Source organism: Trichosurus vulpecula, chromosome 1 (assembly GCF_011100635.1).
Source record: "Trichosurus vulpecula isolate mTriVul1 chromosome 1, mTriVul1.pri, whole genome shotgun sequence".
In the NCBI taxonomy this organism is placed as follows: domain Eukaryota; kingdom Metazoa; phylum Chordata; class Mammalia; order Diprotodontia; family Phalangeridae; genus Trichosurus; species Trichosurus vulpecula.
In genome coordinates, this window is record NC_050573.1 from 251,685,333 (window position 1) to 251,757,421 (window position 72,089).

At 36.1% G+C, this 72,089-nt stretch overlaps 2 pseudogenes; both read left to right on the plus strand.

Annotated features, from left to right (window-relative positions):
* The first annotated feature begins 3,192 nt into the window (after positions 1–3,192).
* LOC118836513 lies at positions 3,193–5,077 on the plus strand (annotated as a pseudogene).
* Positions 5,078–24,584: 19,507 nt separating this feature from the next.
* On the plus strand, positions 24,585–37,074 carry LOC118836524 (annotated as a pseudogene).
* Positions 37,075–72,089: the final 35,015 nt, after the last annotated feature.

A 72,089-nucleotide genomic window follows, 5' to 3' on the forward strand; every position in this document is an offset into this window, starting at 1 on the left:
AAAATATCAATGTCCTTTCTTATAGCAAATAAGTAAGTATAGTCAAACAAAACAAATTCATACTTTGTGCCAGAAAATGTAACTCTCATTTTGCATTTCCAGTCTATTAGCTCTCAGCCAAAATTTGGGAAAACAAAATTATACTAATCATAACTCTTTAGTCTTTCACAGTTGTTTCTTTTAATATATTATCATCACAGACTTGGCTCCTCTCATCAATACATGTTTCAAAGACAGCTCCAAAAGATGCATGATGGAAATAGCTATGCACATCCAGAGAAATAATTATAGAGTATGAATGCAGATTGAGGTAAACTACTTGTTCCCTCTTTTTTTCCTTCTTTTTTGGTTTCATTTCTTCTTTCTCATGATTCATTCAATTGGTTATAATTCTTCTTTACAAATGGACTATTATGTAAATAATTTCAATGTGAAGGCATATGTAGAACCTACATTGGATTACATGCCATCTCGGGGGAGAGGGGGGAGGAAACGGAGGGAGAGAAAATTTGGAACCCAAAAACTTCTGGTACTGTTATAAACTAAAAACAAAAACAAATATTTTTTAAAAATATTATCATCACTATATAAATTGTTTTGCTGATTCAATTCCTTTAACTCTTTAATTGTTCATATAAATCCTCTCAGATCTGTCAGTCTCTCTCTCTTTCTCTCTCTCTCTCTCTCTCTCTCTCTCTCTCTCTCTCTCTCTCCCTCCCTCCCCTTCTACTTCTCTCCCTCTTCATCTCCTCTTCCTCTCCCTTTCCCTCACTCTGTAATACTCTCTCCTCTCAGTGATTATTTGTTATAATAAAATAATATTCTGTTACATTAATATTCCATAAGTACCTCAGCCATTTCCCAACTGATGTGTAGTCCCTTTGAAACATTTTTTTGAAAGAAAACAAAGTATTGCCATATTTTTTAAATTTATGTGGTCCATCTCCCTTTGTTATAAAACTCTTTTAGGTTTATGCCTTATCTCTTCTTCAGTCAAAATTACTTTCCAGAATGGTTGGCCACATCATAAGTAAACCAACAGAAGCTTAGCTTACCTGTACTCCCACATGTCTATCCATTATTTCCCTTTATTCTCATCTTTGCCACTCTGATAGGTTGGAGATAAAACATCAAAGTTGTTTTACTTTGCATTTCTATTGTTATTAATGATTTGGGAGAAAATGTAGTTAATAATAGCTTGTCTTCTTTGATAATTGTTTATTCATACCATTTAATAATTTATACATTGGGAAATGTCTCTTGTTCTTATATCTTTGAATCAGTTCTTTCTATATCTTCAATATCACGATATTTTGAGAAACTATTGTTGCAAAAATTCACTCAATTGAACATCATGTCTAAATCCAACTGCATTGATTTTGTTTATATAAAAGAAAAAATTTATCATACCAAATTAACTATTCTATCTCCTGTGATTCTCTCTATCCTTTTTTTTTTTTTTTGCTGGGGGGAACTTCTTCCTCTTTCCAATCATGAAGGATATCTCCTTCCCTTTCTCTCTAATCTCTTTCTGATAATACCTTTAATATTTAGGTCACATATCAATTTAAAATACATTTTGTAATATTGTATAAGATGTTCGTACAAACCCAAGTTCCACCAGATTCCTACCTGGTTTTCCCATTTTTTTGGTGTTGTTGAGTAGTGTTTCCTCATCCAAGTATTTGGAGTTCTTGAGCTTATCAAACACAGATACTATTTATGTCTTCTATGTCTTATGTATATAACCTTTTCAAATAGCCAACATTTTTTTCAGTTTTTAACCAATAACATTTTTATGATACTGCTTTGCTAGATCTCAACTTCCTACATACACATGTGACTATGTTTATTTCCCCTGAGATTCTTGACATTTTGTTCCTCCACATGAATTTCCTTATTGTTAGAAAAAGGGCCTTTGTCCTGTCTAGTCATTGCCCCAATTCCTTCAGGAATTTTTTTGGGGACAGGAAATTGTTTGTTTTGGAATTGATAATTAAAGAGTTATAAATTATATTTTAGATTAGTCTATTCTAATTGTACCATGGGTGTAGACCTCCATTCCCAAAATAAAAAAGATAGCCCAAGAACTGCTATTTTCATTACTAGAATCAGCAACATTTAATGTGGGAAAAGCAAAAATGTTGAATTCCATTACTAACATTATAAACTAATTGGTCTGTGACAGTTTTTGTCACCCAAAACAATGGTGTGACCTGTATTAGCAACCACACTAACACACAGGGTAGGCTGCTAGCACAAGTTCTTGATCTGCTTCTATAAGGGAAAGACAGCTTCAAGGGGTTAATAATCTTACTTTAATTCAATAATGTGGAAAGATGCATAAGTAGAAGGTAAAGGTAGATAAGTGAATGCCCAGGAAAGACTAATATCATTCACTAGTTCAGGGGAAAGGTCAGCACTCTGAAAGTGGAGAAAATCAGTTATTAACAAGGAGTCTGAGACATAGAGAAATTAGAAACAAGGTATATAGAGACTGATGAGTGATTCAATAGACAGGGCTCCAACTGTCTAGTGATCATAGTGAACACTTTACCATTACCAGCAGTAATATAATGAGATGAAATATCTTAACAGAGTAATAGAAGTATTTACATACATCACCATAGCAGGAAAGCACAGACATCTGAGTAGCTGGGAGACTCCTTGATAATGGCTACCCAGAGTCTCCTCCAGGAAATCAACCTTCCCAAGAAAAAGCCCCAAAATACCAATCTCCAAAATGCATACATTTTCCAAACAAAGACACAGTACCTAATTGGCTCAGTGCCCTCAGGTGCAAAAACCTACATGACTCAGCACCTGATTGGCAAAGCAAAATACCTGGGAACAGGAGATTGTTATGGCCATGGATCCTGGGAAACTAAATTCCAAGAAATGATAACTAAAATGCACTTTGTTTACACTTACATGAGCTAACAGTGGATGCTCACTACAAAAGATATGTTACGTGACTAGTTTACAAAGATTTCAGACATTCATATATTTCCAGTTAGAAAAAATTCTCTGAAGTGTAGAATGGTACTTGAGAAGAATCTGCTCAGAAACAGGTTCCAGGGTGTCTCCAGGGTGTTCTTTCAGTTTGGACTTATCAGTCACATCCTTGATCATTCCTTGTTCATACCACAGGCTTGAGCACTGTTAACACTGCCTGCTGAAAAACAGGGCCTGATGGATGATACAGAAAAGTACCTGCCTGTCAGTGCGTGCATCCTGACAATTATCTCACCCTTCACCAATGTTCAAGATCATGTTGCCATTAAGCCTGTAGTGAGTTTCTTTCTGAACATGAAGGGAACTTTATAGAAAAACTCTTCAAATGAAAATTTCATCTGTCCCAATTCATTCAGTAAAAAGCTAAAGCAATTATCTGATAATAACTATAATGCTCTCTAGCATATGTAGAGTTTATTGGGGTGTCCATATTTTTATCATATAACCTGCTCACATGGGGATTTAGAATGAGACTATTAAAATGTGCTGGATTTTGAAACATGTGCACAAGTTTTCAACCTGCAGCAAAGTCTCGTTTTAGCAGCATTACAAATTATCATTTTAATAATTGTTAATTAAAATAAACAGTTTACTTATTAAATGATTTTTTTCAAATTCTTTCCTTTAAGAACTTCATTAGTTCATAATGGGCTTTGTTTTAATATTGGTACTATTATATTTTGTGAAGTTTGTGTTACCCAATTTGTTCAATTACCTTATGCATATATTATGCATATGGCATAATAGTACCATATCATGATGGAGGAGGTTGAGTTTTGTATCCCAATTCTAATTGCATTTATAACAATATAATTAGTATTGATGCTGCAACTCACTCTTTCAATTTTGGTTACTTCAGGAAACATTGCTTGGTATTAGCACTGCAGAAAGACAAAGGCTTCAGGAAAATCAAATGTTTATTTTTTCAAAAAAAATTTAAAGGACTCACTATCACTGATGTGAATTAGGATTTGGACATGTGAACAATTGAGAACCTATTCAACAAGTCATCAGTTATTCCAGGCATGAGCATAGATAAAGGCACAGATATGAGAGAGGGTAGAACAAGAATGGAGGGGTTAAAAAAAAAGATCAGTCCAAATAAAATCATAGAATGTGTGAATTAGAATTAGATAATATAAAACTGAATGGGCAGGTTGGATTCAATTCTTGGAGGTCCTCCTGTCAATCCTTTATATTTAACTCAGTAGATGATAGTAAATCACTAATGGTTCTAAGTTGAGAAGAATATGAACAGAGCAATGAATGGAAAATTGGAGGTATAATGGGTTAAGAGATTTTCATAAAAGTCTACAGGAGCAAGGGCCTAAACTTTGAAGGTTGATGGGGAAATACAAATTCAAAGCTGAATATAAAGTTTATTATGAAAGTTGAAATACTAGGATTTTTTTTTAGCTGATTGGAGTTGTAGAGTGATTAAGGGAGGAAGAGTCAAAGATGACTAGGTAGGATTCTGATGCCTTAAAAAGACATAGGTGCAAGATCAGGGTGAAAAGGAAAACCCCATGCAGGAAATGCCCATCTGTAAGGTCTGCCTCAACATCTGTGTTGGGGAGAATGGAGACCGACTGACCCAGGCAGCCAAAGTGTTGGAGCAGCTCACAGGCCAAACCCCAGTGTTCCCCAAAGCTCACTATACTGTCATGTCTTTTGGCATCAGGAGAAATGAGAAGATCACTGTTCACTGTACAGTCCGTGTGTCCAAAGCTGAAGAGATTCTGGAGAAGGGGCTGAAGGTGCGAGAATATGAGTTGAGGAAAAATAGCTTCCAAGACACTGGTAACTTTGGCTTTGGGATCCAAGAGCATGTTGCTCTGGGGATTAATACGACCCAAGCATCGGTATCTATGGCTTGGCCTTCTATATGATGCTGGGCAGGCCCAGCTTCAACATTGCAGACAAGAGGTGTAGGACAGGCTGCATCCAGGCCAAACACAGAATTGGCAAAGAGGAAGCCATGCGCTGGTTCCAGGAGAAGTACGATGGCATCATCCTTCCTGGCAAATAAAGTCCTGTTTTCTATTAAAAGGTCAATAAAATGATCCCTGAAGTGTAAAAAAAAAAGACATAGAGATATTATCTAGGGGGAAAGGAAAGGGGAGGTTGTGGAGGTAAAATGAGTTCAGTTTTAGACTTGTTATGTTTTCTGTACTGCCATAATTTATGGATGGAGATATGTAGTTTTCATACACGGAAAGAGATTGGTGATTATTTGGAGATCAGCTATGGAGAGATAACTAAGAATATGGTAATAGATGAAGTCACCAAAGGGAATATTGTAGGGAGAAAAGAAAATCTGAAACATTACCTTAAAGTACAGACATTTTGAAGAGTTGGAACATGATAATAAGATAGACACGGAAAACCTTTTTTGAATACCTTGTCAATGGAACTAAACAGAAGTTACAGACAAACAAATTGTGTTCTACAATTCCAAATGCCGTGGGGAGGTCAATGAAATGATAGCCATTAGTGACATTGGAGGAAGATGGTTTATTAGAGTGGTAGGGATGCAAATAAGGAGAGGAGTCTAGAAGTAAATGAGCAGTGAGGAATGTAGATTGTTCTTTCAAAAGGAACTATAAAGATGCACCTGGTGGCACAATGGATTGAGTATTGGGCTTGGAGTAAGGAATATCTGAGTTCAAATCTGGCTTCAGACACTTACAAGCTACATAACCCTGGGTCAGTCACTTAACCTCTGTCTCATTTTCCTCAACTGTAAAATGGAGATGAAAGCAAATAGTGTATAGGGTTGTTGTGAGGATCAAATGAGATAAGATTTGTAAAGAGCTTGGTATGGTGCCTGGCACAAAGTAAGCACTATTCTTCTCTCTACAGAGGAATGAAAGGCAAAATGTGATAAGTGAAGAAACCACAAAGTTAAATGATGTGAATTCACTTGAATAGGAGAGAACTGACCATGGTTGTAAATTTAGGAGAAGGAACTGATAGCAGGGCAAAGATTAAATATTAATAAGATAGGGAATTATTGAAAGGATAAGGTAACAGAGGACATAAAGGATAGCTCTTCTAAGACTGCAGGTAAGAAAGAGACAATAAAGACATTCAAAATTTTACTAATTGGGGAGTTTAGGGATTTCATATATAATGATCTAAATTTTCTTAGATAAAAAAAGACATCATCTTACTGAGTTACTAAATTATTGGTTTACGTGTGTGTGTGTGTGTGTGTGTGTGTGTAATTTGGTAAATGTTTTATCCCCTATTATTAGCTTCTTGGGGGTGGTAATTGTTTTATTATTGTCTTTGTATCTCCATTACCCAGCACATTGCTGGCACATGATAGATGTTTAATAAATGCTGATTGTTGACTGACTGCTTCTCACCTGTTTAGAGGAAGGAAAAATGAGGGTATTCAGGACTAAAAAAATGAACAGTCATTGTTTTCTATAGTATAAAATATAAACTCTTCAGCTGGGCATTTACAAACCTCCACAATTTGGCTCCAACATACCTTTCCAGACATTTCATATTATTCTCCTATAAGCATTCTACTCTTCAGCTAAACTGACCCACTTGTTCTTCCACAAACTCTGCATTCAATCTCCTACTATTTTGCTTTTGAGTAAGTTATTATTCCCCCATGTCTGAAATATCTTTCTGCCCTCTAACTCTCAAATCTCTTGCCTCCTTCAAGCTCAAACCATGTGCTGCATCCTACAGGATGGAATACTTTCCAAATCTCTTACTTATATCTGTGGTTCCTTATATTATATTTTATTTGTGTTTTTGCCAGGAGAATGTAAGGTCTTTGATGATAATGAAATTGTACAAACAAATGGGAATGTTAGTCAGGTGCATGCTTTTTCTAGAAAGAGAAAGGTGTTACAAGGGTAAAAGTAAGATACTGTACACAGTAGGGTTTTATAAGCTGACTCTGTCTCTCCGAGTTTCAAAAATGTGGAAAACAAAGCAGGAGAAAATGCGTCCCTCCAGGCTGTCTGTGGGGAATCTCTGAAGATTTCTGCATTATTAAGATTTGGTTCTCCTGTACAGCTGCATTCACTTCTTTATCTCCTTCCAACTAGCTTCTCATCTCCTCCCCATTGGAAAGATGAAGCTCCCAGGTGGGTTTTAATAGAATAGGAAAGAGCCAAGTCTGATTCTACCCCAAGCTGGCATAGTCTGCCCCATTATGAGTTATGGATCATTGCCCTACTCTTTCTGATCATTTCACTGATGGGGGTGTTTCCTTACACTGACTTCCAATCTCCACCAACTCCTGTGGGTTACTTGATTAAAGAAATGTATGTGCATTTACAAATGCACAAAAGCACTTTGAAGTTTAAGTGAGTTCTTTTCTTGTCCTAGGATTCCCCAACTATTTAACACTGAAGAGAACAGTAACTTCCCACAAAGTATAAATATAATTGAAGAAAGAACCCTTTATTTTTCCCTTTAATAGTAATCATATTTAGCTTTAGTAAATATCATCTAAGAAAACTTTTTAAAAATTGCAATTATTAACTTGGAGAATTCCCAACCTTCTAACATGCTTCTCAAATGAATGTGATTTATCACTTACTCTAACATATAGTAATCAATAAGCAAACAATGTGCATTTACTAAGCATCTACTATGTGACAGGCATTATGCTAAACTCTACTGACACAAATGTGAAAATGATCAAGGCCTTGACCTCTAGGAACTTACATTCTAATTGGGGGAGAGAGATGAAAAAATACTGAGGTGATATATCATTTTCATGAATATGTAAATACAGGAGTCATCCAAAGTAAGTACAAAGTAATTTCACATTAGAGAGGGAGATTATACTAGAGTCTGGAGTCATTTGGAATGGCCTAACGTAAGAGCTAGCATTACAGCTACAATTTGAAAGAAGCTAGTTTTCTGTAAGATGTAGGTGAGTAAGATACGTATTTGAGGGAGTGGGGGCTGCCTGTGCAAAGGTAGTAGATATTCTGTAACTCTTTGTTGTGGAAAGATAAATAAAGTAATGAATCACCAATAATAACAAAGAGATAAAAGGAAGCAATCATATCAAAAGGCTGGATAGAAAATGCCAGCAAAGAGGAATATTGCATGGAGATTGCACTTATACCTTGATCAGCAGGAAAATGAGAGGGAAAAACTGAACACTGATAAGTAATTGCAAGTTAGAGCTCTGTATGGGCTCAAGACAGTTGTTGAAAACAGTTGATGTTTTCCTTGGTGGCTCTGGCAAGAATCAGTTAGTTGCTTATCAAAGGTACCACAATGAGCAAGAAAATTGTGTCATATTCAGAACATAGGGAAAACTCTTTTTAATCAAACCAAAAGTTGATAAATTCAATACTAGATAAAGTCTAACTCAGGAAATTCTGGTGTTCAGATTTTTATTTCCCCAAGCCCCACAAACAAGGTTGGCAACCAAGAAGATTACTGTGGCAGGTAGAACCAAGAGCTGGTAGCATGAACGATAGAGAATTTAAAATAACAGTTCCCGTAATTTTGGAGATCAAGAGGAAAGTACAGGGAATTGTAGAGATGAGGAGATGGTTATGTAACAGCCACTGTCAAATAACAGCTGCAAGTGTATACAATGCAGGCTAGTATTGCCACTAGAGGATATTATTTCACTGGAAATCATCTGAAGATGCAGTAAAGAATCCTAACCTGTGCCAAGGGGATGAGGGATAGAAGAATGTAATAGAGAGAAGGAAGAGAAGAACTAATGATTCTTCCATGTTATATATTATATTTGAAGCAACTTCCATAGAGGATGGAGCTATGAAGAAAATGAGTAGCTACTGATGCCCAAATTATTGTAAGCAAATGCAATTCTCTTCAGTATAAGTATCCAGTACTTTCAGAGGAAAAAGAAATGTCATGGCAGTTAGGGAGTTTCTGCTGAGGGGATAGTGAGATTATCATATATTCTTACCAGAATAATACGAATATTCTCCCCAAGAACATCACCAAAAGTGATTGGTGGAAGTTATAGAAAGAGAAATTTAGGATTGAGGTCAGGAAAAATCATTGTATATTATGGCTGTCCAAAATGGTAATGAGTAGTGGCTTACCTCTTATTGAAAGCCTTTCAGCAGAGGCTAGTTGATCACTTTTCTGATATGCTCCAAAGGTACTAATGATCTCTTAGTTGCCAAATGAAACGGACTTTTCTCAATTGTCATTGGCCTTGACTTTACTGCAGCCTTTGAATCTGTTGATCACTCTGTCTGAATTCATACCCTTTTTTGTAAAAATTTTTGGGACAGCACTTTCCTCTGGCTTTCCTCCTACCTATTTGACTGCTCCTCCTCAATCTCCTTTGCTAGATGTTCTTTTACATCATGTTTTCCATCTATAGATTCTGTCCTGGGTCCTCCTCTCTTCTCTTTATGTTCAACTTCACTTGGTGATTTCATCAGCTCCTTTAGATTTAATTATCTTGTATATACTGATAATTCTCATTTCTACCTATCCTGCCCCAAGCACTCTACCAACCTCCAACCCTGCATCTCCAATTGCCTTTCTGAAATCTCAAACTGGATGTCCAGTACATCTTAATCTCCATATGTCCAAAATGGAACTCATTATCTTTCTCCCTAAAACTCCTGTCCATCTCCTACAGTCCCCTTTGCTGTAGTGGGTAACACCATTCTCCCTGTTCCTTTAGGTTTGCCACCTAAGAGTCATCATAGATTCTTCACAATCTTCCATTCCCCGTATCTGTTGCCAAGGTCTGTTGATTTCACCTTTGCAACATTCTCGTAAATGCTCCCTGGTTTCATGTGCCATTGCTACCACTCTAGTGCAAGCCCACATCACCTATTTATGGATTATTGCAATAGCCTTCTGGTGGGTCTGCCTGCCTCAAGTGTCTCTCCACTTCTACCCATCTTCCACTCAGTCACTAAAATGATTTTCCCAAAGGGCAGGCTCAATAATTTCAACTCCCTACTCAATATACTCCCATGGCTTCTTATTTGTTCCAGGAGCAAATTCAAAAATTACTGTTTGGCATTCAAAGCTCTTCATAACCTTGTTCAATACTACCTTTTCAATTATCTTATACCTTGCTCCATGACATGCACTCTTCAACCCAGTGGCTGTTCTACAAACCATACTCTATTTCTTGGCTCCAGGCATTTTCTCTGGATGTCCCTCATTCTTAGGTTACTTCATTTCCCCACTCTAGCTACTGAATTACCTGGCTTCTTTTCAGCCCAAACTAAAACCTCACCTTCCCCATGATACCTTCTGCAATCATTCTTAACTCTAGTACCTTTCCTCTTTTAAATATTTCCTATGTATCACATATTTTTATGTGTGTATACGTATGTATGTGTACTGTTTCTATATTTTGATATATTTATATGTTGTCTTCCCCATTTGAAATCCATGAGGGCAGGGACTATCTTTAACTTCATATTTTATACCCAGTGGTTAGCATGGTATCTGGCACATGATAGGTACTTAATAAATGTTTACTGATTTGTTGATTTGTATACATAAGTAGAAATTGCAGCCTTGGTAAAGGTAGGTACTTTTCCTTCAAAGGGGACCTCCAAACAGAAATTAGATGATAAGCAATTGCTATAGATATTAGAGTTGTTTTCTCTTCAGATACTCATGGACCAGATGACCTCTGAAGAACCTTCCAATTCTGTGATTCTATGAAAAATACAGCTTGATTTGAGACCTAAAATTGGAAAGGGGGATTTCACATATGTATGCTGAATTCACATCCACAAAGGAATTCAGCAAGGGACACAGACTTCCCCCCAAGTATGAATGTCTTGCTTGAAGGCATTGTTCTGGTGCTTGACTAGGAAAAACAAGATGATGATTGATGGCAAACATCTCATCCATTTGCTTTTCACAGATGACTCTGTCTTGTGCTCAAGTGTCTTTCTATAGCTCTAAGAAAAACTGTAGCAGCTGCAGAAGATATATACACTTAAAAATGAACCTTGAACATAAAAAAGCATGAATGGGGAATGAAGAGTGATGATCATGTCTTTCAGATACTTTCTACTTTATTATTTATTGTACCCATTAAAAAGAGAAGAAGCAATGGAAAATATTTACCTTGGCCTTTTACTGTGGTAAGATAAGAGCATGGACAGTGAAAAAATCAGAAGACAGAAAGCTGTTGGTTTTAGTTTCTGTTAAATCTTGAAAAAGTAATAATATCACATTTGTATACAGCTTTAAGTTTTACAAAACACTCCCCTTGCAATAAACATATGGGCTTTAATCTACTATTTTACAGGGAAGAAATATGAAGATTAGAAATGAAAACTGAAATTTTTTCAGAGTCCATTTCTAGAATTTGAACACAGATCTTCTGAAGCCAAGTCCAACATTGAAAAGAGCCAAATCATTACCTAGAATATAGTCCAAGAGAGCATCAACAAAAACTCACTGTTATCAGGTGCATTTGAGGCAGCCCATTATTTAAAACAAAAATGGAGAAATGACAAGGATGAATAGAAATAAATGAAAAATCCAATCTGCATATGACATCAGTGATGTCAAACTCAAATGGAAACAATGCAGGACATATATTGACTTCAAAAACAAATTTATAAAAGTAAGCACAATTTCTCAGTTGATAAATAGTCCAAGAATATGAACAAAAAATTGTTAAGGTAACCAACACAACTTGTCTATAAACATATGTTAAATACTCTAAATCAGTCCTATTTATATGCAAATTAAAGAAGTTCTCAGATGCCACATGACACACACCATGGTGGCAAAGATTCCCCCCCCAACCAAAAAAAAAAACAAATAAACATGATGAATGTTGAAGAGACTGTGGGATTGCAGGCACAGTGCTGCAGTCTTGGTGTAACTAAAAATATGGTCACAATCATTCTGGGAAGCAACTTGGAATTATATGTAAAAAGTTATGTCCTTTAACCTAAGCATACCATTGCTAGACCTATACCAAAAAGAGATTTTTTTTTAAAAAGGAGAAATAGTCTATATGCTTAAAAAGGCATGTATATACATATATATATATATATATATATACACTTATACATACATTTTTCTATGAATGTTTAAATATGATTATGGATCAATTATGTATTATATCATGCATATGATAAATATGTGTATATGTATTCATGTATGCATTCATAGAAATTCTTTCTGATAAAAATTGGAAACTAAGGGGTTACCCAATAATTGAGAAATGGCTGAAAAATTGTGGTATAGGAATGTTATATAGTACTATTATGCCATAAGAAATGAGGAAACATTATTTCAAAAAGACATGGAAAACTATATGAATTGATTAAGAAAGAAGTAAGTAGATATGAGAGAATAACTTATAACATTAATATTATAAAATCAATAACTTTGAGTATATAAATGGATAAAATATGACATGAGCAGAATCAGAACAATTTATACCAAAAGAATAATGTAAAAATAAACAACTTTGAAATCTGTAAAAACTGTATTCAATGACAATTCATGATCACAGTGTAAAGATGATGAAACATGCTCTCTGCTAAAAAGAGGCGATGGATTTAGAATGCAGAATATGATATCTAGATTTACACTAATCTACATCTATCTATATTTGTATATAGCCTTTAAGGAAGATTATTTTGCTCACAATATATATTAAATATTAGAACAATTTCTTTTCTTTTCCAATAAGGTGGAATGTAAGAGAAAAAGAAAATAGATTCCAGTTATTCTGTTTAATAGAAAGGTGTGGACACACTATAGATGTTTAATTAATTTTACTTAACCATTTTACTTTATTACAAGAGAACTCAAAAAGTGGGAGTCATCTGTAAATGTGAGATGGAAATAAAATTCAGTAATAAAATTTTTAAAAATAATAATATTAAGTCATAATCCTCTTGGATATATGTACATGTGTGTATATATATATATATATATATATATATATATATATATATGTATGTATGTATGTATGTACATATATATACACATATACAATTATTTAATTACTTATTATGTTTTAGTGAATGCAAAGATGTTTTTGTGGTATACTCAAAATCAGGAAGAAATAAATTTAAATCCTTCCTTAGACATTTACTAGTTTTGTGACATTGAGAAAGTCACTCATCTGCTTCAGTTTCCTCATTTGTAAATTGGGGACAGTAATGGCATTTAATTTGGAGTTGTGAGACTCAAAAAACATATTTAAAACTTTTTTAAAATTATAATACAATATTAATGTTAATTATTATTGAAATTAGAAAAATTATTTGTTTCACTTTTATCTCTATTTAAAATTTTTACCTTTGTATATATTTTGTAATGTTTTTAACATATTAATACTGTAGGAATAGGAACTAGACCTGTTTTTTCTTTGGTATAAGGAACTCCTTGTGAGAAACTTAGGTTTGGGAAGGGGTAGAATGGAGACCTCGGCTTTACAGGAAAACTGGTATTATGGCTACCTATCCTCTAGTTTCCCTATTAGGACCTCATTTAATTAAAGATGCCTGCATTTCACAAGCTTCTTTCAATTTCATAAGGCTCACATTTCACAAGGAGAATGAGAACTTGTAGACTGTTGGACAGATAATGGCTTTGCCTTAATGAGAGGCATTAATGTACTTCTTACTATTTTTTGGTCTACAATGTCTCCTTTTTTCTCAAGGCATCAATGTCTGTGAGTCATAAAGGGAGCAGATCAGTAACAAGGCTTACTTTACAATGTGTTGCTGTAGAGAAAATCCTGCCTTTCAGAAGGCTAAAAAGTTCATGGGTCCATATGCTAACCCCCAAAGCAAAAATCAACACCTCACATTTCTTGAAATTGACAGTCAAGATTCAAGGTCTTTAGTGGAAAAAAACACTAAGTGGAAAAATAATATTCATATACATATATCTCTATACAGATAGATATATGTATATGTGTATATGTTATATGTTATATGGTATATGTTATACACATATAGATACACACACAAAGACAGAGACACATGCACATGTATCAGTTTGATTTTTAGCTTTTAAAATGGTAATTAAGCATGCTTGCTAAAATATTTTCACTGTTTTAGCTAGTCTTGGCTTTTGAGAATTTATTACCTTTTGTTTTTATTTCTTGGAATTTTTACTATTTTTGTGCTGCCATTGCCCTTTATATTTTAGCTGGCTTTTAGATATAGCTTTTATGTGTCTAGTTACTATTTAATATTTAAAGACCTTATATACTTGAAAGACAGATTAAAACTAAAATAATATTACTTTTAAAAAGAATATAATTCCCTCTGTTGTTAAACTAATTTCTTTTTCCTCTACTAACTCATAAAAGCACAGGATGATGGATCTGTAGCTGGAAGGGCTTCAAAGTTCATTTAGTTTACTCCTTCATTTTATACTTGAGATACCTGAGGCCCAAAGAAGTTCAGTGAGTTTCCCAGGGTTACATCATTAGAAAGTCATAGAATGAGACTTTTAACCCTATTCTTAATTCCAGTTCTAGCTATCATACCGCTGTTTCATGCTGCCTCTTCAAGATACTGAAAATGAGAAAAAAAATCAAGGAATCCATCAGCTTAAGTTCTTGTCATCTATCTCATTTCTCCTAGAATGGGTTAGGTAACAAGAAGAATATGTATTCTTATGATATTTTTGCTATATTTTACCTTTTTCTGAACAAATGTCCTATTACATGCTGATTCCTGAACTCCTGTCACACACCCCAAATCTACTGGTATATAGTGTTCCAAGTTAGAACCATCAGTATATAGTCATTTTCCTGTTTGCAAACACAAGTCTGATATTCTGCCCATTGTTTTGTATCATACAAAACTCTGTGACATAGATAACTCTATATAGAATTTTATTAACTAAATCGTGGAGTAAGATGTTAAACTTGGAGAACATGTGTCAAAAGGAGGTCCTGAATAAAATTTAACAAAATATTCCTTCACTATTGCTAGCAAAGATCTTGGAGCACTCTTGATTTCAGATGGCATTATACTCACTTGATCAAGCCCTGAAATGCTCACAATAAGATCTATACATCATAAAAGAAGAAGAAGCTCTACCCATCAACACACACACACATACACACAAACACACACACACATACACACACAAACACACACAAACATGAAAATGTGACCTGTACAGCTGGATAGGCAGTCTTCCTGCTTAGTCCTTTGAAATGCATATCAAGGGCAAGGAAACAAGGGAGGAAGAAAACAACTATTTTAGTGTATAAGATTGCCAGGCACTATAGTAAGCACTGGGCATATACATAGAAACAAAATGAAACAGGGCTTATCTTCAAAGGAGCTGAAAAACAGGATAATGGGGGAGAGGGGAGAGAGAGAAGGAAGGATGAAGATACCAGTGGATATGGCATAGTTTTGGAGTCTCAAAGCCAGGAACAGTACTGGGAGGGGAATAAAGCATGGTCCCCTCCACAAAATTGCTTCTCCAGGATGAATAGATCCATGGAAAAAGGGGGTGGGCTTTTCAAAGAGATGTCCTATGTTGTGAAGGCCACAAGAATGGTTGGATGTTCGAAGTCAAGAATACCTTAGACTTCATTTGTTCATCACAAAAAATCCTTTATTCGTTACTGTTATATTATGCTTGTACCAACAAGGCAAGTGTCATTTTCCTCATGCCACAGATGCAGAAAAAGTTTAATTAAACTAAGGGACTTTTTGAAGGTAACACAATAGGTAACAGAACTAAGACTAATGAATTTCTTTTTTTGAGGATTTTTTTTTGTTTTTTTGGCAGGGCAATTGGAGTTAAGTGACTTGCCCAAGGTCACACAACTAGTACATGTGTCAAGTGTCTGAGGCCAGATTTGAACTCAGGTCCTCCTGACTCCAGGGCCAGTGCTCTACTCACTGCACCACCTCAACTAACGAATTTCTACTTAATCTTACTCCAGTGTAATTCCCACCATATAATATTGCCTCCTAGCAAAGAAATTCATATACAACTACGTCCCCCTTTTTAAAATTGTATTCTGTGTTTTTCTCCTTTTTCAGTTCATTCGTTTACTGACAGAACACTTATTAACCTCAAGAAATCTAGTATTTAAAAGATACAATATAACCAATGTTCAAACTATTCATTCACCTAGATTATCTACATTCTATCTGTACATTTAATTATATCATTAAAAATCAAAGTAATTGAGTGATAACACAGATGACAAATCTTAATTTCCTACTAGGTACAAGGTACCATGTTTGATGTGAGAAATATAAAGAAAAATAAGAAAAGATTCCTGCCCTCAGGGAACTTTCATTCTCAGCTATTCATAGACACGTGTACTAAATTACAATGGACTATCATGTCTTCTTCCTTTATAGAAAATCTACAAGGTTGCATCTAGTTGAATGGCATTTATATCATTTACCAAATTGGAATTTAAGATGCTGTTCACAATCCTTCTCAATGTTCTTTCTAAGTGGATCTACTAGATAGGTTACTTTTTGAGTTTAGTTCCAAGAAAATAAAAGGGAAGATATCTGCAAAAAAATCCTTATGCTTTCTGTTGTCAGAAAACAAAAACTATACAACTCAATCTACTTCATGTCAAAATGCCTTCTCTTTGCTTTAGACAGTCTTAACTCTGTCCTTAGACTTCTATTCTCTAAAACTGCTGGGATTACTTATCTTGAAAAGCTCCTGTGCTTCACCTAACCCTCGGCCCCAAAGTCTGCCTAAGTGATTACGACAGAGAACAATTGGCATAGGGAATGAGGTTTTAAGGACCATATTACCTTACTTTCCTAAACAGTTATAACCAATGCAATTCTCTAGCCAAGGAAATTAGTAATCATCTTTTTGGGGGGAGGGCACATGTCAAACTTGTCATTTAAATCAAAAGTTATGTGCTTATTCTAACCTTAAATATAGCTCTCCACAATTCATCATTTTTATCCTGTGAATACATTCTTTCTATAATAAAGTGCAGCAGTTTGAAGATTGCACTTGGCAAATTTCCATGAACAAAATTAGCTTTTCCTACATGCTCTAAATAGTAACTATTTTTAATAGAAATTAGTTTTGAAATTTTGTGTCAGACTCTCCTAAGACAAACATTCTGTTAAATGTTTTGGAATCTCTGTTCCCTTTCAGTGTCAGTAACAATAACGCCATTTGGTCCACTGAAAGGCACAATTAAATTTCAATCATTTATGTGAACTGTACTTAGAAGAGGCACACTGGTTTTTTCCAATAGGGAGAAACTAATTTTATTCTCATCAACTGTTTGAAAAGCTGCAAAGGGACCCATTTAGCCCTGAATCCTAAAAAGAATTTTCATTTGGTAAGACTGGGTGGAACACTTGAAATGAAATCCAAATACACTTGAATGTATCAGGCAAATAAGTGTAAAGCCTCATGATGAGGGTAGCAAGATAATAAAGAGTGCCTAGATGATTTTGATCCCATTGAGCATAACTGACCTGCTGACTGCAGAGTTGCCTGGCAGAAATACTTTACATCTTAATTTTGGATGTGACTTGTTCATCATGATGAAGAATAATTGGAAATATTGATGATCCTTCAGAACAATATGCAGCAAATGTTAGGAAAGAGGCCTGGGCTCTTTCCAGAATAGAAAAGAATTCCAATGTCTCCTGTCACAGTATCATCAAGATGGTGAATGTGATGACAAAATAGGATATATGAGAAAATCCTACATTGTATGTTCAAGACATGCAGAATTGCATTTATTTATGTCTAAAAACTGGATTCTCTTCTCAGATGACATTTTTAAAAGATTTCACAGACTGCTTAGTGTTTTCAGTGATAATACCATGCATTTCTGTAGCAATGTACACATAATTCATTTTACCATAATTCTGTGAGGTTAACTGTTCCCATTTTACAGATGACAAAATTGTACTTTATAGTAGGCACTCATATATTCCCTAAGTTTCATCTAGGTACCACCTGTAGCCATAATTAGATAGAAGAAAAAGGACAGCTTCATAAAATGATGAAGCATTAGAACTGAAGTAAACTTTAAACATTATCTTAACTAACCCCTTGTCCAAAGTCACATGGTTATTGGTAGAACAAAAATAAGAACCTACTTCCTGATTCCCAGTCCAGTATACTACTATGACAGCACACTGTTTTTCATGACATTGAAGGGGAAAGTTCTGTGATCTAGGTAAAAACAATTGAGATCCAAGGAAAGACTGAAGATGGTACAAGCAATATCTGGAATGTTTTGTTAGAGCTAAAATGGTCTGTAGAGAACATCTCATTCACCCATCTTATTTTAAAGAATAGGAAACTGAGGCCCCAAAAGGTAAAGTTACTGGCTTTATTGGTCACAAATCTGATAAGCAGCATCTGCTAACTTGAATTGGAATTCATGTCTCTTGATTAATATGTTCATTTTGCTTCACCATTACGTTTATTAAATTTTCATGGTAACAAACAGTCAAAATTCAATACAATTCAGTGAAGCAAGCATTCTTAATAAATCCCAGCTCCATGTAAGGAACTGATCTAGACGCTGGGGAGACAGAGACAAAAGCCCTCAAGAATCTTGGTTTCTACTGGAGGGATGCAATCATATACATGAAACAAAAAGCAAAAATAAAATTGAGGAGGAAGAGAAAGCCATCTGCTAAAGACAGACCAAAAGGTCATGGAAGAATTCATAAGGGAGATAGCATTTAAGTTGTGCTTTGAAGGATAACATGGAATCTGAGAGACAGAAATGGATGGAGAGCATTCTAGTCCAAAGAAAAGGGAAGGAAGTCTTGTATGAATTCAGAGTTTGGAGATTGAGTGTTGAATTCACTGAACAGTTTAGTAGTCTGGCTTGACTGGATTTTAGGGTTGTTAGGTGATGGGAGAAGGATAGGTGATATGAAGTAAGACCAGAAAGGGAGGTGAAGTTAAACAATAAAGAACCTTAAATACCAACCTAAGAGGTTCCAAGTAAAGAAATTTCCTCTATGTGACCCTCTTTCCAGAAAAAGAAACTATACACACACACACACACACACACACGCATGCACAAGATCATATATACTTATGTGTATATATGTATGTACATACATATATATTATATATACATATACATAAGATACAACGTGCAAGTATATGGATTGTTAGGTATTAATATATACATGCCATGTAGATATATACATACACACACATGCACACACACACATATACAAATATATATATGCACACACAGACATTTTATGAGGTTACTTTTACGTTCTTCTCACCCTCTGAACGTAGTCTGAACTTACAAAAAATGAAATCCTGATAGAAAATATAGTTTTATCATCTTTAAAAGGATTTTAGTATTACTCCTCAAGATTATTATGAGGCAATATGTGCAAAAGTACTTTAATTAATTAAAAACTCCTATAGAAGTAAAAGGGTTTTTATTGGACACAGATGTGTATATGTGTGTGTGTGTAGGTGTGTACATGTGTGTGTGTGTGTGTGTGTGTGTGTGTGTGTGTGTAGGATGAATGATACAGACAAGATAGAACAAAAAGAAGTTATGTTTCCTGATCCATAGACCTTTGCTATTACATATATCACACAGCTAAAGTGAGCAAGAGCATTTGCATGCTTAAACAATTCTCAGAATAAATTTAAAGAAAATGAAGATTTTTTTTTACCTTTTCATAATTGTGACTGTATTGTTAGAGCAAATGGGAAGGTACATTTATCTAGAAGTAAGTATAATTGATTATATTCAAAGAATTACAGATTTTTTTCTGCACCATTAGCAACTCCACAAGTATACGCACCATCATCTAGCCGAGGATATTTGAATGCTATGTTTCTCTTTTTACTTCATGTAACAGATATCCATAAAAATTAAAGGTGGTTGGAGGCAGCCAGGTATAAATTGCTGAGAGACAGAATTTGAGTTCTACATGCCATTGACAGGTTGTTTGACCTTTGGGAAATCATGTGCCTTTTTGAGCCTCAGTTTCCTCAGTCATAAAATGTTTTTGCACTTGGTTTTCACACCCCAAAAACCAATTTTTTTGCCCTTGTAGGTAATCTTAATTGTGATGCATAATAATATGATCTCTTTGGGGCCGTGGGCGTATTCATACACACATACACATATATAGACATATACAAATATATATATATATACCTATGCAGTGCTCATACACAAGTGTATATACACATGTATATGTGCATATATACGTATACACAATTATATGTGTGTGTATAATTTTATCAACTATTGGTAAATCCCCTTGAAGACCAACTTCTCTAAAATTAGTTCGGCTGGTTCTCAGACAATGACTTAACCTGTATTCATCCTTCAAGCTTTTCCATTTTGTTAGTTGCTACCAATGGGTGGTGTATTGTACTGGAATTACCTTTGAATTCATAGGATTGCCTCCATGTTTCAATAAGGAATGAATAATAATAATGAGTTATTATTAATACTTAATGAATGATGAAAATCACAATTGTATTATGTACCCCATATGATGATTTGTGGGGAAAAATGAACAAAAGTCAAATAGGATGACAAAGTATGCCTAGATTTTTTATTTTATTTTACTTTTTCTTTTTTTAATTTAATATTTGATATTTTACTTTTCAACACTGATTTCAACAAGATTTTGAGTTACAAATTTTCTTCCCATTTCTACCCTCCCCCCCATTCCAAGATGGCATATATTCTGATTGCCTCATTCTCCAGTCAGCCCTCCCCTCTTTCACTGCACTTCCCTGCCCATCCCCTTTCCCCTTACTTTCCTGTACAGCAGGATAATTTCTATGCCGCATTCCCTATATATCTTGTTTCCCAGCTGCATGAAATAAAAACCCAACTTTTTATATTTTTTAACCATCTGCTCTTAAAACTTTGAGTTTCAAATTTTCTCCCCTCTTCCCTTTCCACACACCCTCCCTTGGGAAGGCAAGCAATTAAACATAGCTCACACATGTATCATTATGCAAAACACTTCCACAATGCTCATGTTGTGAAAGGCTAACTGTATTTCCTTCCATCCTCTTCTGTCCCCCTTTATTCAATTTTTTTCCTTGACCCTGACCCTTTTCAAATGGTTTGCTTTTTATTACCTCCTCCCCCTATCTGCCCTCCCTTCTATCATGCCCCCCTTTTTTCCCCTTCCCTTTACTTTCCTGTGGAGTAAGATACCCAATTGAGTGTGTATATTATTCACTACTCAAGTCAAATACAATGAGAGTAAGATTCACTCATTCCCCCTCACCTGCTCCCTCTTCCCTTCCATCAGAACAGCTTTTTTTGCCACATTCATGTGAGATAATTTACCCCATTCTATCTCTCCCTTTCTCCCTCTCTCAATATATTCCTCTCTCACCTCTTAAATTTATTTCATTTATTAAATATGATCCCTTCATATTCAACTGTACCCTCTGTCTATATTCCCTTCAACTCCCATAAAACTGAGAAAGGTCTCATGAATTACACACATCTTTCCATGTAGGAATGTAAACATAAGGCCCTTACGAATTCTCTGTGTTGTTTATCTTTTCATGCTTCTCTTGTTTCCGGTATTTGAAAGTCAAATTTTTGATTCAGCTCTGGTCTTTTCATTGAGAAAGCTTGAAAATCCTTTATTTTATTGAAAAATCCATATTTTGCCTTGGAGCATTATACTCAGTTTTGCTGAGTAGGTGATTCTTGGTTTTAATCCTAGCTCCTTAGACCTCAGGAATATCATATTCCAAGCCCTTCGATCTCTTAATGTAGAAGCTGCTTAGATCTTGGACTATTCTGATTATGTTTCCACAGTACTCAAATTGTTTCTTTCTGGCTGCTTGCAGTATTTTCTCCTTGACCTGAAAACTCTGCAATTTGGCAACAATATTCCTAGGAGTTTTCCTTTTCGGATCTTTTTCAAGAGGCAATCAGTGGATTCTTTCAATTTCTATTTTACCCTCTGGTTCTAGAATATCAGGGCAGTTGTCCTTCATAATTTCTTGAAAGACGATGTCTAGGCTCTTTTTTTGATCATGGCTTTCAGGTAGTCCAATAATTTTAAAATAGTCTCTCCTGGATCTATTATCCAGTCAGTGGTTTTTTCAATGAGATATTTCACCTTATCTTCCATTTTTTCATTCCTTTGGCTCTCTTTTATAATATCTTGATTTCTCGTAAAGTCACTAGCTTCCACTTGCTCCAAAATAATTTTTAAGGTGGTATTTTCTTCAGTGGTCTTTTGGACCTCCTTTTCCGTTTGGCTAATTTTGCCTTTCAAGGCATTCTTCTCCTCATTGGATTTTTGAAGCTCTTTTGACATTTGGGTGAGTCTATTTTTAAAGTGTTATTTTCTTCAGTAGTTTTTTGGGTCTCTTTTAGCAAGTCATTGTCTTGTTTTTTATTGCTTCCTTGTATCACTCTCATTTCTCATCCCATTTTTTCCTCTACTCCTCTTACTTGCTTTTCCAAATCCTTTTTGAGCTCTTCCATAGTCTGAGCTCAATTCATATTTTTCTTGGAGGCTTTTGATGTAGGCTCTTTGACTTTATTGACTTCTTCTGGCTCTATGTTTTGGTCTTCTTTGTCACCAAAAGAAGGAATCTAGAGTTTGCGTTTGAGCCTGAGTTTGAGTCTGAGTTCGTTTTCACTGCCTGTTCATGTTCCCAGCAAACTACTTTACTCTTGAGCTTTATTGTCAGGATATGACTGCTTGTAGAGTAGAGAGTACTTTGTCCCAAGCTTTAGGGGCTGTGCTGCTGTATTCAGAGCTATTTCTATTCCACCATCAGCATAAGCTCTGTCACCACAGCGCTCTTCTTCCCCCAAGACCTGCCAACCAGGACCGCAATACAGATCCCAGCAGGGCACAGCAAGAGCATCTTCCTTTGTGCCCACAAAATGCTCCTTGTACTCTCTCTCTGATCTGCTGCTAAATCCCTCCCACCGTGTGAGCCAGGTACTCAGGAAGCCACTGAAGCTGGCACTCTGGAGGCAACCTCAGGAGCTTCCTGCTGCTGCTATGGCCACCGCTGCACCACTTCCTTCACCCCCAGAGTTGGCGCCTGGACTGCTCTGAACTAGATCCCGCAGTTTCCCCCAACCTGCTTTTTTAGCTTTTGTGGGTTGAGAAGTCAGGTAACTGCCACAGCTCCCTGTTTCATGGCCCCAAGGCCTGTTCCAGCTGGCTGACTCCAGGTCTGGTCTGTCCCAGTGTGGCCCACACAGGTCGCACCTCAGGACAGACCTTTCCCGGAGACCATCCAGGTTCTCCTAGGCTGGATACCTGTTTCCCTCTGCTGTTTCATGGGTTCTGCAGCTCTAGAATTTGTTCAGAGCCATTTTTTACAGGTGTTTGGAGGGATTTGGGAGACACCTTAAGCAAGTCCCTGCTTTCTAGCTGCCATCTTGGCTCCCCCCTCATATACCTAGATTTTTGACCTGTACCTTTGATATGAATAGTTATGTACTACAGAATTTAAGGGTTAGATATTGGTATGTTGGTATGTATTAGATATGGGTGTTCTGCAAAACGTTTAAAAGTCAGCTCCCCAAAAATGCATGATACTCCTTTAAGTTTAATCTGCTTTTTTTTACATATTTTTCTATCATTTTCATGAGTCTAGACAATCAATAACTCAATAAATCAAGCCCTGTAGCATTTACTCATTTCTGAGGGGCAAATCCTTACACTTATATTTAAAATTTACAACATTCCTCTGGAAGATGGGACCTCAAAGCCCTCTTACTTTATCCCACATCAGAAAAGAATCTTCACTATGATATAACTGAAATGATGTCATGTAACCTCTGCTTCAGATCTCTATTGAGGGAATTTGCTGCCTCCCCATTCCACTTTCAGATAGTGCTAAAGTAGTTGGTGGCACAATGGATAGAATTCTCTACGTAGAGTCAGGAAAATCTGACTTAAAATTCAGCCTTAACTACTTCCTAGCTATGTGATCCTCAGTAAGTCACTTAATCTCTGACTGCCTCAGGATCTTCAATTGCAAAATTCAGTAATATTATACCTCCCTTCCAAGGTGGTTGTGAGGATCAAATGAAACATTTGTAAAAGGCATTTAGCATATTGTCTGGCATATGGCATCATATAAATGTTTATTCTTATCTCCTTCTGCTTTGTAATCATGAGAATCATCTCCACCACCACCCCAGTGGTCATGTCAAATCTAAATTTGCCTAAATCTTCTCCTCTCTAGAATCAGTATGCCCAGTCTCTTCACTGATTCTCATATGATATGAATGCAAGACCACTCACAATCTAATCAATATCCTTCCTAAAGTGTGTTGCTCAGCACTAAAAATAACATAATACTCCAAATGTGATATAATCAGGACAGAATAGAAAAATGAGATCTCTGGCTACATCAAAGCACCTATCCCACAAAATTCTTAAGCATCTAATTAGATGATACCTAGACAGTTCTTTGTGACTATACACTGTTTTTGGCATTTCCCAGCAGTCCTAGTCCAGTTTTAAGCATTAAAACTTTAAGACAGAATGGGTAGAGCTAAGATGGAAGAATAAGGCAGGAATTCACCTGAAGTGTCCTAAATTCACAACCAAACAACTATAAAATAACATGTCAAAATGAATTCTGCAATGGTAGAACCAACAAAAGGACAGGATAAAACAATTATTGAGCCCAAGATAATTCAGAAGATTGGCAGGAAAGGTCTGTCCTACTCAGGTAAAAGAAGAGCACAGCAGATTGTGTTTCTGCAAGATAGCAGCCAGGTCCAAGCACCAGTGTAAGTCCTCAGCAAGAACCTGTGACCCAGGAAAAGGTCAGCAGCAAGGTTGTACATCCCCAATGCAGCAGGCAAGCAGAGAGGCCCCCTGACTGCAGCACAACAGGCTAGTGATGAGGCCCCACAACTCCTATGCAAGAGTAGAACCCAATCTTTTTCATAAAATTAAAAGTTAGTAAATAGGCTGGAAAAAATAAGCAAAAAAAGGAAAAAATTAAATTGGTTTCAGGGCCCAATAGGACTCCTGAGAAAAATTCAAAAGATTTTAAAAATCAAATAAAAAAGGAAGGAGAAAAATTGAGAAAAGAAATTAGTGATGCTAGAGAATCATGTAAAAAAATCAACAGCTTGGTAAAGGAAGTATGAAAAATACTGAAGAAAATGACGCCTTAAAAATAGGCCAGAGAGGCAGATCCAAGATAGCACTTGAAAGCAGGAATTCACTTAAGCTCTCCCCCAAATCCCTCCAAACACCAGTTTGAAATGACTCTAAACAAATTCTAGAGCTACAGAACCCACAAAATAAGAAAGTAAAACAAGTCTCCAGCCCACAACTTCCTGGATGGCCACTGGGAAGAGTCTATTGCACCATGCCAGGAGCAGAGCACAGCCCAGTGTAGGCTATGCCAGGACAGACCAGGCCAGAGTAGATTGGGTAGAGCAGGCCTCAGGGCCCTGAATCACTGAGCTGTGGCAGTGTCCAGACTTCTCAACCCACAAACATCAAAGGGGCAGGTAAGTGGGAAAACTTCTAGATCTGAGTGAGAGAAGTGTGTGGTCTGGCTGCAAACCCAGTATGGCAGAGGTGGCTGCAGTGGAGGCAGCAGCAGCAGCAATAGCAGGAGCAGCAACTGCTGCTTCCTGCTCCAGGCCCATATGGTGGAGGCAATCAAGTGGCTGATCAGAGCAGGAGTGCAGAGATTGCTTTGCTGGTGCTGAGGCAAGATCCTCTTGCTTTGCCCTGCTTGGATCTGATTCAGAGTCCTGGTTTGCAGTTGTTGGGGTGGAGGAAAGTCAGTGTGGCAGAGCTTGTGGTAGCTTTGGAGAGGGAGTACTGCTGATAGTTACACAGAAAAAAGGAGTGCCTGCACTCACACACCAGAACACAGGCCAAGAGAAGAGCATCATACCACCTCAGAATAGATGTAGCTCTGAAAACAGCAGCACAAACCCCCTGAAGATTGGGACAAAGGTCACTCCACTCTGAAGGCAGCCATACCCTGACCAAAAGCTCAAAAGTCAAGTAATTGGCAGGGAAAATGAACAGGCAGGGTAAAAGTATTCAGTCTGTAGAATCTTTCTTTGGTGACAAAGAAGATCAAAATATACAGCCAGAAGAAGTCAACAAAATCAAAGAGCCTACATCAAAAATCTCCAAGAAAAATATGAATTGGTCTCAGGCCATGGAAGAACTCAAAAAGGATTTGGAAAAGCAATTAAGAGAAGTAGGGGAAAATTGGGAAGAGAAATAAGCATGAGGAAAGAAAGTCATGAAAAATAAGTCAATGACTTGCTAAAGGAGACCCAAAAAATACTGGAGAAAATAAAACCTTAAAAAATAGACTAGCCCAAATGGCAAAAGAGATCCAAAAAGTCAATGAGGAGAGGAATGCCTTAAAAAGCAGAACTGGCCAAATGGAAAAGGAGGTCCAAAAGACCATGGAAGAAAATACTGCCTTAAAATTTAGAACGGAGCAAGTGGAAGCTAGTGATTTTATGAGAAATCAAGAAATTATTAAAAAAATAACAAAAGGATGAAAAATGGAAGACAATGTGAAATATCTCATTGGAAAAACCACTGACCTGTAGAATAGATCCAGGAGAGATAATTTAAAAATTATTGGACTACCTGAAAGCCATGATCAAAAAAAAAAGAGCCTAGACATCATTTTTCAAGAAATCATCAAGGAAGGCTGTCCTGATATTCTAGAACCAGAGAGTAAAATAGAAATTGAAAGAATCTGCTGATCACCTCTTGAAAAAGATTCCTAAAAAGAATACTCCTAGAAATATTGTAGTCAAATTCCGGAGATCCCAGGTCAAGGAGAAGATATTGCAAGCAGCCAGAAAGAAATACTTTGATTATTGCGGAAACGCAATCAAGAAACACAAGATCTAGCAACTTCTACATTAAGAGATCACAGGGCTTGGAATATGATAGAGGACTTTCAGGCATTCTCGTTGAAGGGACCAGAGCTGAATAGAAAGACGATATTTGTAGCTCATGTGACCATTCTCAGTAATGGGGTAATTGAAGGGAATACACTTATATATAGACAGACGGCACAGGGTAAGTTGAATAGAAGGGATGGCATCTGAAAAAATAAAATAAGCAATGAGAGAGGAATATATTGGGAGGAGAGGGGGAGAGATAGAATAGAGTAAATTGTTCATATACAGGTGGAAAGAAAAAGCAGTAATCATGGAAGGGAAGAGGGGGCCGGTGAAAGGGAATAAGTGAATCTTGCTCTCATTGGATTTGGCTTAAGGAGGGAATGACATGCACATTCAACTGGGTAACTTACCCTACAGGAAAGTGGGGGTGCAGGGGGATTAGAGGGAAGGGGATGATGGAGGGGAGGTGAGATTGGGGAAGGATGTAGTCAAAAGCAGATGTTTTTGAGGAGGGACAGGGTCAAGGAAGAAAATTGATTAAAGGGGGACAGGATGGGAGGGGGGGAAATATAGATAATCTTTCACAACATGAGCATTATGGAAGTGTTTTGCATAATGATACATGTATGGCCTATGTTGATTTGCTTGCCTTCTCGAGGAGGGTAAGTGGAGAGGGAAGAAGGGAGGGAATTTGGAACTCAAATTTCTAAAAACACGTGTTTTAAAAAAATTGTTTTTACATGCAACTGGGAAATAAAATATGCAGGCAATGGAGTATATAAATCTATCTTGCCCTACAAGAAAGTAAGGAGAAAGCAGGTGGGGTGGGGTATTGGGGTGATAGAAGGGAAGGCAGACTGGGGAAAGGGGCAATCAGAATGTATACCATCTTGGGGTGGGGGAGTGTAGAAATGGGGAGAAAATTTGTAACTCAAAATGTTGTGGAAATCAATGTTGAAAACTAAAAATTAAAATAAAAAAAATAAGCCAAGTGGTGAAAGAGGACAAAAAAGTCCAATGAAGAGCAGAACACCTTAAAATCAGAATTGGACAAATGGAGAAAGAAGTACAAAAGCTCACTGAAGAAAATAATGCCTTAAAAATTAGAAGCGAGCAAGTGGGAGCTGATGACTTTATGAGACATGAAAAACAAAACAAAATCAAAAGAATAGAAAAAGAAGAAAATGTAAAAAAATCTCATTGAAAATCAACAGATTTCGATAATAGATCAAGGAGAGACAATTTAAGAATTATTGGACTACCTGAAAGCTATGATCAAACAAAAAAAAAGAGCCTGGACATCATATGTTAACAAATTATCAAGGAAAACTGCCCAGATATCCTAGAAGTAGAAGGCAAAACAGAAAGTGATGGCATCTACCAATTAACTCCTGAAAGAGATATCAAAATGAAAATATGTAGGAATGTTACAGCCAAGTTTCAGCACTGCCCAGTAAAGGAGAAATTGTTGCAAGTAGCCAGAAAGCAACAATAAAAACATCATGGAGCTACAGTCAGGACTGCATAGGATTTATCTGCTTATACATTCAAGAATCAAAAGACTTAGAATATGATATGCCAAAAGACAAAATAACTAGTATCACAACCAAGAGTCACTTGCCCAGCAAAACTGAATGTGATTCCTCAGTGTACAAAATAAATATTCAGTAAATTGAGAAGACTCTCAATAATTCCTGATGAAAAGACCAGAGCTGAACAGAAAATTTATTTTCTTTCAAATACGTGACTAAAGAGAACCATAAGAAGATAATCAGGAAAAACAAAACCTAAGGGATTCCATAAGCTTAAACTGTTCAGATCCCTACATGGGAAGATTATGCTTGTAACTCTTAAGAAGTTTTTCACCATTATGGCAATTATAAGTTATAAACATAGGCATAGAGGATAAGTATAAGCTGATTGTTATGAGATAATATTTAAAAATAACTAAGTAAAGGGTTAAAAAGTGATCTTGGGGGAATGATTATCACTTGAACCTTACTCTTACAAGAATTGGTTCAAAGAGTGTATAACTTACACAATCAGATATAGAAATCAATTATCTTATAGAGAAGTAGTGGGGGAGTGGGACTGATAGAGGAAGGGTTGATTAGGAGAAGCAAAACAGTGGTGATGAGGGACAGGGTGAAACTGCAGAGAGAGAAAAACAAGGATAAAATAGGCAGTATTTATAATTGTGAATGTAAATGGGATAAACTCAACCATAAAATGGAAATGGATAGTAGGATGGATTAAAAAAGAGAATCCTGGGGCAGCTAGGTGGTACAGGGAGTACAGCACTGGCCCTAGAGTCAGGAGGACCTATGTTCAAATCCAGCTTCAGACAGTTGACACACTTACTAGCTATGGGACCTTGGGCCTCCAAAAAAATCTCAAAACAGAATCCTATAATAAGTTATTTATAAGAAACACACTTGAATCAGAGAGATACATACAGAATAGAGGTAAAGAGCTGAAGCAGATTCTATTTTATGCTTTGTTTGAAATAAAAATAAAGCAGAGATAGTAATCATAATCACAGACAAAGCAAAAGTAAAAATAGATCTAATTAAGGGATTCAAAAAGGAAACTATATCTTGCTAAAGGGTATCATAGAAGATAAAGTAATATCAGTACTGTACATATATGTACCAAATTGCATAGCATCCAAATTTTAAAGGAGCAGTTAAATGAGTTACAGGAAGAAATACTAAAACAATACTAGTGGGGGAATTCAATTTTTCTATCTCAGAACTAGAAAAATCTGACAAAAAAAGAAAGAAATTAAAGATGTGAAAAGAATTTTAGAAAAGTTAGATGAGGGGTCAGGCATTCTGGAAAGATGGCAGAGTAAGTTAGAAATTTCTAGGTTCTCCAGATTCCTCCATAAATATACAAAAAATCACCATGAAATGAAAATAGAGCATCATAAATAAGAGGGTTAAAAGGTTGTCTTTCTAGGATACCTTGAGAGGACTTTAAAGAAGATGCCAGGGGCTGAGGTTTGGTGTGGGTGAAGTATAAACAGGTCTAAATAGACTTCACTAAATGAACAAACAGTGGGCCCTGAGGGAAGCAAACTAGGCCTCAAGAAATTTAACCTCAACTTTCACATCATCCATAGCCTTGAGAAATTTTACCTCAGGAATTTTTATTGCACAGCCTCAAAAACTTTCAACTCACAAATTTGCACTTTGAACTTTCATCTAAGGAACAGCAGACAGCTGAGTGAGGGAAGATTGAAGGACCTCCTGCTGTTTCCAGAAGTCAGTCCTAGTAGTGTAGACCAGAAGTTATTCCCCAGCTGTGATTGTGGATGAGGAAGAGCAATCACAAGGAAAAGGAGTGTAGTACTGGTACCTGAGGGAGCAAGAATATTTTCAAGACAGTGTGGTGAGGCTTAGGGGAGGAATAGAGGAGTCCCCTGAATTTGAACTCCCCAGATAGAATTCAGCAAAAAACAGTTAGAAGGACCTGAGGCATAGGACAACATTATCTACAACTCAAGACTAAAACTTAATAAGAATAATATTAAGCTGCTAAAAATAAAATAAGGCAAAATATTTTTAAATGATTAAGTAAAGGAAAAAGAACCTGACCACTGATAGCTATTTAGGTATAAAAGGACATCTGGATTCATATTCAGAGAAAGATTGTGAGGTTTTGAAAAAAAGCTACTCCTACCCTTAAGAGTAATGTCAAGTGGTCACAAGCCCAAAAACAAATCTTGGAGGAAGTTAAAAAGTAATTCAAAAATCAGATAAGAGAGAACAAGGAAAAATTAGAAATACATCAATTGAAGAAAATTATTATTTTTTCCATTTAGTAGTATTTTATATTTTCCAATTACATGAAAAGATAGTTTCAACTTTCTCTTTTATAAGATTTTGAGTTCCATTTTCTCCCTCCCTCCCCTCACTCCTCCCAAAGATGGCAAGCAATCTGATATAGGGTATACATGTACAAGGATATTAAACATATTTCCACATTAGTCATGTTGAGAAAAAAGAATCAGAACAAAAAGGGAAAACCACAAGAAAGAAAAGAAAGTGAAAAATAGTATACTTAGATCTGCATTCAGACTCCATAGTTCTTTCTCTGCATACGGATAGCATTTTCCATCATGAATCATTTGGAATTGTCTTAGATCATTGTATTGCTGAGAAGAGCTAAGTCTATCATAGTTGATCTTCCCAAAGCCAAAGCAGTAGTTAGGGGAAATTTTATATCTCTAAAGACTTACATCAATAAGACAGAGAAAGAATATATCAATGAATGCAGTAAGCAACCAAAATAAAGTAAAAAAAACAAATTAAAAATCCCTAATCAGATACCAAATTGGAAATCCAAAACATCAAAGGAGAGATTAATAAAATTGAAAGAGATCACACAAGGGGAAAAGGGACCCACATGTGAAAAATATATATTTATAGCAGCTTTTTGTGTGGTAGCAAAGAATTGGAAATCAAGGGGATGCCCATCAATTGGGGAATGGCTAAACAAGTTCTGGTATGTGAATGTAATGGAATATTAATGTGCTGTAAGAAATGGGGAAGATACGGACTTCATAGTAACATGGAAAGAACTACATGATATGATGCTGAGTGATAGGAGAACCAGGAGAATATTGTACACAACCACAGACATATTGATTCTGTGATGACTAACTTTGATAGACTTGGCTCTTCTCAGCAATACAAGGTTCAAAGACAATCCCAAAGGTCTCATGATGGAAAGAACTATCTATATCCAGACAAAGTACTATGGAGTATGAATGCACATTGAAGGAAACTATCTGCTCTCTCTTTTTTTCCTATATATTTTTTTGGTTTTGTTTCTTCTTTCTCATGATTCACTCCATTGATCATGGTTCTTCTTTATGACTCGACTATTGTGTAAATATTTTTAATGCAAAGGTATATGTAGAACATATATCAGATTCCATGGAGGGAAAGAAAATTTGGAACTCAAAAACCTGTGGAACCGAGTGTCGCAACCTAAAAATTACAAAAAAAATTAAAAGTAGAAGATGGCGGCTGGTAAGCACGGACTAGAGTGAGCTCCGTACCCGAGTCCCTCCAAAAACCTATAAAAATGGCTCTCAACCAATTCTAGAACTGCAGAACCCACAGAACAGCAGAGGGAAGCAGGGCTCCAGCCCAGGACAGCCTGGATGGTCTCTGGGTGAGGTCTGTTCCACACGGAGCTGGGAACGGAGTGGAGCAGAGCCCAGCCTGAGCGGCGTGGATGATCCAGACCAGAAGCCGGGCGCAGGGGGCCCTAGCGCCCTGAATATGTGAGCTGCGGCAGTTACCAGACCCCTCGACCCACAAACACCAAAAACTGCGGAGAAGGTTAGTGGGAAAAGCTGCGGGAGTGGAAGGAGTTCGCGGTTCGGCTTCCAGCCCCGGGGGCAGCGGAGGTGGGGCAGCTACAGCTGTTGTTACTTCCGGCTCCAGGCCCACCTGGTGGGAGGAATTAAGTGGCAGATCAGAGCAGGAGTGCAACAGCATGCTGAAGATCTCAGCCCAGCCTGGACTGGGGGTCCTTGGGGAAGGAGTAGTGCAGCTCTGACAGAGCTGGCACCTCCCCCCCAAACGTAGAACATAGAACTCCTTATTCTACAAGCAGTCATACCCCACTGAAAAACTCAAGGGTCAAGTTAGTTGGTTGGGAATATGGCCAGGCAGCGAAAACTCGCCCAGATTCAGTCTCAGACTTTGGATTCTTTCTTTGGTGACAAAGAAGACCAAAACATACAGCCTAAAGAAGACAACAAAGTCATAGAGCCTACAACCAAAGCCTCCAAGAAAAACATGACCTGGCCCCAGGCCATAGAAGAACTCAAAAAGGATTTGGAAAAGCAAGTTACAGAAGTAGAGGAAAAATTGGGAAGAGAAATGAGAAGTATGCGAGAAAACCATGAAAAACAAGTCAATGACTTCCTAAAGGAGACCCAAAAAAATACTGAAAAATACACTGAAGAAAACAACACCTTAAAAAACAGACTAACTCAAATGGCAAAAGAGCTCCAAAAAGCCAATGAGGAGAAGAATGCCTTGAAAGGCAGAATTAGCCAAATGGAAAAGGAGGTCCAAAAGACCACTGAAGAAAATACTACTTTAAAAATTAGATTGGAGCAAGTGGAAGCTAGTGACTTTATGAGAAATCAGGATATTATAAAACAGAACCAGAGGAATGAAAAAATGGAAGACAATGTGAAATATCTCCTTGGAAAAACCACTGACCTGGAAAATAGATCCAGGAGAGATAATTTAAAAATTATTGGACTACCTGAAAGCCATGATCAAAAAAAGAGCCTAGATACCAACTTTCAGGAAATTATCAAGGAGAACTGCCCTGATATTCTAGAGCCACAGGGCAAAATAGAAATTGAAAGAATCCATCGATCGCCTCCTCAAATAGATCCCAAAAAGAAATCTCCTAGGAATATTGTTGCCAAATTCCAGAGCTCCCAGATCAAGGAGAAAATACTGCAAGCAGCCAGAAAGAAACAATTTGAGTATTGTGGAAACCCAATCAGAATAACCCAAGATTTGGCAGCTTCTACATTAAGAGATCGAAGGGCTTGGAATGCGATATTCCGGAGGTCAATGGAGCTAGGATTAAAACCTAGAATCACCTACCCAGCAAAACTGAGTATCATGTTCCAAGGCAAAATATGGAGTTTCAATAAAATAGAGGACTTTCAAGCTTTCTCAGTGAAAAGATCAGAACTGAATAGAAAATTTGACTTTCAAACACAGGAATCAAGAGAAGCATGAAAAGGTAATCAAGAAACGGAAATTGCAAGGGACTTACTAAAGTTGAACTGTTTTGTTTACATTCCTACATGGAAAGATGATGTGTATGATTCATGAGACCTCAGTATTAGGGTAGTTGAAGGGAATATGCATGTATATATATATATATATATATATGTTTATGTATATATATATAAGTGAATGTGTTGTTATGTATATATCTATGTGTATATGTATGTATGTATATGTATATGTATATATATGTATATATGTGGTTTTATGTATGTATATGTATATATATATGTAAAAGAGAGAGAGCAGACACAGGGTGAGTTGAAGATGAAGGGATGATATCTAAAAGAAATAAAATGAAATTAAGGGATGAGAGAGTAACATACTGAGAGAGGGAGATAGGGAGAGATAGAATGGGGTGGATTATCTTGCATAAAGGTGGCAAGAGGAAGCAGTTCTATGGGAGGAGGGGAGAGGGCAGGTGAGGGGGGAATGAGTGAACCTTGCTCTCATCAGATTTGGCCTGAGGGGGAATACCATACATACTCAGTTGGGTATCTTACCCCACAGGAAAGAAGAGGGAGGAAGATAAAAAAAAAATAAAAGGCGGGGGGATGATGCAGGGGAGGGCAGATGGGGATGGAGGTAATCAAAACAAACACTTTGGAAAGGGGACAGGGTCAAGGGAGAAAATTCAATAAAGCGGGATGGGTTGGGAAGGAGCAAAATGTAGTTAGCCTTTCACAACATGAGTATTGTGGAAGGGTTATACATAATAATACATGTGTGGCCTAGGTTGAATTGCTCAACTTCTTAGGGAGGGTGGGTGGGAAGGGAAGAGGGAAGAGAATTTGGAACTCAAAGTTTTAAAATCAGATGTTCAAAAACAAAAAAAGTTTTTGTATGCAACTAAAAAATAAGATACACAGGCAATGGGGCGTAGAAATTTATCTTGCGCTACAAGAAAGGAAGGGAAAAGGGGATGAGAGGGGAGGGGGGTGATAGAGGGGAGGGCTGACTGGGGAACAGGTCAACCAGAATATAAGCCATCTTGGAGTGGGGGGGAGGGTAGAAATGGGGAGAAAATTTGTAATTCAAACTGTTGTGAAAATCAATGCTGAAAACCAAATATGTTAAATAAATAAATTGCATTTAAAAAAAAAATTAAAAGTAACAACATTGAGTTGATTTTATGAAAAGAAATAAACTATTGTTTGATTTGATTTTACAAATGAAAGGAGAAAACCAAATTACCAGTATCAAAAATGAAATCTGTGAATACATCACCAGTGAAGATGTAATCAAAGTAATTATTAGGACATGTTATGCCCACCTATATGTCAATAAATCTAAAATCTATGCAAAATGAATGAATATTTATAAAAATATAAATTGCCCAGACTAACAGAAGAGGAAATAGAATACTTGAATAACCCCATTGCTTTTGGAAACATCCTTTCTTGTAAGGTGGTATGTGATGAAAATGGGTCAAAGGGCTATGGATTTGTACACTTTGAGACACAAGAAGCTGCTGAAAGAGCTATTGAAAAAATGAATGGAATGCTTCTTAATGATCAAAAAGTCATTGTTGGTCCAATTAAATCCTGTAAAGAAAGAGAAGCAGAACTTGGAGCTAGAGCAAAAAAAAGAGTTCACCAATGTTTACATCAAAAATTTTGGTGAAGACATGGATGATGAAAGACTGAAGGAGCTCTTTGGCAAGTTTGGACCTGCTTTAAGTGTAAAAGTAATGACTGATGAAAGTGGAAAATCCAAAGGTTTTGGCTTTGTGAACTTTGAAAGACATGAAGATGCACAAAAAGCTGTAGATGAGATGAATGGAAAAGAACTGAATGAAAAACAAATTTATGTTGGCCGAGCCCAGAAAAAAGTGGAAAGACGGACGGAACTCAAGCGCGAATTTGAACAAATGAAGCAGGATAGGATCACCAGATACCAGGGTGTTAACCTGTATGTGAAAAACCTTGATGATGGTATTGATGATGAGCGTCTGCGAAAAGAGTTCTCGCCGTTTGGTACAATCACAAGTGCAAAGGTGATGATGGAAGGTGGCCGCAGCAAAGGGTTTGGGTTTGTATGTTTCTCTTCGCCAGAGGAAGCCACCAAAGCAGTCACAGAAATGAATGGCAGGATTGTTGCCACTAAGCCATTGTATGTAGCTTTAGCCCAGCGCAAAGAGGAGCGGCAGGCTCACCTCACAAACCAGTATATGCAGAGAATGGCGAGCGTCAGAGCTGTGCCCAACCCTGTAATCAACCCCTATCAGCCTCCTTCAGGTTACTTCATGGCAGCTATTCCTCAGACTCAGAACCGTGCTGCATACTATCCTGCTAGCCAAATTGCTCCACTCAGACCAAGTCCTCGCTGGACTGCTCAGGGTGCCGGACCTCATCCATTCCAGAACATGCCCGGTGCTATCCGCCCAGCAGCTCCTAGGCCACCATTTAGTACAATGAGACCAGCTTCTTCACAGGTTCCACGAGTCATGTCAACACAGCGTGTTGCAAACACATCAACTCAGACAATGGAGTAGCTGCTGCAGCTACTCCTGCTGTCCGCACAGTTCCACAGGATAAGTATGCTGCAGGTGTTCGAAATCCTCAACAGCATCTTAATGCACAACCACAGGTTACCATGCAGCAGCCTGCTGTTCATGTGCAAGGTCAGGAACCTTTAACTGCTTCCATGTTGGCATCTGCCTCTCCTCAAGAGCAAAAGCAGATGTTGGGTGAAAGGCTGTTTCCACTCATCCAGGCCATGCACCCTTCCCTGGCCGGTAAAATCACTGGCATGTCGCTAGAAATTGGTAACTCTGAGCTTCTTCATATGCTTGAGTCTCCCGAGTCTCTTCGCTCCAAGGTTGATGAAGCCGTAGCCGTACCGCAAGCTCACCAAGCTAAAGAAGCTGCCCAGAAAGCAGTTAACAGTGCCACTGGCGTTCCAACTGTTTAAAAGAAAAGATCAGGGACCACGAAATGGAACCTCTGCTTCACCGAAGAAAAACATCTAAACATCGAAAAACTTAAATATTGTGAAAAAAACATTGCAAAATAGAAAATAAATAAAAAAAGGAAAGGAAACTTTGAACCTGATGTACCGAGCAAATGCCAGGTCTAGCAAACTTAATGCTAGTCCTAGATTACTTATTGATTTAAAAACAAAAAACAAGAAAAAACAAAAAAACCCCAAAAAATAGTAAAAAAACACAAAAACAAATTAATGTTTTATAGTCCCCGGGGGAAAAAGAATTTTCAGCACAGTACAAAAATTTAAAGCATTCCTTTCTTTAATTTTGTAATTCTTTACTGTGGAAAAGCTCAGAATATCACCACTGTTTTAGATAACAGAATTGATACCTGAGCAAGGAAACGTAATTTGGATTATAAAATTCTTGCTTTAATAAAAATTCCTTAAACAGTGAAAAAAAAAGAATACTTGAATAACCCCATTTTAGAAAAAAAGAAATTGAATACACTATCAAATAACTCCTTAAGAAAAGAATCACAGGCCAAATATATTCACAAGTAAATTCTAAAAACAAAAAAAACATTTAAAGCACAATTAATCCCAATACAATATGAACTATTTGGGAAAATAGGCAAATAAGGAGTCCTACCAAATTCCTTTTGTATCACAAATATGATCCTGATGACTAAAATAAAAAAAAATAATTAAACAGAGAAAGAAAACTATAGACCAATTTCTCTAATGAATATTGATGCAAAATTTAAAAAAAAAATGCTAGCAAGAATATTACAGCTTACAACACAGGATCATACACTACAATGAGGTGAGATTTACACAAGCCATGCAGGGCTGGTTCAATATTAGGAAATCTATCATCATAATTAACTACATCAATAACAAAATGAACAAAAATCTTATGATTATCTCAATAGATGCAGAAAAAGGTTTTGACACGATACAGCCCCCATTCCCATTAAAAAACACTAGAGAATATAGGAATAAATTGACCTTTCCTTAAAATGATAGCTTGTATTTACCTAAAATCATCAGCAAGTATTGTATGTAATGGGGATAAGCTAGCTGCCTTCCCAATAAATCAGGGGTGAAAAAAGGATGCCCATTTTGAACTCTGTTATTCACTATTGTACTAGAAATGCTAAATTTAGCAATAAGGAAGAAAAAGAAATTGAAGGAATTAAAATGGGCATTGAGGAAATAAAACTATAACTCTTTGCAGATGATATGATGGTATATTTAGATAATCCCAGAGAATCAACTAAAAAAGTACTTGAAATAATTCTCAACTTTAGCAAAGTTATAGGATATGAAATAAACCCACATAAATCATCAGTATTTCTATATATTCCCAACAGAGCTGGGCAGCATGAGATACAAAGAGGATTTTTTTTAAATAGCTGTGGACCTTATAAAAATATTTGGGAGTCTACCTGCCAGGACAAGCCCAGGAACTGCATGAACACAATTACAAAACACTTTTTACAAAAATAAAATCAGATATAAACAATTGGGAAAAAAATTCACCTGCCCATGGGTAGGCCAAGTGGACCTTAGAAAAATAACAATTATACATAAATTAATTTACTTATTCAGTAACAGACCATTCAAACTACCACAAATATTTTATAGGCCTAGAAAAATATCAAAATTCATTGGGAAGAGCAAAAGGTATGAATATCAAGGGAATTACTGAAAACTAAATAAAAAGGAAGGTAGCCTAGCCATACTACATCTCAACCCATATTGTAAAGTGGTAATTATCAAAACTATTTGGTACTGGCTAAGAAATATAGTGGGCGGGGGTGCAGAGCCAAGATGGTGGCTGGAAAACAGGGTCTACCTTAAGCTCTCCCCCAAATCCCTCCAAACACCTGTAAAAATGGCTCTGAATGCCTGGGGCAGCTAGGTGGTGCAGTCAGTAGAGCACTGGCCCTGGAGTCAGGAGGACCTGAGTTCAAATCTGGCCTCAGACACTTGACACAAGTACTAGCTGTGTGACCTTGGGCAAGTCACTTAACCCCAATTGCCCTGCCAAAAAGCAAAAAAAAAAAATGGCTCTGAACAAATTCTAGAGATACAGAACCCATGAAATTGGCTAATATGACAGGAAAGAAAACTGATAAACGTTGGAGGCAACATGAAACCTGTGACACTATTGCATTGTTGGTGGAGTTGTAAACTGATCCAACCATTCTGGAGAGCAATTTGGAACTATGCCTCAAGACTATAAAACCATACGTTACCTTTGATCCAGCAATACCACTATTAGGTCTGTTGGATTTTTTAAAAGGGGAAATAACCTATTTGTACAAAAAGATTTACATCATCTCTTTTTGTAGTGGCTAAGAATTTTAAATTGAAGGGATGCCCATCTATTAGGGATGGCTAAGCACATTATGATATATGATCGTAATGGAATCTTATTGTGATATAATTAATGATGACCAATATGATTTCAGAAAAATTAGGAAAATCTTATATGAACCGATACAGACTAAAGTGAAGAGAAACAGAGGAACACTGTACATAGTAACAGTAACAGTGGACAATGAACAACTCTCAATGACTTAGCTATTCTCAATAATACAATGATCCAAGAGAATCCCAAAGGACTCATGATGAAAAATGCTATCCGCCTCTAGAGAAAGAACTGATAAACTCCAAGTACAGATTGAAGCATGCTATTTTTCACTTTCTTTTTTACTTTGTTCAAATCTTTTCATACAAAAGGACCAATATGTTCGTGTTTTACATGATTGCACATATTATTTATTAGATTGATTGCTGCCTCAGGGAAAGGGAAGAGGAGGTATGGAAAGATAGAATTTGGAACTCAAAACATAAAAAAAACAAAAAAGTGTTAAAAGTTATTTTAAATATAATTGAGAAAAAATAAAATATTATTTAAAATGTTTTTAAAAAGAAATGATAAGCAGGACACTTTCAGGAAATAACTGAAAGACTTACATGACTGATTCAAAGTGAAGTGAGAAAAACCAGGAGGATATTATACACAGTAACAGCAATGTTTTATGATGACCATCTGTGAATGACTTAACTGTTCTTAGCAAAATGACCCAAAAAAATCCCAAAGGACTCAGCATGGAAAATGTTATCTCTCTCCAGAGAAAGAACTGATGGAGTCTGAATGTAGATCAAAGCATACTATTTTTCACTTTTTTGTGGGTTGCTTTTTTTCTTTATGTTTTCTTTAACAATATGACTAATATGGAAATATGTTTTGCATCACTGCACATGTATAACATACCAAATTGCTTACGGTCTGTGGGTGGGGTGAAGATAGAGAGAATTGAAGAGAATTTAGAACTTTATTTAAAAAAAAGAATATTAAGAATTGTTTTTACATGTAATTGGGAAAAATAAAATACTATTTTTTAAAAGCTTGACCTTTGGTATACCCTGTATAAAACAAAATAGCAGTGGTGTTGATGTTCTCTAGTAGAATTCAGTAGCTAATTCTTTATTAAATTTTCTTACCTTTTGGATGGTTATGATTACTTCAAATCAACTTCCCCCAATGCAAAAACTGAAGCTTAGTAAAGAAGTTTGCATGAGTGCAAGGCTTGCAAAAATGAAGGAAAAATCCACTTAGCAAGAAGGAGTAAGTATTTAAGATTAGGGTGTTAAACGATAATTTAGAACAAATACTAAAGTACTGATTTCTAGGTAAAAGGTCATGAGGTATTTCTGCAAACAGCTTAATAACTTGCATCTCATTTGAGGTGTGTGTTTGTAGGGGTGTTTTAACAAGCTAATTAAAAAGAGAACTCTATCTCATTAGCTCTGGCTTCATCTAACTTGTTTTGTAGGACAAAACTATTTATATCTTTAGAGATTAAATGTTTAACCAGCTCTCATCTTCCATTAGCTAATTAGATATTTTTAGTTGTGGCAGAATTGAGGTGAGTTGTTAATGAGTAATTTAAGTAGTTTTATTTGTAAGAGCCCTGATCTCTACCTTCTGTCCCTCCTTTTCTCTTACCTCCCCCATCTTCCTATTTGGAAATTGCATTTAAATATAGACAGTCTGAATATTTTACTAGACGTTTTAAAAAATGTATCTATTTCAGTTTTGCCACTTAGGAATTTTGATATTCCCTTTTTGGGATATTAAAAGACATGACTAACAACTACTGTAGGAAAATTTTAAAAGAAAATGATTGTTACTCATTGCTAGTTAAAATCATCAAGCTTTAAAATTAAGGAATAGAAAGTTAAGAAATAGTTTTTATTTCACCACAGGAAATGATGTCCAGTTATGTAAATAGAAAGAGTTCATTGTGAAGACAACAGAATGGATATGTGAGAAAATGAGCATGGAGTGGGGAGCTTTAATATATCATAATAGGGACAATAAAAATGTAAAGGGGAGAATTATGTATTACTTAGATAGTGACAGATTTGAGATGACAAAGAAAGGATGAAGCAGAATATAATAAATTCACAGGAGAAAGCTAGAACAGTAAGAATAAGGACTAAATAAGTCTACATGAAATAAGCATGTAGTGAAAGGAATAAATGGTGAATTAAGAAGGGAGATTTCATTTTGACTAGGGAGATAACACATCAAAAAGCACTGAAAATGAATCAAGCAAAAATATGATATGAATGAAAGAACATCCAATTTGAAGAGATGTTTAGATAATACTTTAGCAAAGAGTAAAAGAGAAGGGACGACAGTGTTTTAAGTGTATTTTGAATTTAACGTTCTGCTGTATAATAAATTGAAAACCAAAAACTGACTTGCCTTAAGGGGCAGTCCATAAGCAAAAGAATCAGACAGATTCTGCTATATTGCATTTTTATATGTGGTTGTATAGGGATTTGCATACATAGAGTGAAAATATATCCATAGAAATATTATATCGCTCACTTCTATTTAGTACCACTGCTAGAAGACAATTTTTTCAGATTTTTTTGACTTGCTGGCTCTTTAATTATCCAATTGCAGATCTGACTTGATCAATGAAATAATCAACATATATATATATATATATATATATATATATATATATAAAGTACTGCTAAATAAAGAAGTAAAACAACATCTCTTTTTACCCAGAAAAGCTTACATTCCATGGAGGGAGACAACATATATGCGTATTTTGTATTGTTAATGTTTGGACATAAAAATATAGGAGGCATATTTTTATTGTTCATCCTTAATTCTTGAAGATGACCAATGACATCACAAGGATGATGTCTTCCCTTGTGAGTGAATAGAATATAAGTGAGGCAGAGTTGTGCAAAGTCCTTAACCTCACTCTAACCTCCAGAGTCATCAAAATCCAGCAGCAACATGAAAACCAAAGACTGGCAATGTCTGCAGATGCAGGGCATGTCCTTGGGTTTTCTAAGTTGAGGCCTTTCCCATGCTTCATTTTGTCCTCAAAGCTCTTTGAACGACTAAGACCTATTTAAAAATTGAGACAAAAAATGACTTAATTTACCATCACAAAATATCAATCTGGGAGGGGAAGACCATAAAAGTTTCTGGCTAAAACAGTGAACAATTGCTATTTACAAGCAATCTAAGCCATGGAAAACTAAACAATGACCACATATAAATCTTAAAAAGTAGACAACCTAAGAGAGAGACATTAAGTAGCTTGACTAAGGAACAAGAAAAGAAGGAACCTGAAGAATTCAAACTTAAGGTGTAATCCAGGATTCCTGGAGATAGACATAAGGTGAGAGAACACTGAGGACAGCTGATACAAAGTCTTTTGGGTTGAGTGTCAAGGGTGAGGAACAATGTGTACACCAGTCTCACTTCTAATCTCTCCCAAATAAATGTGCAGTTCCATTAAATCCTGAAAAAAGTATCAAGAAAGAGAAAAAAACCATGAGATCTTTCCTATGCATAGTTTTGCTACTGCTTTATCATTTATACTAAATACATAGTATCAGGAAAATATGCCTGTTTGAAGCAAGGAGGAAAAAAAATAAACCAACCGCCTTGCCTTCATCTCAGCAAGTATGAATATATGATCCCCATATGTGAGAGTTTATTTCAGAGCAATCAAGGGGATCTGAAATATTGAGCATTCAAGTAAGTAATTATGTAACACAGATAATAATTACATTAAGCTATATAACCATGTCACCTAATTATCTGATAATTTATGTAGTAATGTTTCATGTGTATAGCACAACTTCTCTCTCTCTCTCTCTCTCTCTCTCTCTCTCTCTCTCACTCTGTCTCTCTCTGTCTCTGTATGTCTCTGTCTCTGTCTGTCAGTCTCTCTCTTTCTCTCTCTTTCTCTCCATCTATCTATTATCAGCTCATAAGCATCCTTTTTTTCTGCCACTGAAGACAGAAAAGGAAAAGTATTGATGACACCAAAGGGAGTGGTGAAGGTTGCATGGAGAGATCAGGTGTGCTTCTTTGTTCTCTGAAAATAATTCCAAATACTGTAGGCAGTATACCTCTGACAGACATGTCCAGTTTTCTTTTTTCTCATTGATCAATGAATAATGTTGTGGAAGATTACAATATGCATATAAATAACAGCGGTACCTCCTGAAGGTCATATTGCAGTTGTTTGGCCTCTAAAGAAACTCATAGACACCTGGTCAAATTCTGTTTTCAAGCTTTCTGTGCATCTGAGTATCTGTTTTTTAGTTTTTAGAGCCAACCAAACGAGTGAATCAAAGTTTTTGCTTGCTTATCTGTTTTATTTTGTTATTGGTCTATTACACACATAATCATGTACTATACTGGTTGCTATTATGTGAAGTGCTAGTCTGTGAAGTGCTGCCTCACTCTTTATTGTGTGGAAAAGACATGGTGGTCTGCAAAAGAAAATTGACATAAAGCTCAAGTAGCCTCCAAATAAATATGTTATTTTAGTGGTAGGGGGGTAAAATCCAATTAAAAATTGAATAAAAATTCATAAAAAGAAAGTTTTCAGAAAAAGAAATAAATGGTAGCCCCTTGCCTCCTGGGGTTCTCTGGGGTCTTTTCCCATCTATGTTATGTATTTTACATTGTAAATCAGTAAGTCCCATATTAGAGCCTTTAATAGACTCTCCTCAGGAGTGATGTCTATGGAACAGGTCTAGACTTAGCCTTAGATAGCCTACATCTATAGTGTGATTATTTCAAGAGATCCCAGCTTAGCCTTGGATAGCCTAAGCCGTGGGAAATTCACAAAGCACCCTTACCCTAGGTACCCCTCTGGGCCCCATGGCGAAAATGTGTTCAGAACTTAAGAACCTGTCTAAGGGCCTTATCATCAAGTGTTTAAAATCTTTGTGTCATGTATAGAATGGATATACATACAAGGATTTGAGTTGGTAATGGTCAAATAAAGAATTTTTCATTCAAACAAATTGACTTATTTATGTGGGTTCCTAGAAATTTCTCTGCAAAAGCTGATGGATTACTGGTAGAAATCTCACACAGTAACACCACAAATTTACCTCACCACAAATATACAAATATGTTTTATTGCCAAAGAGAGAGACAATCAGATGGGTGGATATCCCTAGAGTAGGGCACTAAGGCCCTATATAAGGCCCTACATAAATGCCCCTACAAACACTTTTACAACAACCAGGGCCTCAAAACCAGGAACATTTTCTGCTATCTCATTAGGGGCCTAGCCAATACCTCCCATATTCTGGAACCAACAATTGCCAGGGCTTTTGAGACCAGGAAATGAAATTTTTTTGAACACTGTGGGGCATCCTACTCAACAACAAAACAAAGAAGATATTCCTGCCGCAGTTACCCAACAATGTCATTGTTACCGGGGTGAGAGACAACCCTATGTCTCTTCCCCTAACTAAACCACCTCTACTAATGACTGAACCTCTCACAGGAGAACAGTCACATCTGCTCTCCCTCTCTACCTCATGTAATCTCTTGGGCAGGGATCCATTGTACAAATGAAGGACCCAATTTTTTTTTGTACCACAGGAGTCTATATTGACATTTTTCAAGAAAATTTCTCAGAACTCCTCTAATATTTAGCTGTGGTTGCCCCTATATCCAAGGACAGTATCATCCTAGATCAGCAAGACCCTCGCCCAGCATTGGTTCCTTCTTCATTGAGGATTTGTCATACCAGTGGAGTAGGTTTGCTCATGGAAGCTAAACCAGTATAGATTCAATCCAAAGTCAACAATCCATTTGCACATTGTGGAATTTCCAAAAAGGCTGAGAAAGGAGTGACACCTATCATCTATTTCCTCATCAAATAAGGTGTACTACTTTCTACCACTTCTCCATGAATTAATCCCATGCTACTTGTTAAGAAAGAGTGAAAGCTTATTCTCAAAGGAAACCTAAATTATCATTTTTAAAAGACTTTTGAGCTATTAATGCCTTTTTTATCACCCATTTCCTGTAGTTCCCGACCCCAGTAACTTTTATTTTGTTCACAGCCTCCATTATCACATGGTTTACTGGTGCGAATTTAATGTTTAGCCTTCTACTTTACCTCGTCTCCTGGCTCCCAGTACCTTTTTGCTTTTATATTTCAAGGGAGCCACATAACCTAAACCTTTATTTCCCAGGGCTACAGTGAGTGCCCCTCACTGCTCCCCCATACTCTCAATGACTATCTATAATGTATTATCTTTTCTTGCCAATCAACCATCCTGCAGTATGTTGATAACCTTTTACTGTGCAGAACAAACAGGAAAACCTAGCTCTAGAACCCAGTCCACCTCTTGACCTTTATTACTGAGATGGCCAAAAAGCCTTTATGTCTAAGTTATAATAAGTTCAAGAGAAGGTTTTACTTCAGGCAATGAGATCTCATTGACTACCGAACAACTCAGTAACAAATATATAGAAGGTATACTCTCTAGTCTACTACCAAATATCAGGTAAGGAGATTCCTGGGAGTCACTTGGTATTGCAGTCAGTAGTTGTAATTTTGCATCTCTTGATCGTTCTAGTATAGGACTTTACACCCTGTTCAATGCTGAAATAAAGGAATCTCCCTTCTCAGGTCTAAAGGGTTTTCTTGCCTCACTCCTTGCCCTAGGCTTCCCAGATTTCACCAAACCATTCCATTTGTTTCATCACAAAGAATCAGGAGTAGTGTCAAACTCTCAAACCAGTAAACTGCCCTATGATTTATTTCTCCCAAAAGCATGCCCAATGGTAGTGGACTTCACACACTTTGGGGCATTAGCAGCTGCCCTGCTGGTGGAGAAACCTTACCCTGAGCCATGAAACTATTTTACATATCCTACATGCTACATCTTCCCTCTTAGAGATACATAAGACATGACATTTGTCAGTCAGGTGCCAGACTACTTACAACCAGGCTCTAATAACTAATTCTTCCCTGACACTACGACTCTGCAACAACCTTAATCTGGCTACTCTCCTTCCCATAGACATAGGAGAACTATGTATATTGACCCATGACTACCTTCAAAACTAACCACAAAATTCACAGGAGGACCTGAAAGATATTCTTTTAGACAATCTTGAATTTATCCTTTTCTGCATTGGCTCTTGGAAGAGATCCCCAGATGAATCTCTTGCAGCAATCTATTCAATATTCTCCCTTTTTGCAGTCCTGGAAGCAGAAGTCCTTCTTTACTACAAGTTGCTACAGGTGGACAAAATTTAACTCTCACCAGAGCATGCCACATAGTTAACAGGGCTACCTGTAACATCTATATTGAATCTTGCTATTCATTTGGATTTTGCCATCCCACAGGTTAGAGATGGAAAAAAAACAGGCTTCAAGGGCTGCCTTCTTTTATTAGAGTCTCTTGTAGCACTCCTGGAAGCACTCCAACTCTTTTCCTAAATAGCAGTTATCCATTGCCATGTCCAAACAAAGGGCAGTGTCTTTGGGTAATAGAAAAAATTTATTCAACAGCCAAGGCATGAGCCACCTGGGAAACCTCTCCCATAGCCACCTGTCCTTTTCTTCCTATACCTCCATCTCTCTTCCTTTATCTAATCAAATTGCTCTTAATGCAACAGGACACCTTTCCAGAGGAAAAACAAAAATTAGAATCTCTGTACTGCACTCAAAGCCCTTCAGGAATTATGGTAGACCCTGATATCAAATTAGTTCATGAACTTATATTGTGCCCACTACCTAAAAACAATAACAAAATACTGGGTGTTCTGATCTCATGCTTACCAAAAACCTGCCTAGAAGGGCAAGCAAGATGAAAAAAATAAGAAACTAGGTATGTTTCCCCAAATAATTAAAATAAACTAGTATGCTCTTGTTAAGAGTCTCTTCCAGCTTTTCAGGCTTCTAATCTTAGCTGCAGTCTCGAGACTTCTATTGATGGTGAGATGGACATAGAAACCTTTGACTCAAAGAGGACTAAACTAGGCAGCTGCAATAGAGTTGAGTCTCAACTCATGGAAGCATACCCACATTCTCAGTGTCACCAACTGCTGAGATTGTGGCACTCTGCTCAGTGATGATAATACAGGGTGTTCCTAAAGTCTGGACACAGAGGCAAAAAATGCATATTTTCAAGATATGAAATAAATGAAATTTTCAACAACATTTTATTTAATCGGAATGTTAACAAAAAAAATTTGTTCAATATGATTTCCATCATTTGTGATGCAAAGGTTGATGCACTTTGCAAGATTCTCATGAACTTTATGCAATAACTCCATGTTGCTATCAATTTTAGCACATTCACTTTTTATGCGTTCAATCAAGTGTGTTGCATCTGTGATTTTCATTGAGTATACCTTCTTCTTTAGCATACCCCAGAAAAACAATTAAAGGGGCCTAAGGCCAGTAAATATTCCAAATATTTCAAAATATGCATTTTTCCTATATGTCCAGATTTTAGGGACACCCTGTAGATTCCCATCATGACCAGTTCTGCTAGACAATCAAATGGAACTCTGCTCTCCCTTTTCAAATGCACAGCTATGATTCAACCTGACCCTAATCAGAGAGAGCTTATGGTGCCATGACTACTTAGATGAATCCAAACCAACCTAAAGCAAAAATGGCCTTATTGAGTACAAACTATGAGACTGAACTTCTGTTGGGGTCATACATGTACTAGCTGGAGCAATAAAACATACCAGATGAATTTCTTGTTTCTTCATGACCAAGCTCTACTTGAAACCAACAATGTTTCAGCAGAATACAGGATGTTTGGTTGGTTGGTTGGTTGGTTTTCTTGTACTACACCTTGTACTCTGAGCTCAAATATGCAGATCTCAGTGCTCCTACTAGTTACCACAGTTTCACCAATCGTAGCCTCTAAGTGGATGAGCCATGGATACCAATTGGGTTCATTGAGAACTCTTATACATAGAGAAACCAAAGTTGAGGGACCTAGTATGGGATGGAGAAAATGTTCATGCACACTTCCAACCTTACTCAAACTATCAGCATCCTTGCTTCCTTCATCTTAGCTAGGAAATGAGAACCCTCATTAGGAATATGTACTGATACACCTCTGACCAATGCTATTGAAATTTTAACCATGCTACCTTCTGCTCTTTAACCTCTGGTGATCTAAGGGATATATGGAGCATTTAGGAGGGGGCTGAGTAAGAGTGCTGAACATGAGCATACTCCTTACTCTCCAGTGTATAGAGGGGCAAGTACTATCTTGCATGGTTGCTCCCTCCTCTTTACGTACCCATGGCAGACCCACAGTTGAACAAATAAACCAGAAAATTTGGTATGACTTGATATTGATGAAAGTAGCCCTGTTGCATTCAATGAAAGTTTCCAGTGGGGCTTATGGTAGCTTTCTCAGACCAAATTATCTGTAGTATAGAATTTAACCAAAATCCAAAAACTGACCCATGTATTAGAACACATAAACAATCATACAATACAAGGCTTCCAAGTAGCAGAAGGCCTGATCACTGTAGCAACAGTCTGCTAGCAGCTACTGTAAGGGTGTAAGACCCATCAACATCCAGCACACAGAAATCTGCCAGCGCAGATTCTTTGATCTGCTTTACTAAGGAAAGTAACTTTAAGGGGTTAACAATCTCAGTTTAAACAAACATTCAAATATCATTCGCAGTTCGGGGGTAAAAGATCAGCACCCTGAACTTCAAGGCAAATACAAACAGAAATTACACACATCAACAGACAGACCTTGTCTGATTTAAATCACAAATTCATAGTTACCAGAGAAACACCAACATCTGGGCTGCAAAGCTGGGGGGCAGTTTGCAGCTGGCCCAGACTCTCAACACTCCTGCCATGAGTGTGCCCCAAAAGTCAAAGGCCAAGCTTTCCTCAATTATATCCTTTTCAGAGCCCTGAGGGTTCTGACCTCACCCAGGCTGGGTGTGGGAAAGTTCCCCATCCCCAGTATCACATCATATACAAATCACTGAACCCCAATTGTCTCAAAGCTGAGAAATACTCCAAGACAAAAAGATTCCACTTTATCTGCCCCATTCAAACAAATGAGAAAATCATTAAAGACACTTAAGAGAAGAACAGCAAAAAGTCCCACCTTAATTACTATTGCAATCACCCTTAACAATGTTTTATAATGAATAGAAATGGGGAGGAGAGGTGCATCTAGATGCAATAGATATTTTGCAATAAAAAAATTCAACAAGTATTAGTGAGACTGTTTCCTTAAAATAACAATGTGCTCCAGTACCAAATACAAAATACTCAGTTGGACATTCAAGACCCTTTATAACCTGTCTTTCCTACCTTTCTAGTCTTCTTACTTTATTTCCTGACATATAACTCTTTGATCCAGGGACACTGCCCTGATGATTATTCCATGAATAGGATACTCTTATCACTTGGCTCTGAGTATTTTCTTTGGTTATCCCTCATGCTGGCAACACTGTTTCTTACACTTCACCTACTGACCTCCACAGTTTCCTCTAAGTCTCAACCAAAATCCCACCTTTTACAGGAAGCCTTCCTTAACTCCTCTTATTTCTAGTGCCTTGCCACTGTTAATTGCTTTCTATATATTTATTTATATGTTCTCTCCCCCATTAGATTACCAGTTACTTGAGGGGAAGGATCATTGTTTGTCTCTTTTTGTATCCCCAGTGCTTAGGGCAGTACCTGGCACATTGTGTTCAATAAATGTTTATGTATTGATTCAACAACAACAAATGAGCTGGTAATCTCTGCTAGAAACCTATTAGCAAGATTCCTTTGGTGGATGTTTGCTTCTTTTACTCATGTACAAAGAGTCTTCTGAACTTTTTGCATTTAGGTTTCTCAATGGTGCATTTCAGCAGATGTACACTGAAGAGGTTTGGGTTGAGAGGTGCTCAACACCCCAAAGTATTGACACACCGGGTCCTGCTGAAAGAATTCAACTCAAGCCTTCTCAGCCAAGGGAAAAGACAAAGTTTATTAGGGATTCACCATAATGGGTTGTCTTAAGAAATCCCACCCTTTGTGACGCCTGTTTCCACAAGCAGGCCAGATTCAAGCTACTGAATTAGATTGAATCTGAGCACCTTCATGGAGGCAAGATGGAGATTATATACACAAAGACTGTAGGAGGGATTGAGGGGTGGTCTGGGGTGACTAGAGGGGTTTAGGGAAGGACTTGAGGAAGAGTCTAAGGAGGAACTTGATGGGATTGAGATGAGGTCAGAGACTCCAGGGTGGGAAATAGCTGAAGGTTACATGGAGACATACAGACAATAGAGGGCTGGGGTAACAGAGTTAGGGTATAGATATTTTGATCAGGATTAAGTGTGGGTAAACAGTTGGACAATAGAGGGCTAAGCTAGGCAGAGACTTGGGCCCAATGATAATGCAAAGCCCATGGCCTTAGAGGAAGGCCAGATCCAGCTGGAAGACTCAAGGAGAGTTCAAGGGGGTGCCCAGAGACTGTGTTCCAGGTTCAAGGGGGTTCCCAGAGATTGTGCCCTCATCATACACAACAGTCAACAAAATGAGAAGTCTTTCTTTAAAAAAGGAGTAAGTTTATTTGGCTTGCAAAAGTAAACTACGCATTGATAACAGTGGAGAAATAATGACTTGCATCCAGATATGCAATTCAATGTATTTTTTTAAAAAAGAAAGGAAATTAGCTTCATTATATAGCTACATTGCATGAGGAACTTAGTCCTAACAATTAATTTAAATATTTAAGTATTGATACTTTTTGTTTTCACATCACCTCTATATCCCAATATAGTCATTCCCTATCCCACTCAAAGATCAATTCCTTTTTTCACAAAAGGGGGAAAACCATTCAGGTTTTCAGGGGTTTCAAGGAAACTAGCCCACATATTGGAAATGTCTAATATTATTATACACTGGTTACTCATCCATAGTTCCACCATTTGGCAAACAAGCAGGAAGATATATGCTTTAATATCTCTTCTTTGTGGTCAAGCTTTTAGTTTCTATTGTTTTATTGTTGTTGGTCTTTCAATTCCCATTGTTGCAGTAATTGCAAAAACAAACTTCTGGCATTGCTTATTCCACTTGGCTTTGTTTCTTGTAGTTCTTCACATGCTTCTCTGCATTCATCACATCCAATTTCTTTAAAAAAAATACAGTAATAAGCTACTGTATTTTTGCACTACAATTTATTCAGCTAGTCTCCAATCAATAGGGATGAGTTGTTGTTGTAGGAATTTGCTTCTACAAAAATAATACTATAAATATTTGGATTTATTTGGTGTCTTTCTTTCCATTATTGATCTCAGCAGAGTACCTGGCTAATTAATCTCTGCATCTAAGTTTGTAGGCATTTCAGTCCCTTACTTTCCAGAATGTCTTGATGAATTCCCAGCTCCACTAAGAGTGCATTTGTGTTTCCATCTTTTCACAAGCCCTCCAATATAAATTATTCTACTTTTTTGTCATTTTAGCCAAATTGTTGTCAAGTATAGAATTCATTCCTAGATAATTTATCTCTTTGGCTTCATCCAACATTAGCTAAGTGAAAGCAATTATTTCTTATTCTTCCTTTTCTGCTCTGTTCCATTGTTTTACTTTAATATTTTTTAACCAGATCATAGTTCTAATGATTACTGCTTTGTAATACAGGTTGAGCTCTGGAAATACTACTTTTACTTTGATTATTTATCTTGATATTCTAGATCAGGGATTCTTAACTTAGGATTTGGAAAGTTTAAAAAATATATTTATTTTGTTTGGATTGAAAACATATTTTTTGATTAAAAACATAATTCTAATAAAGGGTCCACAGACTTCACCAGACTGCCAAAGGGATCCATGATACAGAAAGTTAATAACACCTATTTTAGATCCTTTGTCCCTTCAAATAAATCTTGTCACTATTTTAACTTTGTATGTTTTTTGTCATTTTGGTCATACAATGTTGAGTAGATTTTCAAACTTTGCCTTTATTGTGGTTCTATTTTTTTCTGGAAACAAGAGCATATTTGAGAAATTTATTGTGCTAACAACATTTAACATCTCTGGGAAATACAAATAAACTTTAAAATGGTAGTTTCATAGAAATCTAATAAATACCATCATGAGGTTGCTCTTCTAATTTTTTCTCCATTGATTCTGGAGATTCACTTGCAACTAATTCATTCTGTCACATTAGCCTATCAGGATAATTATTGTGGCTTCATAAGAACTCTGATATGCAGCATGTTAGAACAACAGCTCATCAACACTTGGCTATGCCCTGTGAATGAGAGAGGGAGATAGAGAGAGAGAGAGAGAGAGAGAGAGAGAGAGAGAGAGAGAGAGAGAGAGAGAGAGAGAGAAAGAGAAGACAGACAGACAGACAGAGACAGAGAGAGAGACAGAGAGAGAGAGACAGAGAGAGAGAGACAGAGACAGAGAAAGTCAAACTGAACTGGACATTTCTACTTTCTACTTTGGGTAATTGAAAGGATGATGGTACCATTAACAAACTTTATCCTCATTAGTTAAAAAAAAAGGCTTCTACATAAACCATATAATTAGTAGTTAAAACTTCTTTCGACAATTTCCCTTGGTAATACATTGTCTTATTTAATACTGCTCATCACCAGAATATTTTTCCTTACAACCAACTAAATCCTAAATATTAAAGATTAACCTCATTTTCTCCTGCACTGATCCCAGGGGAATTTGAGAGTAGTTGATAACACACTATGTGTGATAACAGAGGACCTTTCAGTTATCTTAGACATGAGACTTCTCTCAGTTTAATCATCCTTATTCCTTTTCTTGGAAGTTCTATTCAGACTTGTAATCACTGTTTAGCTATTTTCTCTATTTTACATGATTTCTTTAAGTCAATAATGATGATAAGGATTGTGAAAATGATGATGATGATAGCTAGCATTTATACAGTACTTTAAGTTTTGTTAATGTTTGTGAATGTATCATTTTATCCTCACAACAACCCTATTATTATTCCTGTTTACAGATCATGAAATTGAAGGACGATGGAGTTTTAGTGATTTACCCAGGGCCACACTGAGTGTCTGAGATTGTATTTGAACTCGTTTGACTCCAAGAATAGCATCTTATCTATTGTATCACCAAGATACCAATAGATCACAAAAAAATCCTCACATATTTTCTGGGTAGATCATGCCTCAGGCAATCAAAATGAATTTATTAAGGTTTTACTACATACAAGACATTATTCTAAGTGCTAGTGACACAAATCCAAGCAAAGGGAGAGATAGAACTTGTCCTCAAGAAGCTTATATCCTAATGGAAGGAGAAAACACATAAAAGGGATGCTGGAAAAATGGTGGGGGTGCAGCAATAGAGAGAAATATGTGAATGGGTCATAGTGGTCAAATCCAGAGAACCAAGATGACTGATCTAATTCCTTCTTCAAAATGGGGGATCCAGGACTAAAACAACAAAAAAGAGATTTGAGAGGCAATTGTGGGTTGGTTGTGTAGCCTATAATATTAGGGATGACCAGTCTGTGCCCCCTACCTAAAATGAAAACTCCAAAAATAACTCATGTGTGGGAGAATAGGCCTATAGGAGCAGACTGAAGAGGTAGCTGACTCAGACCAGTTTCCTGATAGTTTGTATTTAGTATTGGAACATTTGTAGTTCATTCAACAGTTAGCAAAAGGAGATCTAATTTGCCATAATAGAAGGATATTCAACAAGAATAAGCATTTAGGACAGCTAGAATGATATAACTGAGTGCCAATCTATTGCCTAAGTTGACCATTTTAGATCACATTGTTCCTGGAGATCTTCTTGACTGATGTTTTACTCAGGCTACCAACAAGTAATGTCAACAGTCTAGGCCTTTAATTTGCTGAGTCAATATAGTCTTTTGGATTTTCTCAATCCTCTTAAGGTAAAATCAGCCTAACATCAGTGGTGGGGAACCTGTGACCTGGAGGCCACATGTGGCCTTCTAAGTCCTTAAGCACAGCCCTTTGACTGAATCCAAACTTCACAGAACCAGTCCTTTTATTAAGATTTGTTCTGTGAAGTTTGGATTCAGTCAAAGGGACATATTTCAGTACCTAAAGGGCTACACATGGCCTCGATGCTGCAGGTTCCCCACCTCTGCATCTTGTATGGGCAAAGGGGTTATGTTATTGCTCCCCTCACAAGATGGTGTTCTGGTAAGTTATTGACAACTGTTTCTGCATGGTTGTATTCTGAAATCTTCAGTTTTTGTACAGTTGACATTTATCTATATTGTTCACTTTATGGTGATTTAGGAAAAAAAACCACTTCCTTGCTCTGAAGTTTGCTATTGTCAGTCTAGAGCTGAAAGTTCTTTCAGCTTTCTAAGGAGCAGAGAGTGTCCTGCCCATTTTTTATCATGCTGACCTCCTTATATCTATGCTTTTCAAATTGGTCTTTTGGATTCCTGCCCAACCTGCAGTGTTAACCTTAAGGTTTTTGTTTTGTTTTGTTTTGTTTATTTTAGGTTTGGTGCTATAAGATTAGAACAGGCAAGTGAAAACACTTCAAATGGTTGTAGGTATACAATCCAGAAAATTATACGCAGATGTGTTTTGCCAGGTCTGTGGAAAGAGAATGGAGGGAAAGAGGATCATTGATTTCAGTTATGATGAAGTAACATGAAGAGGAAATGTGCCCATCAGTGCCCCTGAGTCTTTTTTATCACCTCCTGCTTAGTAAAAAAATAAAACGTAGTGATGAAAAATAACATTGGTGTTGCACTGATGTGTCCTGCTCACATAAGAATAACTCTGAGAGCCTGGACTAGAAATGCTTCCCTGCTTGACTATGAAGTTAAATGGGAAAATGCCTTCAGCAAAGGTAATGTTTTTCATGAATATTGGAATAGATCTCAGAACAGAATCTACAACACATAATTTGGTCTGTGGCTTAGTAGGAGAAAGTAGCAAGGCTGGCCAGCTCAAAGGAGGAAGTCACCTCCACACTGGCCTCATGGGGCCTGTCAGCCTATTACATACAGATAGATGCTATTACCTTTCAGAAGAAATAGGAGTTTCCATGGTGTTCACACCTTCACTGTGTGTAACTGTAGACTTTCTTCTTTATTTTTTTAACTTATTTTTGCCTTTTTAATCTTGTCTCAGCTTTCCTACACTGCCTTCCCTTCTTCTTACAATTCATATTTTGACCACTTCAGTCATTCTTCTTGCTGTCAATAGAAAGGTGGGGAAGGGTAGGAGGGGGGCAGTGTTGTTGAGATGTACACTATGATATCTCAAATATGAATGATTTTTAGAATTGTTATACATTTCTTCATGGATTATATATAATGAATGAATAGCCCTCAAAATGAATTGGATTTCTAGTAACTTGAAGTAGTTCTGTTTCCTTTTTTCATTGGGTGCGGTTTGTTTTTTTTTCTCTCTCCAGAGTAATATAAAAGTAATATACTATCAGTACAAGCAGAGCAATGTGTGTGTGTGTGTGTGTGTGTGTGTGTGTGTGTGTTGTAGATATAATTTGTCTTAATGTCTTCTGATTTTTAATTTTCTTTTTTTATTATGAAGTTGATAAATATCAACAAACCTTTTACATTTTAATACATACAATCAAAATAATTAATATGATGCTGTGAATTTCCACTACCCATTGTTTGGTTTTTGTTAAGGTATCCATTTGATTTTAAACAATGGTAACAAAGCCATACTACTTGTCTATGTCCTTTCTATACATCTTTATGTTCTTTTCTTTGTATATACTCTTTTTTCCCTCTTTTGGTATTACAATATCTACCTACCAACTCTTTCACCATAACTTCCCCTCACCAAATAGAAGCTCTCCCTTCTAACAAATAAATACAATGAAGAATGTTTCATTTTATGAAGAGTTCTTATGTCTCTTCGAGTTGTTTTCTTTTAAATTATCATAATTGTTGTCCTAGTTCTACTTAAATAATTTTGTAGCTGTTCACACACATTTTCTGGGTTTTTTTTTCTGAATCTATTCTTTTACCTTTTCTTAATAATCAGTAATATCTCTTTACATTCACATAACCTTTGACAATTGAAGGTCACCTAACAGTGGTATTATACAATTTGAAGGTTGTGCATAACTTAGTGACTTTTTAGGTATAGTTGTAATTTTCTTTCCATAATTATGAAATCAATTTGCAACTCCACCAACAGGGCATTATGGTACCTGTTCTTCCATTGCCCATCCAACAATTTGCATTTTTAAAAATCATCTTTATCAATCTGTTTTCAAGTGGAATATCAGAGATGTTTAAAATTATATTTTTACTACTTCTAGTGACTTGGATCATCTTATTCTTTTCTTTGCAGTTAGTTGGTATCTCTTCTCTTGAAAATTATTTTTATAATTCAATTATTTATTTACTGAATAATGGCCCCTTTACTTGTGTATTTGTATCAAATATATATCTTGGATTTAAGAAGAAATTGTTTCCCTTCTATTTATGACTGGATTGATTCAATTTGTGCAAAACCTTTTTGAATTTATACAAATAAAATTGTACACTTTGTCTTTTGTGACCATCTCTGTCTCTTATTTGGTTAAAAAATCTTCCCATATCCATAATTGTGAAAGGTATTTTCCTTCTTTGTCCATTTTTTAAATTAAGTAATATTTTATATTTGGACAACTTATCAATTATTGTGATATATAGTATGTGTTATTGATCTAAACCTAACTTTTGCCAAATTGCATTTCTTATTTTCCCTAATCCCATATTGAGGAATACTTACTCTCATAGTTGGTGGTCTGGAGATAAAGAAATAAAATGATTCTATGCTTCTATTCCTTCTGGATCCATCCCATCCATCAATTTTCCTATTTTTAAGTGCTATTAAAAAGTTCTTATGCTTACAGCTTTGTAGTATAGTTTGTGATTTAGCACTCCTAGGCCTACTAGGAAAAATTTATTAATTTAGCTTGAGCAATTCCACTTAGTTTTAAGTTTCTATTTTGTAATTAAATAGTTGTTATGTAAGTTGTTTTGTACAGTTTGATAATGAGTGTGTGTCCCCCAAATCTGCTAAACAACTACTAAAGACTGTGTATATGGAATGGTAAGAAAGTTGGGACTTTTTTTTTACTGTTTTCTCTTTTGGAATGCTAAAGTAATCAAGTACCTTTGAGTATTGCCTTTCAAATGTAATGGCAAGCAAAGTGGGACGTTTTGCAGTTTTTTGTTTGAGTGCTTGTCAGCACTGAGGTAATCAAGTGCCTTTGATGAGTCTTGCCTTTGTTTCTTTGATTGAATCAAGAGACTTTGATGACCTGCTTAAGACACAAGAAAGCCTAGTTCACCTGGGTTTGAGTGGCATGGTTGTGACTCTGAGAAGGATATATAAGATCTGAGGTTGGCATTTTGTTTTGAGGCTCTCACTCACTGGAAGAATGTCCTGTGATTTAACCAGATGAAACTCTGGGTAGCTGTCATAGAGCCCCCAGCTTTGAAAACCCAGATGTTGGTGGTTCTTTCTCTGGTAACTGCTTATGTATTGCTTGGACAGACAGCTAGAAGCTTGTCTGCTGATTTGTGTTATTTTTGCTGTTTATATAATTTCTGCTTGTAATTTCTCTTTGTGTTTTCTCTGAAGTTCAAGGTGCTGATTTTTCCCCTGACCTAAGTGAATGATATATGTATGTTTGATTAAAGTGAGATTGTAAACCCCTTAAAGTTGCTTTCCTTAGAAAAGCAGATCAAAGAACCTGTGCTAGCAGCCCTCCTGTGTGCTGTTGTTATTGGTCTTGTGTTGGTCTTTCACCTCCATAGCAACTGCTAGCAACATTGTTGTTACAGTACATTTGAAGGTAACCTGTTGATACATACTTCCTAAAGATATTAAGATATTTAAGTTTCCTTTCGTCATTTGGTTAGATAGTCAGTTATCAATCACAACTTAGATTTAAATTGTAAATGCCTTTAGCCAGAACCACAAAAACCCACTGGAGGCCCTAGTGATCAGTTTTCTGTTATTAGGGCAGTAAAATTCACTCCTGCGTTCCCCACATTCAGAGCTTTAAACATCCCATGGCACAGTGCTAATGAAAGAAACTTCCTGGAATGCCACCTTTGAGGGAGAAACATGACTTCTAGTTGAGTAGAGAACCTTGTTATGAGCATCAATATGAGACACACATATCCCAATGTTTAGGAATTAAGTTGGTACTTTGTTCCTAGGAATTGATGTAGCATTGTTGAATAGTCAGTAAAGTTTGACTGCAAGCATATCATTTTTTGCTTTAAGGATTTCAGCATTATGGGGTTTGGTAAATTCAGAATTCTTATTATTTCATTATCTTTGTTTTCAGAAAGCATAATGCAGATTTCTGACCTACCTCTTTTTACTGTCTATTTTTTTTCTACTCTTGACTTTTCTCAGATCCCATTTTCCACCACTGATTTGTTTTACTTCTTTGAAGGCATAATAAATTCTGCTCTAGCAGCTCATTTTTACTGAATCAGATTGTTTACATTTCATGGGGATTTCTTGTAAACAACTTAGTGTTGGATTCTGCTTTCTAATCAATTCTTGAAACTTTCATTTTATTGGTTAATTCAGTCTAATCACCATTATGATCGTTAATGGTCTTTTCCATCATCCATTTTATTTTGGCTTCTAAAAATTTTTCTTCTCTTTTTTTTTTCTTCTTACCTTTTTTTTTTTTTTTTAACGAAGAAGCAGATAGGAGAAAGAAAAGGAATGAAATCAACACTAGTAATTTTTAATGGAAGCAATTTGATCCTAGTCCTGTTTCTCTCCTCTCTCTAAGTAGGTAGGTCATAGAGTGGTTAGAGTACAAGACTTGGAATCAGGAAGACTCTAGTTCTAATCCTAGCTATGTGGCCTTAAAGCTCCACATAAAAGTTAGCTATTATAATTACTGTTAGTTATTTAGCCGTCCCAGAACTCAAAATTATTTCTTACAGTTTACTTTTCCCCCTTTATTATACATATTGTGTTGTTGTAATTTATTTTACTTATTAATATTGTTTTCCTAACTTTATTCATATTCTTAACTCTCCCCATCCTCTCCTTTAGCCCACCTATTTCCTTTTTGGGTTCTATATATTACAACACCAAAATCTTCATATTTCTCTATGTGTCCAAAGCTCCTGTTGACATTAGAATGTGTGTTTTTTTGTTAATCGCTCTCGTTAATTTTTTTTTTTAATTTTGCTCCCCTCCAAAAACAAACAAACAAACAAAAAAAAAACCTTAGGAGTGTACTGAGCCTTGACAGATGGGTTATTTTTGGTTGTAAGCTTTTGCTTTTAATATGTTGTAATCTAATATTTCCTCTCCTTTATATTAACTGCAGCATGGTCTTGTGTGATCTTGACTGAAGTGTCTTGGTGATCAAACTGTTTGATGTTTAGGCTGCTTGTAGTATTTTTCCTTCGACCTCAAAGCTCTGGATTTTGGCTAAGATATTCTTGAAATTTTTCAATTTGTGGTTACCTTCAGTTTGTAAGCAGTGAATTTTTTTGTGTTTCTCACCTTGCTCTCAGTTTTTTATATATTGGGTAGTTTTATGATGTTTTGATGTGTGATATTGAGGTCTTTTTGTTTGGTTTTAGTTTCAAGGAAGTCTATTGATTCTTAAATTATTTTTCTTCAATCTGCTTTTTTTCAGGTCATTTGTTCTTTATCTGACAAATTTGTCTACCTTGTTTTAATATTTCCCATCTCAGTGAATTATGGAATTCTACTCACTCAATTAGAATTTCCCTGGTGTTCATTACTTGAGTAATGTTTCTCACGTTCTTTTCTAAGCTATTTTATCTTCTAAGTTTTTTTAATTAAAAAAATTAGTTTTATTTTTAATGTATTGATTCATTTCTTCCAACCACTACAGGCTATTTTAACCAAGTCATTCTTTCTTACCTCTTCTCATGTTCTATCTTTATTTGTTTATTTATTTTGAAGTTACTATCTTCTGGGTTAACCCTTCTATTTCTTTTAACAATACTATATTTTAATTGTGTTCAGAAACTTCTTCTTTTTATTCATGTATCCAAGTAGAGTTCCTGGATTTGGACCTTGATACAGGAATAGTCTTTATCATTTTTTGCACTTCTTGATAGGACAGATAAGCCCTGCCTGGTCCAATCCTGCTTCAGTCTGTCTGGATGTTGAAACTTCTGCCTTGTCCCAGTTTGATTAGGGTTCCTGAATTATTATCTCTCTGCCTGTCCTCTTCCAATTTCCTATCCTGCTACTTCTATAATCCTTGGATTTGGTATCCATATTTTAGTCATCCTACTTGAGGGCTGGGTGTGGCTATGTGAATCTAATCACCATCTAAGAGCTTGTTTTGTCCCTAGAGGAGGCCCTAGTAGCACTGGATAAAACAAAAGCAAAAAAAAAAAGATTCTATTTTTCATGTCTATCTTTCTTGATTTATATTTTAATAGTCTGTTTTCCTTCATGAACCAATGGAAATATTACTAGTAAACCCCGAAGAATTATCTGTTGGGTTTTTTTAATATACCCATTCAAAATATTCACACATATATATTTTGTGTATATGTTTCTTCTTATGTATATACACAATCTATGCCTTTATTTATATTTGTGAGTATGTATCTATATTTTAGCTCATATAGGTTTATATTTACATATATACATATATGTATATGTGTTTTAGACAACAGTGCATTCAAAAAAATCTAAGATGAGAAAAGACATAGATGCCTTCAATGCCTGGAGTACAAATGGTCTTGACCACATTATTCTTACATAACTGACACTGTACTAATGTACTTTATAGGTGTGGTCTCTATTTCCATTGTTGCTCTATATGATTGTAGGAGAGGGTACCACAACTTTATTGAGCAAATGTCTTGTTTCTACTGTTCATGCAATGTAATATCAGCAAATGTCTTTGCTTTGAACTGATTATGTCAACTCGGGTGGAGTCTTATGAGCCACAGTTTTAGGATCTTGAAACGAAAGTGTAGTTTGAACATGAAGTGTCCCCCAGTGGAACCTTGAGAAGAGTTGTCCAAAAGGGGTAATACATATTTGCAAATAATTACTTAGCTATGATATCAAATGGGTTAAGGCAAATGAATATGAGGAGCATGAAGAAGGTAAAGTGAAAGTTCATTCTAGGTGACTTCTAGACAGTGGGTATCAGGGGCAGCTTCGTAAGTGAGGTCATATTTGTATTTAGTTTAAGTTTTAATAAATAGGTATTTTGAATGGGCATATGAAAAAACTCAACAGATAATTCTTTGGGGTTTACTAGTAGTATTTCCATTGCTTCATGATAATTTGCAATCTTAGCATTGTGTGAAGGAAAACTGACTATTAAAATATAAATCCAGAAAGATCTTTCATAGCTCAAAATAGCACTCTGAATGAGTTGAGGCTGATGAGGAAAGCTATAGACATGAAAAATAGAATCTATTTTTGCTTTTGTTTTGTTTTTTGTTTGCTTTTAGTGTTACTTGTGAAAAGTGGAGGGTCAGAGAAAAGTTATGACAATACTTTAGAGTGAACAGGGAAATGGGAGCTAAAGAGGATGGGAGGGCAGAACTGCTTGACTTATATTTTGCTTTCTGTAGTGTTGTTTATTTGCTTACTTCTGTATTGCCAAGGAAAATTGTAAGTAAGGTGTATTTTAGTGTGTGTAGGGTGGATTTTTGTTATTCTCTCTTAGAGATTAGTTTCCCAGGATCCATGGCCATAACAATCTCTATTTCCCAGGTGCATAACTTGTAAACATCTCCACCACATTTGAGCAGAATAATAAAATGATAAATAATATAAACATTTGTGCTTAAAATTATAAATATCCACTGTCACTGTTTAGTGAGATGTAATGGTGAGATAATGTAAACTTGTGAGGATTTTGCTAGCAAATTGCCTTCTTTGTCTGTCGCCCTATAAAGAAAGTGGGCACTGGTCAGTGAGTGGAGAACACTTAAGGTTGAATGCACAAGCTGGAATCCTGTGCCTACTTTGATCAGCTTCTATCAGGGCTTGGGGGGAATATGTGTTTGCCTCAACTGGCCCCCATTGAGTCTTGAGGGGATTTAAGTGAGTGCACAAGCTATTGGTGTCTTCCTTGACCCCATTCAAGAGGTAGGAGTTGTTGTCCCCTTTCTTGTCGGCCCCTGTGAGAATGGTGATTAGGGAATGCTGTACGAGTTGGTGCTTCCTTTATCAGCAAACTCCCTCTCGAGAAGAATAGACTAGAAAAAAGTAAGATTATTAACCCCCTTGAAGCTGTCTTCCTGTCCTTCCTTTCTGACCAGATCAAGAGTGAAGCTGTGCTTAGCAGCCCTCCTATGTGTTTACTTGTCTTACAAAAATTAACTCTGTATTGGAAAGGAGACAACAGCAATAAAATGGCCGCTTGGGAACTAAAACCAATATAAGCACAAATGGAGTAGTACTAGTTCCCAGGCCCAGATGAACTAAATTCTAGGCTAATGAAATCATTCATAGTTAGGACTCCTGAGCTAGTGCCAGTGGTTTTTGAAAGAATAGAAAACTAGAAGGATATCAAGGAACTGAAGATAGGCAATTATCCCATTTTTTTTAACAGACAGAAGTCACACATGGACTTCAATTCTTGGCAAAATTAAATATATGGTTAATTAGTTTATAGAATAAAAAAAGCAATCACAAATAGGCAGCTCAATGTCTTCACGGATAAGTTATGCCTGACTAACCTAAATTTTGTTTTGTTTTGTTTTGGTTTAGGGATTACTAGGGTAGTAGGTAATACATTATAGGAATGCTATAGAGATGATTTTCTAGACTGTTGCAAAGCATTTGAAAAATCCTTTCATGTTATTCTTTTGGACAAGATGTGAGTAAAGTAATGGTGACAAAATTAATTAGAATGATAACATTGAAATTCAATATACAAAGAGTAATCATTAATGATTTACTGTCAAATCATTAGAGAACTCTAGTAGAGTGTCTTAGGGATCTGTGTTTGGCTGGAGATATTTAAATAAAGGCTGTATGACTACATTTCAGGTTAGTGATAGAGAGAATTATGAAAGCTATATATGAGCACATTTCAGATTAGAAGTAGAAGATATTCTTGTTCATATGAGTGTATGAATAGCTGGCCTCTGAAACTCTTTGCAGTGCTAATAATTTGTAATTGTGAATGTTTTCATTTTTCCCATGCACCCTATTGGAGTCATACTAATCCTTCAGGTCCACAATTCACAGAATCATAGAATCTCAGTGAGAAAGAACCTGAGAGGCCATCTAGTCCAATCTATAATTGAACAGAAATTCCATCTACAACATATCCAAAAGTGTTCACTGAAATTACGTGAAGAACTTTACTGAGGTCTTCTGTTTCCGTGTAATTTCCATTTGTTGTGTCTATTTCTGTTCTTTGGAAGGAAAACAGAGTAAGTTTATTCCCTCTTGTAGAAGATATTCCTTCAAATCTTTAAGACAATCATTACATCCCCACTAAATCCTCTCCTGTCCAGGCGAAACAACCCCAGTGTTTTAACTCTTCATCATGTGGTATGCCCTTAAGGTCTTTCACCACCTAGTTAAATCTCTTCTGAATTCTTTATTAGGTTATCAATGTACTTTCATACTTTCTAAAATATAGTACCTGTAACCAAATTCAATGTTACCAATGTTTTCTGAGAAGAGCAAAATGGTACTATCACCCTACTAGTCATGAATATTGTATGTCTCAATGCAATATCATGTTGTATTAGCTTTTTTAACTGCTATACTATTCTGTTAACTCACACTGAGTTTACCATCCACTTAACCAACCTCCATCTTTTTTTTTCAGATGAACTACTATTTATTTCTCATTTCCCTATCATGACCTTCTGATGTTGATGTTTTATGGGGGTTTTTTCTTATACAAAATGTGAAACTTTACATTTATTACTATTGAATTTACTGTTAATTTCCATGTAATGTTCTAATAAGACATGTCAAACATGTGGTTCACAAATTCCTCAGTGCAGCCAACCATATTACAATATAATTAGTAAATATTTAACAATGTAAATACAATAAAGCACAATATTATTTAAAACAAAGTCAATATCAAGCCCACAGAGATACTTATACACAAATTAGCGGCCACTGTTTGTATTTGTTTAATATCACTGTTCTGTCTTGTGAAAATTTTTCTAAAAATAAATCCCACATATTAGCAATGTTTTCCAAATTTCCAAATTTCTGTGCTCTTCAGATTTGAGGAACATGTCATTTACAAAGTATGCCTGCTCACTAGCCCCATTACACATTTCTTTTCAAATCATGGATCCATAGGGCCTTGCAACAGAGACTTCCCGACAAGTTGCCACTATTCCTAAGAAATCACATCTTAAGAAACTTAGAATTGAGAAATACAGGACAATGCTAAGTAGTTTAAGGATGGCCGGGACATAATGCAAAAGAGAAAACATTGTGTAAATTATAGTATTATATGGGATTTCATCTTTCCCTCTAAATTATGACTGAAACTGTTTCATTTCTTTTTCTTTCTATTGATAGTAAAGATAGTTCCAAAATTTCCTTTCAGCTTATCACACTCTTTTCTAATTTATATTGCCTTAGTTCATTTACCCTGTTTCAAATTACAGTGAATTGTGATGCAGTGTTGTGGACTGAAATGTCTCAGAGCCACAGTACCTGTATACAAATGTCAGTGTTGGATTTTTTGTTTGTTTTGTTTTGTTTCCTTTGTTTAATGTTGACATTGAATGAACCATTTAACATCTCTGGACCTCAATTTTTCTTTTCTATACAAATTGAATTATGAACATTAGTGATCTCTACATTCCCTTACTACTCTACATATAATTTGGAATGCAGTCAGTTTTATTATAAGTTACAATTTTGCCTTAGAATTCCATGGTTAAGTTTGTGAACATCAGAGGAACTATGGCTTTCCAGGCTTTTGGCTGTCCTCTAATTTTGCACAAGTATAGCTGTGTTCTCTGTGCTAATTTCCTAGAAGAATACATGTAGTCTATGCACACATGGCTATAATAGAAAGCACCCACATCAAAGAGGCAGTATTGCTAAATTAGCCATTCTCTCTGGGGAGACCCAAATTCAAGCTAGCAGAGAGACATAGGTAAGAGGATTATTTTAAAATAAACTCATGGTCTTCTGAAAGACCAGGGAGACAAAGAAAACTTTTGAAGGGAGGCTAGTCAAAATGACCTTTCCCTCACTTTAAGAAAAGATAGAAATGATAATAAGATTAATAATTCCATAGTTACTTGGTGGACCCAGTAATAAAGCTAGAAAGGGCATGATAAAGGAACTATCTGTATAATACTGAGGGAACAGGTTGGTACTATGAGTAACAAGAATTTAAAAAAATAGGAATGCTAGAGGACTGACTGATAGACTTATCCATTTGTTGATTTTGAATGGACAGATTTACATCCAGCACTAAGTCCAGCTGATTTTTTTTCCTCCCCTTCCATCAGCCTTAGCATCTCTAGCAGCAGAGATACTCTCCCAGTAAGGGATGTTCCATCTGGCAGTTTGCTAGTCAATTCAAGAGAATTTGAGGTACAGCTGAGAAAGCATATACCAATTATCTAGACAGAGATACAGAGCCAGTGACTTGAGGGTAGAAACAACTTCAAAGAGTGTGACTTGGCAGAGGATTAGACTGAAGAACTAGTACTGGCAATCAAGAGGCAAATTATGTAAGGACACAAGAAGAGAAAAGGCATTAACATTATTTGGCACTAGAGAGGTAAGCTGCCTTGGACACATGTGCTTCTTACATAGTGCCCTCACTGCCACAATACTCTGTGCCCAATTTTCTCAGATATTGTTAATCAGTCAACTAGCATTTATTAAGTGCCTCTTAAGCACCATGCTCTACCGTCATCTTTGATGATACAAAGAAAGATAAAAAATAAACAAACAACAGAACAAAATAGTCCCTGTTTCAGGGAGCTTACAGTCTAAATAAGGGAAATAACTACCGAATGATTGTGTATAAACAAGACAGATACTGGAAAATGGTGGTGAGAGGGGGTAAAGACAGTTTCAGGATGAAAGAAATAAAATTAAGGAAGGCTGGGAAAGGTTTGTTACAGAGGAGAGATTCAGGCATAAAGGAGAGGCAGCTAAGATGATTTTTTTGTTTATTTGCTGAAGATAGTATCCCAGGTAGTAATCTCCTTCTGGGAAAGTAGATTACAGGCAATATATATAGATATAGATATAGATATAGATATAGATATAGATATAGATATAGATATAGATATATAGATATAGATATATAGATATATAGATATACATATACATACACATATACATATACATATATATTTGGATTTTACTTTTCCAAAATGGCTTATTGGATAGAGTGCTAGGCTTAGAGTGAGGATAACTTGGGTGCTGTGATAGCTGATCAATTGGACCCTTATTTTATTCCAATCAGTATTAATCAGTTTTATGAGGTTGCATAAGGGTAATGATTATAACTTCTGTATATTAGGCCTCAGAGCTGTGAACAACTAGTTTTGAAGTTCACTTGCTTAACCACAAGAATGCTGATGCCAAAGCCCAGCATTCGGGGACAAACTTTGGCATGATATGGAAAGTCCTCCAATCTGTTTTTGCACCTCTGTCCAATATGAGCAGGTGACTATCTTATGACCATGTAATCGCTAAAAATGACCCTTGCCTTTCCCATCTTGTGACCACTCATGCTGATGCATCATTTCTGGCCCTCCTAGATAGCCAAAATAAAGGTCTAGCAACCAATGAGACTTTGTATTTTACATTGCATCTTCTGAATGCCTGGGTGTCAAGCCCTGTAAAAGTAAGGCCCTGGGGAAACGAAGCATCTCAGATCTTAAGGAAGATCTGAAGTCCACTTCGTTAGAGGGGACTATTGATCCTTTAAAAAGTGCTATTGTGTTGGAGCTCTGCCTCAGTGGTTTTTATTGCAGAGAGGACAATTTTGGACCCCATACTTCAAATCTCTGACATTTACTAATTATGAAGATGGGTAAGTCATTTCACTTTTTTCATAAGACAATTGCAAGGTTCAAAGGAGATAACATTTATAAAGTATTTTGTATATTTCAAAGCATTATATAGTCAGTGACTATAATTTAAACTTAGCAGTAATAGGGAATTTTTTTCAATTATTATTCAGGAATTGGAAAGAATTGTGAATTTATGAATAATAAAATTGAGAAATGATAATATCATATCTTGGGAGGTATTATATTAGAAATTCCTTATGCTTCAGATGAGATTTTAACTTCATATCCTAGATTTGAATGTCATTTCCAACCCACAGAATTTCTGATTCTTTTTTCTTTATTTTATTGATATCTTTTTTATTCTAGTCCTATCCCAATATACCTTCCTGACCCCAAATAACTTTCCATCACAAATAATTAAAATAAAAAATTTAAAAACATACAATGTTAAAGGAAATTAACCTACAGAGACATTATGCTTGATAAATACAAAATATTTATTTCTCTTACTCTTAACCAAGAATAGGGAAGTATGTTTCATAATTTTACTATGCAACAAATATCTGTCACTGCATTTAACTTTACTTGAAATATCTTTCAAAGTTTTTCCCCTCAAGAATTTTATTATAGTTTCATTTATATAGTTCTCCTGGTACTACTGCTTCTTTCTTTTTTGTATCAGTTCAGACAAGTCTTCCAAAAGATTCTTTGAACTATTCATATTTGCCATTTTATCTATCTGCTTATTTACCTAATGGTTTTTATTCCTTTAAATTATTATACTAAAATTTATTTAGCCATCTTTCAATTGATGGCATTCACTTTGTTTACAGTTACTTGTTCCCACAGACTGCTCTTAACATTTTGATATATCTATATCTATATCTATGTGTGTATATATATGTGTATATATGTATATATACATATGTATATATATGATTATATATGTATATATACATGTGTATATATATGTATATATACATGTGTGTGTATGTGTATGTGTATATATATATATATATAAGATCTATTGTTCTGTCTTTGACCACTTTGGTACTATATGCCTGAAAAAGGGATAATTGAGTCAAAGAAAATGAATAGTTTTTTTAACTTTTCTCACGATTCCACATTGTCCCCTAAAGAGTTTGACCAGTTTACAATTCCATCAATAATTTGTGTTTCCCACTGCCTATTTCTAGCTAACAATTTTGGGGAAAAATTAAGTGTGAAGAAAAATTAATTATTTAAATTTACATTTCTCTATAATTGTTTTAAAATAATTATTAAAATAGAGTTGATTTTTGTATGTGTTCTTTTGAAAAGTAATTGCTCATTACCCTTTGACTATTTGGGGGGGCAATTAGTGTAAGAAATATTTATATCAATTCTCTGCATCTCTTGACTATCAAACTTTTATTAGAGATTTTCTTTGAGAAGATTTTGTTCATATTCACTCAAGAGCTCCTCTTAATCTACTTGTGTTTTTGTTCAAATACTTTTACATTTATATTCTCGAAATGATTTGCTTTGCCATTTGTGATCTCCTCTATCCCTTGTCTGCTTATGCATTTTCACAACCATGCTTGTAAAAGGTATATCCTTAAGTCTTCATTTATGTTTTTGTAAGGTGATCTTTTACATTTAAATGGGTGATCCATTTGAATCATTTCTAGTCCTCCTAGCGAGTCAAAATAAAGGTCTAGTAACCAATGAGACTTGTTATTTTACATTGCAATTGTAGTTTGAAGTTTGTTTTCTTATATAGTACAAGATTCTGAGATATTCCTATTTCCCCCCAAACTGCTTTACACTAGTCCCAAAAGTTCTTGTCACATAGAAAACCCTACCCTGAGTAGTTAGTATTTCTGGTCTACTGTAATTCATTTAATTTATGGTTTGTTTGCCGAAAGTAGTCTGCTCTACTAATTTTCTGTTATTTAACTCCTTGCATATAATTTCAATGCTTGATGCTTTATAATATAATTTGATATTATCAGACAACTTTCATCCCTATTATTAAAAAATTCCCTTTAACAATCTAGAATTTTTGTTCCTCTCAAAAGATATATTTTAGATAACAAAAATGTAAATATGCATTATAAACTTTGTGATATTTGCACATTTAATAATTGTGATGCTTAGATTATGTTATTTTTTGTACATATGGCATCATACTAGAAATAAGAAATAATAACTTTTTAAAACTTTGGGTACATAATCATAGCAATGTTATCAATGAAAAAAATGAAACATTTTTACATGCTGTATTTCACAGAAAATATTTAGATTCCATAATTTCTGCATAGCTTTTAAAAATATTACCTACATCAAGTTTAAATTTATCAATGGGATTAGTTTTCATGTTTCATATTTTGCTTGTAGTATTAATAGGTAACTATTATTTATTTTGTTGAAATTATGTTGATTAAGGCTAATTTATTTATCAAAGTTTCCATACTAAAGCCCTAGCCATTTCTTCATTGTATCAAAGAAAATAACCTGGGGTTTAGATGGCTATAATGGGGGTGCATGCTCATACAAACTGTGATGCACTTAAAAAAATTCAAGTAGAGATCCAAGAGTGAACAGCATCTCTCCTCTGCAAGCCAGTTTTCCTACAGTTTTGATAATCCCTGAAAGTGTGGGCACAAAGTGATTTATTACTATCATTTGTTTATTTATTTTTATCACAACCTATCAGAGCTACCTATGAAGAAATGGAAGAATCTTGATTTTAATTCAAGAAAGTAGTAATGAAATCACTAATCTTTAAAGTATCAGAATTTCACAAAGGAACTTTCTAAGACTTAGAAACCAAACTGAATCCATAGTCCTTGCCCTAAAGCTAAGTGCTAGCTCTTTGTTAGAATGAGATAAAATTTGCCACCACAATCAAATACTTTCAGAGAATCTACATTGATTTTTGTAGAAGATAAAGCCAAGATCATTTTCGAGCCTCCCAACTGTAACACATATTGAGTTACCATTGAAATCACAGCAATTCCTTCTATACATAGATTTGGCAGCAAGAGAGCAATAGCAGTAGAAAAGAATCTGACCTTCCATTAACAGGTGCTTTAAAAAATGAAGAGAAAACACATTTCTAGTTTCTCTCTAATCTTTTCTTCTGCTATTTCTTATCCATGCTAGTGCCTAGAGTGATGAGGCATTATATTATTCTTGACCTTCAGTACTGCAGATACAAAAAAATAGCACTACAGTTTTCATTCTGGCAAATACCAGAACAAGAGCAAACACTTCCTTTCATTTCAATTCAACAATTTTATTAAGCCTCTATTATGTGCAAGGCACTGTGAGAGGTAATGTTGCATAGTGGATAGTGAGATAGCCTTGGAGTCAGAATCACCTGCATTCAAATACTATCTCTTAAATGTACTGGCTGGCCAACCCTGGGCTAATGTTTTAATATTCTCAGCCAACTCTGAGAATATAATTTCCTGAAAAGGTATATATCTGCATTCTTGGAATAGGGAAAGCTTTCTCTCCAAAAGGAAGCTTCATATACCAATGAAATCACAAGTTGAGAACTTCCCTAAAAATACTATGAAAGGCACACTGTTAATTACTAGGGAATCCAAGATAAAAATACAATAATCCCTGCCCTCAAGCAGCTTAGCTTTTCTTGTACAAAGTAGAATTTGATACAGCCAATATAGAAAATCAAACACTGTTCTGTTTATGGAGCCATTTGACATGTGGCGCTACATTGTGGAGGCAAGTCCAAACCACAGAGGTTACCTCCATATTTTCAGTCTGGTAAGAGGGACTTTTTATTTATTTAATATTTTTAGTTTTCAGCATTGATTTTCACAAGAGTTTTAATTACAAATTTTCTCCCTAATTCTACCCTCCCCCCCACTCCAATGTGGCATATATTCTGGTTGCCCTGTTTCCCAGTCTGCTGTTCCTTCTGTCACCCCACTCCCCCACTCTTATCCCATTTCCCCTTACTTTCTTGTAGGGCAAGATAGATTTCTATGCTCCATTGCCTGTATCTCTTATTTCCTAGTTGCATGCAAACCTTTTTTTTGAACATCTGTTTTTAAAACTTTGAGTTCCAAATTCTCTCCCCTCTTCCCTCCCAACCCACCCTACCTAAGAAGTCAAGCAATTCCACATAGGTCACATATGTGTGTGTGTAAATATGTAAAACCCTTCCACAATACTCATGTTGTGAAAGACTAACTATATTTTGCTCCTTCCTATTCTATCCCCCTTCACTGAATTTCTCCCTTGACCCTGTCCCTTTTCAAAAGTGTTTGTTTTTGGTTACCTCCTCCCCCTATCTGCCCTCCCTTCTATCACCTCCCCCTTTTTATCTCCTTCCTCCTTTTTTCCTGTGGGGTAAGATACCCAATTTAGTGTGCATGTTATTCCCTCTTCATGTCAAATCTGATGAAAGCAAGATTCACTCATTCCCCCTGACCTTCCCCCATCTTCCCTCCCAACAGAACTGCGTTTTCTTGCGACTTTTGTGTGAGATAATTTACCCCATTCTATCTGTCCCTTTCTCCCTCTCTCAATATATTCATCTCTCATCCCTTATTCTGATTTTATTTTTTTAGATATCATCCCTTCATATTCAACTTACCCTGTGCCCTCTGTCTCTCTATATATGTATATTCCCTTCAGCTACCCTAATACCAAGGTCTCATGTATTATACTTGTCATCTTTGCATGTAGGAATGTAAACAAAACAGTTCAACTTTAGTAAGTCCCTTATGATTTCTCTTTCTTGTTTACCTTTTCCTGCTTCTCTTGATTCCTGTGTTTGAAAGTCAAAATTCCTATTCAGCTCTGGTCTTTTCACTGAGAAAGCTTGAAAGTCCTCTGTTTTATTGAAAATCCATACTTTGCCTTGGAGCATGACACTCAGTTTTGCTAGGTAGGTGATTTTTGGTTTTAATCCTAGCTCCATTGACCTATGGAATATCATATTCCAAGCCCTTTGATCCCTTAATGTAGAAGCTGCTAGATCTTGTATTATCCTGATTGTGTTTCCACAATATTCAAATTGTTTCTTTCTGGCTGCTTGCAATATTTTCCCCGTGATCTGGGAGCTCTGGAATTTGGCAACAATATTCCTAGGAGTTTTCTTTTTGGGATCT